This window comes from Pomacea canaliculata, linkage group LG12 (genome assembly GCF_003073045.1).
Source record: "Pomacea canaliculata isolate SZHN2017 linkage group LG12, ASM307304v1, whole genome shotgun sequence".
NCBI classification, from domain to species: domain Eukaryota; kingdom Metazoa; phylum Mollusca; class Gastropoda; order Architaenioglossa; family Ampullariidae; genus Pomacea; species Pomacea canaliculata.
Window position 1 is genome coordinate 16,161,429 of NC_037601.1, and position 71,887 is coordinate 16,233,315.

The window sequence follows — 71,887 nt, forward strand, 5'->3', positions numbered from 1 at the left end:
GACACCTTCAGACGATGGCTCGCCTTACCACCGGCTTCTACCCGTAACACACCCACTGTTGTTGCTTCGCACACCCGCGAGCTCTCAAATATTTGCTTCCGATCGCGTGCACAAACCAAGTGACAACACAGTTACATAGAGAAAATGTAAATTATTATTTCTGCAAGAGGAATCAGACTGAACAGAATATAATACAGAAATAATTCGGTTATATATATATCTCTTCAAGTTTACGAAGAACGGTCTTAAACAAACAGGATGAGTCAGCAATGAAAGTCTCATATATACACACACGTTCGCGCTTGAATTGAGTTTACTCTGCCAGTCCTGGTGAAAACAATCTGTCAATTTTAATTTCAAAACTTTCAAAAACATCTTGATATTTTCAATCCCATTACCATCCTATAATAAACCAAAACCGTACTTGTAAAGAAAAATCATCCCATGTCATATTTTCATAGTGTAAATTAAGTAAAATTTCATAATATTTGGGGGGCAAGCGTTCCTGTGGCAGCTGCAATACTTTAAGCCAATGTACAATGTATCGTACATTTGCACTGATAACTCCCACGTTCACCATAAGCCACAGCAAAGGGAGTTCTACTTGAAACATTGAGGAATTTCTCACTGCGAACAAATATATATTTTCAATTATGCTATTGTGTGCATTCAGATCCCAGATCTCTAAGCCATATACTAGTATAGGCTGGATCTGAGCATCTTTGAGAGAGAGAGGGGGGTGGGAGAGAGAGAGAGACCAAGATCAAATAGAAACAAAGCACAGAAGACAGATGAGTAGCAACTCACAGGTTGTAGGTGTAGGTCTTAGCCAAGAGAACTGAACAATTTAATAATTTTCAAACTTCACGAGTTTCGTTACCTATTTCCTGTTTACCTTCTTAGCCAAAGTTCTTTGTGAAAACAGATCGTAATAAAGACAGATATTGTGACCCCGTCACTTCCTCAATTAAAGTGATGAAAATTCTGTTGCTCCAGGGACAGATGTGGTAGAGGACGTGGCATATGCTTCAGCCCTCACCTATTGCTGTCAGCCCTGTTGATCATTTCAATTAGGTACCGATCGCCGCTTGATAAGCGAACCCTTCACCGCCTGCACGATGACATCGACGAGAAGTAAACCTCCACCACCTGCACTGACACACGCGGCAGACTTGGCCATCGTCAACGAATTACCAAATTCCAGATCAGTCGAGACCGCCACCCAGTTGGGCATCTCTTCCTTGTAGATGGACACCGCTAGTAAGTAGCAGCCTGCTGAAGAATGAAAAAAGGACAATGTAGAAGTATTTCTAAAAAAAAAAATCATTGACTCCTCTGTACGGTGAGGGCCGACAAGATAGTCAAGAAATCGTTTTCTAATTAGAAAAAAAGTATGGATGTAACAAAACAACACATTTATTAATATCCCTATATGCAACCTATTACTATCCATAGTTATAGTTAAAATTGTTTGTAATGACTGGGTTCGTAGACGTGTATAAAAACGACGGAAGGGTAAGTCACACAGATTTTAAGAAATAGAATACTGGTGGGATCTATATCAAGTCATTCGCAATATAACAACCTCTTTCCCTCTCTCTTTCACACACGCACAGAGAAGACAAGAGAAAGAAAATGAGACATAGGACATTAACTTAAACGTATACCCGAGCGTGCGTGCGTGCGTTCGTGTGTGTGTGTGTGTTTGGGGATAGGGGAGCGGGTGTCAAGGAGATCAGGATAGTGAGGATAGTAGAGGTGGGGGAGTAAAAAAGGAGCCCGTCACTAACCTCCTACGAAGCTGCACAGAATGGCCGCCACTTCTAGCTCTATGTCCTTCTCCCACCATTCCACAAACAGGTAAAAAATCACCAGTAACAGGGCGATGTTGATCCCCAACATGCCAAAGATGCCACTCGCCTGAACTTTCATATACCATTCTGAAACAAAGCAAGTGTCTTCTGAATAGGCAAATCTGTCGCATTAGAGAAATCACAAAATGACTGAGTAGCGTGTCACAGCCATTTGACAGGAAAGACAATGTTTGTTTCTTCCATGAGTGTGTAAGTAGTAGACAAACAATATTCTTAATGCAAAAAAAAATATAATAAAATAAATAAAAATAAACTAATGACTATTAAACATAAAGAGGTTTATCTGGCACACTTTTTCTGTCTTTTTAATTTTGAGACCAGATAATAGATTTTACCATGCTCCATATTTACTATATTAGGAAACAATTTTCAAGTAAAAACTTGGTCAAACTTGGTCAAGCGTTCGTCCTTTTTTGTGTGATTAAGAAAAGCTTTTCACACACCCACAAAACATATGCATAAGTTATGTCTGTATATGTGTAAACAAATAGTGACAAGAGGAAGAGAAAAAGACTGCATTCGAAGGAAGACCTTGACTTGTGTGTTTGGAAAGTACTTCCACCATGCGATGATTTCTTTCTGTGTATATAATGGAATAACGAAGACAGAGGGAGCTAGAGACCCCGGAGGTATATGTGACCAGGCCTGAACTTACACCTTTTTGATGACAAACGCTTCACCGTTTCCAGTTCTGGAGGAAGCGTGGCTGTTCTTACAAGAAATGGACCAACAACCCTGTCAGGCAGACAAGAAAGAAGGAAATGAAGCTGCCCTGTTCTCACCACTTCGAGTGCCATCGAGAAGCGAACAGGACCCTGTGGTGGCGCAGATCCGCCACAGCCCATAGCCCTGGTAGTTGACGACCTTGTTGTTGATGTAGGCCCACGAGGTGGTGGAGAAGGCGAACATGCTAAGGCCGTTGGCTATTAAAAGGTCGATGAAGGCGATGATCACAACGACTGAGGAATTCTTGAAGCCCTCCCTGATGCTCATGATGAGGATGTGTGCGTTGAGTCAGTTGAGTCAAACGTCAGTCCTGCAATGATATTTTTTACATGTGTTTTCAGACTGACTTTCTGTGATCTTGCTTATATAAATTATAGGTGGGTTGTGGGATCATACATTTAGTGACCGCGTAAATGTCTTGAAGGAATACATACCTAGACAGATTTACGAACACACTGACACGCAAAATTCACAGAGGCAACAACAAAATGTACAACAAGCCCGTCTCATGGATCCTGAAGTTGTCTTCGTAAGACACCATGAATTATTTAAAAGCTCTAACTATGGAACACGGGGTCAAAGGGGTAAACCTTGGTGTCAGGAGTGACCAATCACACGCTGGTTTATGACCACGTGACGGTGATTGTGAGCATGCGCAGCCTTGTGCTACACTGTGTCGTTATTTTGCTTTTATAAGAGAAGCAGAAAGAATGTACAGCTGAACATTCGAATGAGAGACATTGGTCTGGAACCTTTTGTTTGCCTGGAAAATGTAAGTTGCATGAAAAAAAAAATTGGTTCTATATGTTTACTAAACAACGGCTATGAAATGTTACATAAAAGTTGACAGGAAAATGCTTTGAAAATGTTTTAAAACTTTACCTAATCCTTTTCAGAAGGTTCCTGTGTATGTGTAAGAGGGTGTAGGTTTTGCTTCAGTTTGTATGTTTGCCTGCGCGTTATGTTTGTATATTACAGGGCTTCTGCTTACGCAAAAAATTGCGTACAGTACGCATTAAAAGTTCGGAGGACCCCTTCAATTTTTGTTAAAATATCGGCGAAGAACAGATACAAAATTGGGTAAGTGTAGTGTCTGACATTTCTATTGTTGTCGTCTGCTACAAGGTGAGAGTTACTTCCCTTGCACTGAGTTTTTTTTTTTTCCCCTTACCGGGAAGAGTTCCTCTAACGGTCTAACCTATTTCCAAGATGTCGTTGACAGCGTGGTTAAAATCACCGTATCAGAAACGAAAAGAAAGTGAGCACCCCAAGTACAGTGAGCATAAGCTCATCACAGATGTTTGCACTGACTTCATGGCACATAAATCTCGCCGTTTCTGACTAGACATTACAGTGCTTGTGTGCCTGAATGGCAGTTGAACAAGTAGTTGATTTGCTGGGGTTTTTTTTTCAACTTTGTAAAGGCACCCCTTAGAGTTAGCCTGGGACCCCTTAGAAATCTGAAGAAGGGGTCCCTGGGACCCCAAAGAATTGTAGCCTTAGCAGAAGCCCTGTACATATATATATAGTTATATCATGTTTGTATGTGTGTAGTGATGTGAGCCAAAGAAAATTTTGTCTTGAAATGCCTTGTACATTAATGAAACGTTTCACGTCAACACAAAGATAAGTTTTCTAAAATATTTCCATGTAATTAAGGTACAGAGCATAAGATTTTCTTGTCTTCTTCGTACTTGAAACCTATTTCGTCTTAATGTTCATGATAAAACGATTAAAATTTAAACAAACATCACGACACGTCACGACACTTCACGACACGCCCATAGATCTAGAACCAACGCACGAGATGAGACGAAGCTGATGATCAGCTGCGCATCTTTTCCCGCTCCCCCCCGGTTACTGTCTTCTACATGTATATTCACTACACGTACAAGTATAACCTTCCTCCACATTGAGCTAAATTCCATTTTCGGGTCCAATTTCAGGTCGCCATTTGTTTTAGCGGGAGCTATCTGTCAGCGATCTTCGGTTTTAACAAAACTTTGGAGACTGGGATACATGAGAGTGTTGATAGCGACTTGGTAAATGTCGCGAGTTCCACGATACAGAAATGCTCTGATATTTGACAATAAGCAAATGAGATGTTCTTATAAGCATAATCCATATACATGTGCAGCTATTTCCGCTGAAGACTCGCTATATAATGAAGTTTCCAGCTTACCTATCTCGGTCTGTATTTTGCTGAGGTACGTAAGCCTCCTTGTGAAATGTGTGGTTTTTTCCGATCACGTGATGGTCCTGGGTTCGTTTGTTACCAAAGTGTTTATCCAACCAATCAGAGCGCGTGTATTATTATGTGCGAAGATCATCAAAGACGACTTATTTCATTGGCAATAGACGACTCATTTGTTTTGCTCTTCTTTCTCCTGTCTTCTTTTTCTTCCATCGCCAGACGCAAGTGAAAAGACAGTTAAAGGTGGAAACATTGAAATGACTTTTAATTGTGAGGTGCAACTTTGACAGGGAAAATTCACGAAATCCTTGTGAAAAAATTTATGACACTATCTTGCAATGACCGAAACTTTACAAGGAGATTCACGGTCTATGAAGTACGGTTTCGGAGTAACAGCCTCGCAAGATGGCGAAGTACCATAATTTGTTACAGCGTGACGTCCGCAAAGTTTGCTGAGCGGGAGATAAGGTAGGAATATTTTAATTTAAATGTTAAATACCGGTTTTCTATTTAAAATGGAATACTATAGTGGCGTGGACAGATCTGCCGTTGAAAGCACCACTACTCGGCAAAGTCAGAGGAAAGTCCCCCGCGCGGATGGTCGGCCCCAGGCCCGAGTATTCCTAACGCCGCCTCTGCTTTCAGACGATGGCTCGCCTAACCAGCGGCTTCCACCCGTCACATACCCACTGTTGTTGCTTCGCACACCCCCGAGCTCTCAAATATTTGCTTCCGATCGCGTGCACAAACCAAGAGACAACACAGTTTCATAGAGAAAATGGAAATTAGTTTTCCGCAAGAGGAATCAGACTATACATAACATAATACAGAAATAATTCGGTTTCATATATATATCGTCAAGTTTACGAAGAACCGTCTTAAGCAAACAGGATGAGTCAAAATGAAAGACTCATACAATGAACTATATAGGTTATGTGTGTAAGAAAGCTAGACTGGAATAAGAGATATTTAAAGGATCTGTACGTTTCATAACTGGCGCTTGAATTGAGTTTGGTCTGCCAGTACTGGTGAAAACAATCTGTCAATCTTGTGACCCCGTCAGTTCCTCAATTACAGTGATGAAATTCTGCTGCTCCAGGGACAGATGTGGTAGAGGACGTGGCATATGCTTCAGCCCTCACCAATCATACTGTTCGCTGTTGTCACCTATTGATGTCAGCCCTCTTCATCATTTCAAACAGTTAATGAATCCCGCTTCTTGATGACATCGTAGAGAAGTAAACCTCCACCTACTGCACTGACAACCGCGGCAGACTTGGCCATCGTCATCGAATTACCAAATTCCAGATCAGTCCTGAACCCCACCCAGTTGGGCATCTCTTCCTTGTAGATGGACACCGCGAGTCCGTAGAAGACTGCTGAAGAATGAAAAAGGACAATGTTATAGTATTTCTAAAAAAAAGTAATAATCATTGACTCCTCTGTACGGTGAGGGCGGACAAGATAGTCAAGAAATCGTTTTCTAATTAGAAAAAATATGGATGTAAGAAAACACCACATTTAATAATATTCCTATATGCAACCTATTACTATCCATAATTATAGTTAAAATTGTTTTTAATTATTGGATTCGAAGACGTGTATAAAAACGACGGAAGGGTAAGTCACACAGATTTTCTGAAATAGAATACTGGCGGGATCTATACTAAGTCATTCGCAATATAACAACCTCTTTCCCTCTCTCTTTCACACACGCACACAGAAGACAGAGAAAGAAAATGAGACATTGGACATTAACATAAACGTATACCCGAGTGTGCCTGCGTGCGTTCGTGTGTGTGTGTGTTTGGAGATAGGGGAGCGGGTGTCAAGGAGATCAGGATAGTGAGGATAGTAGAGGTGGGGAGTAAAAAAGGAGCCTCGTCACTAACCTCCTGCGAAGCTGCACAGAATGGCCGCCACTTCTAGCTCTATGTCCTTCTGCCACCATTCCACAAACAGGTAAGAAATCACCAGTAACAGGGCGATGTTGATCCCCAACATGCCAAAGATGCCACACGCCTGAACTTTCATATACCATTCTGAAACAAAGCAAGTGTCTTCTGAATAGGCAAATCTGTCGCATTAGAGAAATCACAAAATGACTGAGTAGCGTGTCACAGCCATTTGACAGGAAAGACAATGTTTGTTTCTTCCATGAGTTTGTAAGTAGTAGACAAACAATATTCTCAATGCAAAAAAATAAAAAAATAAAATAAATAAAAATAAAATAATGATTATTAACATAAAGAGATTTATCAGGCACACTTTTTTTGTCTTTTTAATTTTGAGACCAGATAATAGATTTTACCATGCTCCATATTTACTATATTAGGAAACAATTTTCAAGTAAAAACTTTGTCAAACTTGGTCAAGCGTTCGTCCTTTTTTGTGTGATTAAGAAAAGCTTTTCACACACACATACAAAACATTTGCATAAGTTATGTCTGTATATGTGTAAACAAATGGTGACAAGAGGAAGAGAAAAAGACTGCATTCGAAGGAAGACCTTGACTTGTGTGTTTGGAAAGTACTTCCACCACGCGATGATTTCTTTCTGTGTATGTAATGGAATAACGAAGACAGAGGGAGCTAGAGACCCCGGAGGTATATGTGACTAGGCCTGAACTCATACCCTTTTGATGACAAACGCTTCACCGTTTCCAGTTCTGGAGGAAGCGTGGCTGTTCTTACAAGAAATGGACCAACAACCCTGTCAGGCAGACAAGAAAGAAGGAAATGAAGCTGCCCTGTTCTCACCACTTCGAGTGCCATCGAGAAGCGAACAGGACCCTGTGGTGGCGCAGATCCGCCACAGCCCGTAGCCCTGGTAGTTGAAGACCTTGTTGTCGATGTAGGCCCACGAGGTGGTGGAGAAGGCGAACATGCTAAGGCCGTTGGCTATTAAAAGGACGAAGAAGGCGATGATCTCAACGACTGAGGAATTCTTGAAGCCCCTCCTGATGCTCATGATGAGGATGTGTGCGTTGAGTCAGTTGAGTCAAACGTCAGTCCTGCAATGATATTTTTTACAGAGCCTTATCACAAGCCTTGAGTAACCCTTTAATGTTCATGATAAAACGATTAAAATTTAAACAAACATCACGACACTTCACGACACGCCCATAGATCTAGAACCAACGCACGAGATGAGACGAAGCTGATGATTGGCTGCGCATCTTGTCCCCCGTTTACTGTCTTCTACATGTATATTCACTACACGTACAGCTACAAGTATAACATTCCTCCACATTGAGCTAAATTCCATTTTCGGGTCCGATTTCAGGTCAACATTTGTTTTAGCGGAAGCTATCTGTCAGCGACCTACGGTTTGAATAAAACTTTGGAGACTGGGATACATGAGAGTGTTGATAGCGACTTGGTAAATGTCGCGAGTTCCACGATACAGAAATGCGCTATTTGACAATAAGCAAATGAGATGTTCTTATAAGCATAATCCATATACATGTGCAGCTATTTCCGTTGAAGACTCGCTATATAATGAAGTCCAGCTTACCTATCTCGGTCTGCATTTTGCTGAGGTACGTAAGCCTCCTTGAGAAATGTGTGGTTTTTCCGATCACGTGATGGTCCTGGGTTCGTTTGTTACCAAAGTGTTTATCCAACCAATCAGAGCGCGTGTATTATTATGTGCGAAGATCATCAAAGACGACTTATTTCATTGGCAATAGACGACTCATTTGTTTTGCTCTTCTTTCTCCTGTCTTCTTTTTTTTCCATCGCCAGACGCCAGTGAAAAGACAGTTAAAGGTGGAAACATTGAAATGACTTTTAATTGTGAGGTGCAACTTTGACAGGGAAAATTCACGAAATCCTTGTGAAAAAAATTATGACACTATCTTGCAATGACCGAAACTTTACAAGGAGATTCACGGTCTATGAAGTACGGTTTCGGAGTAACAGCCTCGCAAGATGGCGAAGTACCATAATTTGTTACAGCGTGACGTCCGCAAAGTTGGCTGAGCGGGAGATAAGGTAGGAATATTTTAATTTAAATGTTAAATACCGGTTTTCTATTTAAAATGGAATACTATAGTGGCGTGGACAGATCTGCCGTTGAAAGCATCACTACTCGGCAAAGTCAGAGGAAAGTTCCCCCCCCCCCCACTTTTTTTTCCCGGCGTTCTTTGTCGGTGACGACACCATCATCGACACGCGTCCTGTTTTCGCCCCCGAAACGTCTGGTCACCTTAGCCGAGGTCATCTTTATGACTTATTACTAGCTGTGGTAAACAAGTTGTGACAAAAAATGACGTTCAGAAAACACTACTAAGTTCTAATTAAGCAAATCATTAGTCCCATGTCTTCATGTTAAACCCGACAATAACAACAAGCAGTTTATTAACTTATCGTCACCATATTATTTCGCTTTAAGAAAAAGCCGCTACTGTCACAAACGGTTACGAACAATTAAAACAGTAAATTCGTGCGTTATTTCGCGAAATACATCCAGCCTATCTAACTGTATATAATCAGTGCATCCGGCATCATATCAATTAATAGGGATATTGATACACCTACTCCATGTACCCGGCCCGCGCGGATGGTTGGCCCCAGGCCCCGCGTGGTCCTAACGCCGCCTCTGCTTTCAGACGATGGCTCGCCTAACCAGCGGCTTCTACCCGTAACATACCCACTGTTGTTGCTTCGCACACCCGCGAGCTCTCAAATATTTGCTTCCGATCGCGTGCACAAACCAAGAGACAACACAGTTTCATAGAGAAAATGGAAATTAGTATTTCCGCAAGAGGAATCAGACTATACATAACATAATACAGAAATAATTCGGTTTCATATATATATCGTCAAGTTTACGAAGAACCGTCTTAAGCAAACAGGATGAGTCAACAATGAAAGACTCATACATAAACACATGTTGGATCCCCGTCTTTCATGGTCATCAGTTCACTAGATTTTTTAGTTTTTCTTTCATAAAAAAAATTCACACGTCCCTCGGATGTAAGTTTTTGTTGAGCTCCGCACACGGCTGAGGAAAATAGCAGTCACTCGGGACTAACAGCCTCTGTGAACGGTAGTGAACAGTGAGTCCATCATGGCGTACTACTATCACCAATGAGTTTAACTACTCTTGACATCAGTTCTCGCCTTCTGCTGCCCCTCATCAGTTGCTCCAAACAATGAACTATATAGGTTATGTGTGTAAGAAAGCTAGACTGGAATAAGAGAGATTTAACGGATCTGTACGTTTCATAACTGGCGCTTGAATTGAGTTTGGTCTGCCAGTACTGGTGAAAACAATCTGTCAATCTCTAACCCTAACCCCGTCACTTCCTCAATTACAGTGATGAAAATTCTGCTGCTCCAGGGACAGATATGGTAGAGGACGTGGCATATGCTTCAGCCCTCACCAATCATACTGTTTGCTGTTCATCACCTACTATCACCTGTTCATCACCTATTGTCACCTGTTCATCATTTCCATCAGTTACCGATCCCCGCTTCATGATGACATCGACGAGAAGTAAACCTCCACCTACTGCACTGACACCCGCGGCAGACTTGGCCATCGTCAACGAATTACCAAATTCCAGATCAGTCGAGATCGCCACCCAGTTGGGCATCTCTTTCTTGTAGATGGACACCGCGAGTCCGTAGAAAATTGCTGAAGAATGAAAAAGGACAATGTTATAGTATTTCTAAAAAAAAGTAATAATCATTGACTCTGTACGGTGAGGGCCGACAAGATAGTCAAGAAATCGTTTTCTAATTAGAAAAAAATATGGATGTAACAAAACACCACATTTATTAATATCCCTATATGCAACCTATTACTATCCATAGTTATAGTTAAAATTGTTTTTAATTATTGGATTCGAAGACGTGTATAAAAACGACGGAAGGAGTAAGTCACACAGATTTTAAGAAATAGAATACTGGCGGGATCTATAGCATGTCATTCGCAATATAACAACCTCTTCCCCTCTCTCTTTCACACACGCACACAGAAGACACAGAAAGAAAATGAGACATAGGACATTAACATAAAGGTATACCCGAGTGTGCGTGCGTTCGTGTGTGTGTGTGTTTGGGGATAGGGGAGCGGGTGTCAAGGAGATCAGGATAGTGAGGATAGTAGAGGTGGGGGGTAAAAAAGGAGCCCGTCACTAACCTCCTGCGAAGCTGCACAGAATGGCCGCCACTTCTAGTTCTATGTCCTTCTCCCACCATTCCACAAACAGGTAAGAAATCACCAGTAACAGGGCGATGTTGATCCCCAACATGCCAAAGATGCCAAAGGCCTGAACTTTCATATACCATTCTGAAACAAAGTGTCTTCTGAACAGGCAAATCTGTCGCATTAGAGAAATCACAAAATGACTGAGTAGCGTGTCACAGCCATTTGACAGGAAAGACAATGTTTGTTTCTTCCATGAGTGTGTAAGTAGTAGACAAACAATATTCTTAATGCAAAAAAATAAATAAATAAAGCAATAAAATAAAATAAACTAATGACTATTAAACATAAAGAGGTTTATCTTGCACACTTTTTTTGTCTTTTTAATTTTGAGACCAGATAATAGATTTTACCATGCTCCATATTTACTATATTAGGAAACAATTTTCAAGTAAAAACTTTGTCAGACTTGGTCAAGCGTTCGTCCTTTTTTGTGTGATTAAGAAAAGCTTTTCACACACCCACACATACAAAACATTTGCATAAGTTATGTCTGTATATGTGTAAACAAATAGTGACAAGAGGAAGAGAAAAAGACTGCATTCGAAGGAAGACCTTGACTTGTGTGTTTCGAAAGTACTTCCACCACGCGATGATTTCTTTCTGTGTATGTAATGGAATAACGAAGACAGAGGGAGCTAGAGACCCCGGAGATATGTGATTAGGCCTGAACTTACACCTTTTTGATGACAAACGCTTCACCGTTTCCAGTTCTGGAGGAAGCGTGGCTGTTCTTACAAGAAATGGACCAACAACCCTGTCAGGCAGACAAGAAAGAAGGAAATGAAGCTGCCCTGTTCTCACCACTTCGAGTGCCATCGAGAAGCGAACAGGACCCTGTGGTGGCGCAGATCCGCCACAGCCCGTAGCCCTGGTAGTTGATGAACTTGTGGTTGATGTAGGCCCACGAGGTGGTGGAGAAGGCGAACATGCTAAGGCCGTTGGCTATTAAAAGGACGAAGAAGGCGATGATCACAACGACTGAGGAATTCTTGAAGCCCTTCCTGATGCTCATGATGAGGATGTGTGCGTTGAGTCAGTTGAGTCAAACGTCAGTCCTGCAATGAGATTTTTTACAGAGCCTTATCACAAGCCTTGAGAATACCTTTAATGGTCACGATAAAACGATTAAAATTTAAACAAACATCACGACACTACACGACACGCCCATAGATCTAGAACCAACGCACGAGATGAGACGAAGCTGATGATTGGCTGCGCATCGTGTCCCCGTTTACAGTCTTCTACATGTATATTCACTGCACGTACAGCTACAAGTATAACCTTCCTCCACATTGAGCTAAATTCCACTTTTGGGTCCAATTTCAGGTTGCCATTTGTTTTAGCTGGAGCTATCAGTCAGCGACCTACGGTTTGAACAAAACTTTGGAGACTGGGATACATGAGAGTGTTGATAGCGACTTGGTAAATGTCGCGAGTTCCACGATACAGAAATGCGCTAATATTTGACAATAAGCAAATAAGATGTTCTTATAAGCATAATCCATATACATGTGCAACTATTTCCGTTGAAGACTCGCTATATAATGAAGTCCAGCTTACCTATCTCGGTCTGTATTTTGCTGAGGTACGTAAGCCTCCTTGAGAAATTTGTTTTTTCCCATCACGTGATGGTCCTGGGTTCGTTTGTTACCAAAGTGTTTATCCAACCAATCAGAGCGCGTGTATTATTATGTGCGAAGATCATCAAAGACGACTTATTTCATTGGCAATAGACGACTCATTTGTTTTGCTCTAATTTCTCCTGTCTTCTTTTTCTTCCTTCATCTTTGGACATTATCATTCTGTTCTTTCTTCAGTTTATACAAGAACAAAAGAATCAGATGTAGAGAACCATGGCTATATAGATAGACTAGACTTTTTAAACCGATATTTCAGAAGTCAGATCAAGATGACCATGTATTACCGTAACACATACTTCTCTTGTATATTTGTCCTGATTATAGCACTGCTGGAAAAACCCCTTTTTTATTTAACCTGAGAGTAGAAGATTCCATAAAACAACTGAACTTTGCAATCAAAATAGTTCTGCTCGGTTTTCTTGGCTGTTTATTTGTTTCTGTATGAAAAGTAATTTTATCATCGAGTACTTTCTCGAGGAAAAGGGTATAGTCAGAATGAATACATTCGATTTTCTGTAGTTTTTTTTTTTTTTTTTAGATTTCAAAGTATTATGTCGTTTTAGTTGTAAATTTGACGCCTCACCCTCTAACCCCCAAATATATACGCTTTATTGGGAATTCGTACTAGTTTGGCCAGTCATGTAACTTTAACTCATCAGTGGTTTTTGAATTGGGAGGTAACTTAACCACCCGGTTCTCTGTCCAAGACAAGGCGGTTTTACCAGGGATAGAATGACACTCTTCATGGAATATAAGCCCAAAGCACCTGTGCATGTCTACCTATTGGTGTCATCAACATTCTAGTTCACTTACAGACTGGCACACGATGTGTCAAAAACACACAGGGTTCATAAAGTTTGTGTCTCTTGACCAGAGGCATAAACCATGTTTATTCTGGTGTGAGATGATATCTTACCTAAAGAAGGAGGCACAGTTTCAAATGAATTGCAACCATAATTCGACTGAAACAATGTTTGTTTGTGTCCCTGGGCTGGTGTGTTTGTCTTTTTGGTATGGTACTGCCGCCAAACTTGATTGAAAAGCAGAAAAAGTAGTTTTACTGCCCGTACAGATAATCAAAAACACAATGACAGTCTTCTTGTAGTCACAAAAGCTGCTTTTACATGAGATGACCAACACACAATGCCTTACGTATCTGTATGCCTACGTACATCTGCCATGACCTATTGCGATATGAAAGACTAATTGTTACTGTGCTCCACCTACTGATTTATTTGCTTCATCTACAAACATACCAGATTCACTTAATTTGTATGGTTGCGTGTGCTTCTCTCCCTCTGTGTGTGTTTGTGAAGGCAATAGAAGAAAAGCTGCCAGCTAAGTAGCCCCAAAACACGAACAAAGAGAACAAAGCAGACAGCACCCGGTACCCATATAGTGTGTCGTAGGGCACGGCCCTGGCGAGCAGCCAGTGTTCCAAGAAATCAAGAGCTGGAGCTGGGTGGAAGAGCCGGGTGGACGGGTGTCAGGTTTGGTTTCTTTACACAAGGACACGAAGCAGTGCAGCACGCAGGCCTTGCATGTGTCTCTCCAAAAAGGCTTTTCATCCACAGTGAATACAGCTGTGAGTGTTTTGATATGGCAACCAAAGGCAGGCTAGGAATGAAAATAGTAAAAGGTCGACTGCAAGAAAGAATAAGCTAAAATATAACCTGGGCGTCCTGGGTAACGAAATGACATACTTAAAGACCTATATGAGACTGGAAGATATACATAAAGAAGGGAGGGAAGAAAAGCAGGTATAATCATGTCCTTCAAGTGCTTTTAAAACGTCCACGAGTGGCTGTCTGGTTTTGTTCACGTGGTAAATTTAATTTTTACTCATCTGAAACTTTGTCCTTGGCTTTTAAATATGAATCACAGTTGTGCTGTCAAAAGGATCGAGAAATTTGTGATATACACGTATCTGGTTAGGGTTTAAAAATAAAAATGTGCTCAAAAAGAATTTATTTTTTCAGAAACGTTCCTAAATATCACCGCTGAAGGGATACGGAAACTTGTCAACCACAAAATTTGAACTAATAACGATCGAGGCAGAAAGAGTGAAAAACTGTGTAATACTCGTTGTACACAAATCTCTGTGCAAGTCATCTGCATTCCAGATTATCCTCACTCACTCCCAGCCTTGTTCAAGCATACAAAACAAACATCTGTCAGTAGCAACCACAACCGGTGGTCCTCTGCTGAAGTCCTAATATCGTTCTCCTTTCTTCCTGCGCGACGCTATTTTTTTCACGAAGGACATATCAACTATTTATAGCCCCTGGCTGCTCCCCTCTCCCTCCACACAATCACTTCCTCAGCAAAGGATCAAGGCCGCTTGCTTTCAAATGTCTGTGATGTATAAGTAGTTCGTAAACAACTTTAAGTAAAGAAGAGATTAGAGATACAAACTTGAAAATGTGTAAGTTGTATGCACATGAAGTACTGTATTGCGCTGTACATGTTTACGTGGAAGGGAGGTTCGGGGGGAGGAACAACCCAGTAGGAATTAAGGTTTCAGCGTCTCTGAATATGGCTCGTGTTGATCTATTATACATCCTACTACTACTACGTTGCCGTGAAATTCAGACGAAAATTTTATAAGGCGAGATAGAAAGTATCGATATTGTTTACAACAGAGGTATTTTTATTGATATCTCGGGTCGGGGTCGACATGGAATTACCGCGAGGCCAGTAAATGCATGATCGATGATGGAGCTGTCTCCATGCAGATTTTCTACTGGAAGGGTTGATCGAACGGCATCGACCCGTAGTGCTAGTCTCACTTTGAACGTCAGGGACACGTACAGGTAACTCGATTAAATACTGCATGAAGCGTAAGCTCAAGGATCCTCCCATGCAGCTGCAGGCAAACATGCAGGCAGTCAACACACAGGTGTAGGTAGTAACGGATAAATTAAATTATATACCAATCGATGAGCAAAAGAATAATATTACTGATACAACACTTTGGTGTAACGCGCTAAAGCAGAACAAGAAAGAAATATAGTAACACAGTTTGCAAAATGCAAACAGAAATAAGGGGCACGAAGGGATCGAGGAAGGTATTTATGGAACAGGTAAAAATACAACACGCGCCCACAAATATTCTTTGCCTCTAATTTACAAATTTCTGCAAACATCACTATCTTTGTTGAGTATACCACTATATACAACGCGCGCACACACATAGAAACCCGGAGACAACAAAATCTGTTCAATGGTCATTTCGCCTCACAGCAACACTCAGTTCGTCCTAGCTATGTCCATTTTGTCCGCAAACTGAAAAGTCAAATCGTCCCAAGCCCAAAAGAAGAATCGATCACCAATGAAACAATTAAGTAGTTATTAAATTCAAATGTTCAAAAGAACCACACGTTTGAACACGATTACAGATATGCGAGGTCAACTGCCTATTTTAAACAATAAAAATACTTGTCGCTGACAGGCATTAAATTGTATTTTGTGTTATAAACTTGCGAATGTGCATTTCACGGTTGACTTTGCATGCGTGGTTTATATTAACTATGTTAATTGGTAATTAAGTTTGTAAGAATATTGTCAAGTAGTTCATATGCCTTGAACTCTATTCACTCTTGTAATGGCAATATCGAAACATTTTATTTATTGACTATAAGGAGATTTTTAGCCATAACATCATATAATAACAACCACACAAGAACAATTAATATCTCATCATACAATAACAATCACAACGATCGGCTTTGGGTTCGGGGTGGGGCGAGTTTCATATGGTGACGGTGAACGACGACATTCAAAAGCTTGCCTCCTCAGTATACTCATGCACACCGACACGAGCACACGCAAATCCACACACACACAGCCATGATCAGGAACTCACAACACACACAAGGCACTTACAATACACACACACACGTACTTACAAACTTACACACACACGTACTTACAAACTTACACACACACGTACTTGCACAAACTCACACACACACAAAATCCCGGAAGCAACAACCAGCCTGCGGCCATCAGGGAGGCTACTACTAAGTCCTGCAGCTGTTTGCGAGCCAACATCAGGTTTTGTCATTTCTTTCCAGAAACTAAATTTTTTACAGTGGTATTTTTGCACCAGGTTTTGTTGTCATCTGTAAATAATTCCAACAAGTAGCCTGATGAACTCATATCAAGCTTTATTATTATCGTTGCGGCGTTTGACGTGTCTGCCTGTAGTACGGAAGTGATGGATTGATTCCAGACTTGATGCTTGTATGAACAGCGAGATTTAATTGTTAGGCTAGTTTATTGAGATTATTAAAAGCAGAAATACTTGCACTTGTGTAGAGAAATCCAAACTAAGTTTACTAACCAAACTAAGTGGTTGCGCAATGCCAGTTTATATATAGTATTCAAAACTAAAATAGAACTAACCGTCAGAGCCAGTGCTAGTTCGGCAGTTGCAACATGCTGTGCATCACTGCTGTAATCGACTTTTTGCTTCTCGAGGATTTGTTTTTAGTTTGTATATAAATAAGACTGCAATAGCACGACTCGCAAAATCTGCTATCAACAGCATTTTAAGTAATATGCTGCTAGTGTAGTTTCTAAGCATTAGAATGAACCGAACTAAGATAGACGGAGCTAGGAGTTCTAAACTGTTATAACATAACATTACTGGTTGTTCAGGTAATTAGATAGACAGGTAACCACACAACATGTCTTCGTTATTTTTAATGTACTTAAATTGATGGGATGCTTTGGTCCAGATTGTGGTATTGTGCAACGTATTAATTTCAGTCTCTATCTTATTTTCCAGTTTATATTTTCTTCTGTGATTGGTAATTCTTCATAATGACCTCATCCTATCATGGACCGACTGTGCAGCACAGCCAACAGGAGAATGTATCTCAAAAGTAGAGCTGCGACTTGAATGCCGAAATCTTCTCAACAAAGATGTCATGTCAAAATCTGACCCCTGTGCAGTTTTGTACATGGCTCGGCGAAATGGACAGCTTGAGGAAGTATGATTTAAAGATTGTTCACTAGAAATCTTAGTTTTGAGATACAAGGATAAAAGTCTATCATGAGTAAATGAAAATTTAATGTTTTTGCTTAATATGTATTTTATTTTGACTGTCTGTGGTAAAGCGACAATCATATTACAACCTCAAGCAATTATTGTAAAATACCCTTCATTCTGTTTAGATAAACTTTACACTGATGTAATATAATTTTGTTTCACAGTTTGGTCGAACAGAAAATGTGAAGAACTCCCTGGATCCCAAGTTTGCCAAGTTCTTCACAGTGCCTTATTACTTTGAAGAAGTTCAGAAAGTGAAAATAGCTGTGTTGACCTTGATAACACAACTCCATCTCTTTCGGATGATGATTTTCTTGGACAGATCGAATGTACTCTGGGTGAGGTAGGACTGGATTTTGTGGTTTTTTATAAATAGTAATAACTTGATTTTTTTTTAAATAGTGCCATACCCCACCAAAGCAAAGCTCACTGTGTATTACAAAAAAACCTCCCATTAAGCAACCTCAAATGCAGACTGACCACATAAGAGTAACATCAACATACAACAAAACTCAGAAGCATCAACAGATACACACATATACAGATGTTAAACATCTCTCACATATACACTCACATAATTATGCACACATATGTGGTGTCTATTTATTGGCTTTGTCAGTGATAGAAACAGACTTCCCAACTGAAACCATTGATACACATTTATGTAGCTCCACATTTCCTACTTCACAATCATTGAAAACTTCTGCAGAAGATTGATGATAGTGGATAATTCTGTGGAATAGTAACAAAAGCCATGATGGTGCAGTCCATCTGTTCTGACCACACCATCCTGTAAATAAAAGAGTGATCCACCTCTCTCCTTCATATGTGTGTGTGTCTTGAATCCTTGTTTTCTTTGTTACTTCTGTTGAAAAAAGTGGACTATTTCTAGCTGTTCTCAAGCATTAAATCTTTGAGGTATGATGCAATTAATTGTCAAAAATATCCTGAAGTCTGTCCTTAATATTATTACATGAGGGAATTATATTTATATATTTCAAATTTCAGTTGGTGTCCAATAGTCCTTACACAAAACCTCTGGTGCAGAAAAATGGGGCCAAAGCAGGCAATGGCATCATTATTGTAAGTCTTCAGCAGCACTGAATTATTCCTTATTTTTCATATAATTCTTTTATGGTAACGAGGTATGCCACTTAAAAGTAGCCTGAGTCCAATAATAGCAGGCTACTTTTAAGTGATTCAATCTCCAGCTTAAGGATTCCCCCCCCCTTTTTTTTTTAACCATTCTTTTATGACAGCTCTACCTAGCCTTTTGGCTCTCATTTCTTCCAATATATAAATAAATGAAGATTCTGTTTTAGGCATCATTTGTGCTGATCACGTTCTCAGTTACTAAGGGTAAGAACTAAAGTCAGCCTGTGTATCTAGGCTCTACCTGCTATATCAGACCTTACTTGACAATTTGTTATACACATCGCTTGTGTATGTGTTTGTGTTATTCTTATTGGGTATTTTATTTATTCATCTTCCCAGTTTCCTGCTGCAAAGTTTTAAAGAGCTCAACACAATATGCTTGAATGGCTCTCTGTAAGCATTTGATGCTCATCTTATTATGCTTATTATATTTCTGAGCTTTTCATGTTGCTGGTTTGGCATTTGTGTTCACTCTGCAATGAATTCACTGTGTTGCTGTGTCCTGGTTTACCTGATTAAATTTTTAAACTGGCTACAATGTCTCTTTACTCCTCTTATTTTACTTTGTCTCTGCCTAATTCTAGACTTAAGAATTTAGGTGATACTTATTTTTTTTAATTACAAAATCTTTTATAATTCCTCTCTTTTCTTTGTTTTCCATGCATTGTGTCAATGGTTTTTTTGATGTTTTATTTATTTGTTCACATTTGCCTTTCTTTTAACAGTATTTGCTGGTCTTAACTGTTGAAATGCTGCTTGCAGTTTCCATTGGAGAGATAGATGTTTTGTGTGCTTACTCATCTTTTGTTATAATACTAGGTGCGTACAGAAGAAGTAAAAGAAGGTGGTGAGAATGTTAACATTTTTTTCAAAGCCCAGAAACTTGAGAATAAGGTGAGTGCCATTCTATAATATATTGATATTTTAAATTTTTTATTCCTTTTAGTTACTGATGAAAGTAGCTCTAATGTTTCCTGTATGAGCTACACACAAATAAATTAAACTAAAATTCATAATAATCAATCATTCTACTTCGTTTGTGGGGAATAGTGATATGATGGTGAATAGTGATATGGTGGGCTTCCCTTAAACATTTACTTTAGCTTTTTGTCCAAGACAGTCAGTAGTACAAGGCTTTTTCAGGACTTCCTGGGCAAGTCAGATCCATATCTTGAGATTCTCCGACCAGCCAAAGATGGGAGCTGGCAGATTGTATACCGATCAGAGGTTTGTTCTTTGGTATCTGCAGATTACTCGGTTCATCAGTAATGTAATATGCTGCTTATAAAATGTGTATGTCATGGATATATGCCATAATGCATTATGTGTGTATGCACATATACATTATGTATCATTGCTTGCTCCTGCCCTGACTATTTCTCTGAACTTCTCTTTTGTCCTGGCCAGACAACTATGCTCTTATTACAGTTACCAGAACAAAAGGATATGGTCACAGGATTTTTAGCTATTGTGCAGCAAAACAATGGAAGTCTCCCTTTCCATATTCACCACCTACCTGCTATTGAATCCTTTAAATGTGCACTGAAAACGTACCTCTTCCTTAAGCATTACTCCTAACAACAGTCCACACAATTATAGTCCTTTGTCACACCTTTCCCCACTTTTCCACTTGTCGCTGCTTCCCTAGTCATCTTCCTTTGCAAAATCATGATACTCTCAGTCCATGTTATTTGGTTCCTCTTTGTGTTTTCTGTATACGTCTTTTATTTGTTATCACTACTGTTGTTTATCCTTCTGTTGTTCATATGTTATTTGTTTTTCTGTTTTTGTTTTTCCAGGTTGTAAAGAATAATCTGAATCCTAGTTGGCGTCCAGTCAGCCTGTCAGTCAATTCTCTCTGTGGTGGCGACTATAAGCAGACCATCAAGGTAAGTGTATCAGAGTGCTGGTGTCTGTGATGTTCACTGGTAATTATGCCATAGATGACCAACAAAAATCTGGCAGATCATTTCAAATCTTGCATGTGCTTACTCACTTTTCAAAACATTGTATCATTGCTTTTGTTGTTTTGTCTCATCATTTCAGCTGGATATTTATGACTGGGACAACGATGGTTCTCATGACCTTATTGGAGGCTGCACAACTACTCTTGAAGAGTTGACCAAAGCAGCATCAAAAGAGGTAGGAGCAATCAAGTGTGTGAAAAAGTATCAAAAGGTTTCAGGAAATAATGGTATGAGAAATGTTGTGTATACTAATATCTGTGGGTTGCTCACACATATGTTTATTTGTCAAGGCTTATAAATAGAAAACAAGAAAAGAGTATTCAAGTAGTTTTATGTAAAATGTCTACAAATCAGAAGGACAGACTGCATCTGAATCTTTGTTCAGAATTAGTACACATAGTTTATTTGTTTCCTTTGGGAGGTGCTGGAAGATTACAATAAAGATTTTTTTGTGAAAGCCTCCTTACTTCAAACGTGTGGATAGCCAGCTATTGTTTACTGTTGATGCCATTATCGCTGTCTCTGTTCAAGGTGACATGGTCTGTGATCAACCCCACAAAGCAAGCCAAGAAAAAAAGCTACAAAAACTCTGGAATGCTTTCAGTTACTTCTTGCAAGGTTTGTTCTGGAAATTAGTCAAATTATTTTTATGAACATGAGTTCATTGTATTATTGCTGAAAACTTATTCCCTATTTCCAGTGGTTTTTAAGTTTCCTTCTTTTTTTTTTTTGTAGCTGATTTAGACTTAATGTGTCCACATCATCAATATACTGTATATAAAAACTTACGTATAAATTTTGTTGAAAACTAATATTTGTGTACAGATTGTGAAAGAACACACCTTTCTGGAATATATCTTTGGTGGCATGCAGATCAACTTTACAGTAAGTTCTTCAGAAGTTCATAAATCTTTTTGGTAGAAGTTTGTGGTTGTAAACTTTTCCATTTGTAGGTATTTCATAATCAAAATATTATATATATATATTTTTTAAGATATTGCATAAACCAGAAAGAAAAACATTGTACCAATCCCTGTAAATTGTGGGTAAGATCTGTCAGCCGTTTTGCTTGAAGTTACATAATGCAGACAGACTTACAAAGATGAAGACTGTGATTGGTTCATCTAGAAGTTTTATTTATTTTTCATCAGGTAGGAATTGACTTTACTGCTTCTAATGGGAACCCAATGCAGCCAACCTCACTGCACTACATCAACCCATATCAACCCAATGAGTACATGCAAGCAATAAAAGCTGTTGGAGAAGTTTGTCAGGACTATGACACGTGAGTTCGTTTACAGTGGGCCAAAAAAAGTGATCTTTTTATTGAACCTCAAAGTATCCGCATGTTCGGTGTCATGTTCCAAGGGAGATAATCTCCCGGGCATGTGTACAAAGGCTACCTCAGAGCTTGAAATGGCAGTATATGAAGCATATTCATATGTATATCAGTGATTCAGGTACAATTACTAAATGCAAAACAACACTTATGCACAGATGAGACAAAATGTGGTAAGTAAGACTCAGAAACCCTATATTGATAAAGACTTCTTAATCAGTTTTTCATTAACTCCCTGAGGGGAGACTTAATAATTTCAGGTCGCTTCGTGCATGACTATAGAGAAAGAAATGCATTGTGAACAACAGTATTTGATATATTTCTTTTGTTGCTTCAAAAGACAGTTTTGAAATTGTGATTTTTTTACTTTTTTTTTTTTTATTTATGTTCAGTGACAAGATGTTCCCTGCTCTTGGGTTTGGGGCCAGAATTCCACCTTCAGCACAAGTATATCATGAGTTTGCAATTAACTTCAATGCTCAAAACCCATTTTGTGCAGGTATGTAGTATGTCTTATTTTACATAATAAACAAAATTGTTGTTATCAGTCCCCACCAACCATTCCTCATGAGTGTTATCATTTACCTGGTCAAAATTTCAGGTATTGATGGCGTGCTTCAGGCATACACTAATTGCATCCGTCATGTGCAACTGTATGGGCCAACCAATGTTTCACCTATAATCAACCATGTAGCAAGATTTGCTGCAGCTGCCCAGCAGGAAGAGTCAGCAAAAGGAGCTCATGTTAGGGGTTATCATTTTTATTGTTATCAATACATTGTTGTAGTTTTTGTCTCACGTAAATTTTTGTTATTAATTTTAATCTTATCCTTTTAAATACATTGTAGTCTCGATAAGTATGAAGCAATTTTATAGTGATCAAGTTGATAGATCTTTATGTCAGAACAATTTTCTTTAATATGCTAATATTTGTGTCATTAAAGAAAGATGGGCTTTTTAGCAATATCTGAAAAAAATGAGATGGTAAGAGCTTAGTGTATAAATCTATAAATAAATATTTTATAAATCTTCAAGTCTAGCGTATAAATGTATGAATCAGCACTGTATCTACAAAGCAAACTGGAATATTTCATGTATCATGTTTTAGGCCTACTTCATCCTTCTCCTGCTGACAGACGGTGTACTGAGTGATATGGGGGAAACAAAAACGTCTATTGTGAAAGCCTCCCATCTTCCTATGTCTCTCATAATTGTTGGGGTGGGCAATGCAGACTTTGCTGCCATGAATGAGCTTGATGGTGATAATGGTGTGCTCAAGGCTCCATCTGGTGAACCTGTTAAGCGTGATATCGTCCAATTTGTTCCCTTCAGGGAATTCAAGCAGGTAGCGGTACGCATTTTTTCTCCCCATTTAGTGTTTTTAACCTTTGTTCATGCATTTTGTGATTGTGTCTGTATGTGTGTAGGGGCTTATGCCTCTGTGTTGGTGTGTTTGTGAGAATGTTTGTGTCTGCAAGAGTCTGTGGATGTGTATGTGTGGTGGATTTCTGAGTCTTCATATTCTTGTGCCATGGTGTTTGTATATAGTGTGTTGAGGTGTTGGTGTCTGTATCTTTTGCTCTTCAAAACAGCTTGTGTGGTTGCAGTGTTCATCTGTAGAACTGGCTCGACATGTTCTGGCAGAGGTACCCAAGCAAGTTGTAGAATACTACAAGATGCGTGGGATGAAGCCTAATCCCAAGAGAGAAGCTCCTCCCAATCCTAGTGGACAAGGCATACCCGCAGGTGGAGGGGCCCCACCCCAAGCCAGTCCAATGCCACCTCAGGGGGGAGCACCACAGTTTCAGGGTCCTTACCCACATTCTCAGGGTGGAGCAACAGCTAGCCAGCCAGGGGTACCACCACCTCAATGGCAGTCTGCACCATCTGGTCAACCAGGGGCACCACCACCTCAGTGGCAGTCTGCACCATCTGGTCAATCAGGAGCACCACCACCTCAGTGGCAGTCTGCACCATCTGGTCAACCAGGAGCACCACCACCTCAGTGGCAGTCTGCACCATCTGGTCAACCAGGGGCGCCACCACCTCAGTGGCAGTCAGGACCATCTGGTCAACCAGGGGCACCACCACCTCAGTGGCAGTCTGCACCATCTGGTCAACCAGGTGCGCCACCACCTCAGTGGCAGTCAGGACCATCTGGTCAACCAGGGGCACCACCACCTCAGTGGCAGTCTGCACCATCTGGTCAACCAGGAGCACCACCACCTCAGTGGCAGTCTGCACCATCTGGTCAACCAGGGGCACCACCACCTCAGTGGCAGTCAGGACCATCTGGTCAATCAGGAGCACCACCACCTCAGTGGCAGTCTGCACCATCTGGTCAACCAGGGCACCACCACCCCAGTGGCAGCCAGCCCCACCAAAAGCTCCCTAGACATAAGCATCGGGAAACTAAAATCATTAAATTACTCTTATAGGAAATCACCAGACTAGACAATCCTTTTTGCTGATTAAATGAATGCATTGTTCATTTTGCATTATTTAGAAATGAGATTTGCTGCTGGAAGTGGAGTATTCTTTGCCTATACTATTCAGTGGTATACTGTTTCAATATTGGAAAAAATGAACAAGGACTAGAACTTAAGGGTAAAAAAAAAGCAGATCAGAAAGACAAGGAATGTAGATGAAGATTCAAGCAGCCAACATTTTGCTAATAAAAATATCATCTTTTCTGCAGTTCTAGCTGATGTGAAATTGCTTCATTTCAAGGGTAAAAGGTTTGAAAACCGTCCCCTCATTGTCATCGATGCACTTCATTCTAAAGAATTAAGAAGCAGGTCAGCTAGTACAAGGCCTATAGAGTATTTTGACCATATGCATGTAGGTCAGAACCAACATGGCACCTATCCTGCTTTGATCTTCAAAAAGTAGGACTCCCACAAGTTTGTATATGGGTTTAGTATTAAGTTCATGGTCATTGTAATAACCCTAAAGAGATTTTTCTGGGGAGCATGTGTTTCAGTCACTACTTCTCTTAACATCTGTTGGTGTTTATTATCGTTGCTATTGTATTAATAAATATAATTAAATTAATGGTCAGTGTTACATTAATGCTTGAATAAAAGACTGAACTATGACATAGATATTATAGATACTAGCCTTGTGGTGCAAGGTGCAAACGAAACTTACATTAAGGTGCATGCTTACAGTTTAAACATTCAACTCATTCAGAACATCAGGTAGTGTATATTGAATGTTAATGCTTGCCTTTGCATGGGCAACCCATCTTGATTAAATAAAAATCTTGATTGGTTTTGTTAAGATTAAAATATTTTTTATGAAATATTTATTCAATAAGAGAACATACTAAGCGGCTTTCATGTACATTTATCACAATTACCAATTATTGATTCCCAAATGCTTGTTTTTTTCACTTTTAAAGTATTTCTATTTAATTCCTAATAAGTAACTTGTGTACAGTCTATAGTTAAATGAAAGTCATGGGTAATGTAAGTAGGCAGGGGTTTACATATATTTTGCTCGTGAAGGAAAGATTTTATATCTGCAGTTTTCTTTTGTTCTGGAGTCAGAAAATCATGTTTTTAGAAATTATATATATATGTGATGGCTTGATTATAATTAATTTTGACACAAATGGTAGTGTGGGGGAGCTTTTACTCTCTTTCTCCCAACAAAAAAATTTACACTCATTAATGCACATTATATGCTTGTACAATTCTAGCCTTAACAAACTATTTTTTGCTCATGAATACATTCATTACAGTGTGGTAACTTTATAAAATCAATGAACAAATCATATATTTTAAGTTTTTTTTTTATAGTTCTGTGGATTATTTATTAGGGCTCTTTCTTCTGATAATGATGTGAAAGAGTTTTCACAATTTATATTCATAAACATTCAAATGATGACTGATATATTTTATACACTTTTTTCCATTCTGTTTATTAAAAATGTATTTTCTATGGTAAATATCTTTATTGTTTTGTCATATATGTTCAGCAGTAAATATATACACCATCTCTGGCATTTAAAAATTAAAAGCTTTAGATATTTGTTGTGACATTTAGATTCTTTTTCCTGCTTTTATATCTCCACATGTTTCTTCAAAAATCGGCCAATGTGATTTTACTCATAGCTTCATACCAGATGTGATTGCTAGGCCCTATTCATTATTATTTCAGTGACATTACAATATAAAAGATTCAAAGGATACAGTTATAAGAATTACAAGTAACACTCGCTGCTTTGTCAGTTAGCATTATCTGATCACGCCTTTCTGTCAACATTACTTACGTAATTCTGCATGTCCATTTCAAGACCCAAGAACAGTATACATTTTGTTTATTCAAGTGAATGAAGTCTTTAAGCTTTGATGTTAGTATAAAGAGAATTAATTTATTAATTGGCCACTAATATCAGCAAAGCATTTTGATGTGGACAAAAAACAGCCTTGCTAAAGATCAGGTTTGTTTAATTTATACTTTGTTGGATTTTTATATATAAAGGTTAAATAAAAGTAAATGGTATCTTTATGTTTACTTTTATATGCATATTTATGAATGTATGAATATGTGCATTATTAAGATTGTTATGCTGTTGAATTATTTGTTATTAAATGTCATTCTTTGTTACTCACTACTGCCTTAATGTTCTCAGAAGCTGAGAAAACCAAAATTTTTTTTTTATCTAAACATTTGGCCATTTATTTGGCTTTGCTTGATTTTGAAAGTATTAGGAAGCTGAGCTCATAATTTATTGATCTTTTCTTGCTACAGCAAACATCGCTAAATTTTGCTTATAAGAAGAATCAGATTTATGCAAAATACCTCAGGATTCATTTTAACATCTGACCAGTCTTTTTCTTTTAACCTACAATTTTCTTCGATCGCTTATATGTAATGATCTTTATTGTATCTTGAGGATAATTTTTAATTTTAATTGTACTGTAGTCTCTCTTGCATTTGTGATTTTATAAACTTGGTAATTTTTTATTCTATGTATTTCCTGTTATGAACTACGTAAGCATAATCATTAATGCATTTTAGGTCAATAGGCGTATTTTTTTTTTAACATCATACCAGTTTTGAGAAATAAACTTTTAATATGTCTCTCTTTAAGTGAGTTATATACGTTATTTTGCACAGTTTGACAGACAACTGAAAGCACATCCCATCAGAACCAGTGAAGCCAGAAGTTGAATTAACAATCATCAATATATAGCCCTTTCCAAGCAACCATAATTATCAGCACTGTACCCTCAAATCATGCATTGAGATATCTAAAATAATGTTTTGAATATCAAACTTTTTTTTTCCGTGCTACTTTTTCTGGTTATCTTTTTTGAAGCTACATTCTTACAATTAAATTCTCTTACAACTGAAAGGCAGAAATAGAAAAAGGAGTAAAAAGTAACAAGTGAAATTATTTTTATAAAACAATCAAGGTTTCTTATTCTTTTACATAATGCGAGCTATATCTAAGCGCAGCAGATCTGTAACATGATGTCCGATACATGCACACTCAGTTCATGCTGAGACGTAGTCATCATAAAGCGGAGTGCGCTAGTTAACTAGCGTTGATTAGTTTATTCCTTGCTGCTCCTTTGAGGAGCATAGGGCCGCAAGCATTTATTAAGATGTTAAAAAGATCATAAAATAATGGAAACTATCATCCGTTTTTAAATTTCAATCCTTTAGGCGATTAACATGTTTTCAATCAAAACGTCTTTGAGTCGGTAATGGCTCGAGATTGCTTCCCTTACATGTCGCTCTCGTGAAGTAAGGCGAGTTAATTCTTCTACGTCCGCCAGGCGTTTATCGTTTTGAAAACGTACCGCCACTGGTATTTAGAATCGGCTTCATCATGAAGCTTGTAAGGTAAGATTTGCAAAGCCCGTGGAGATATGCTCGGTATTATTGCTGTTGAATATATTTTCTGTGAGCTGATGCATGATCTGGTTGGGAATGGGATATTTTCAAAGTGAAACTGGTATGCGCCTTCTGATTTAGATAGAAAAGGATTTGTTTGGGTACGATTTGGTTAGAATAGGTATTCTAATTAGTATTAAAAAACTTGTTCGTATTAGTTCTGCAACACTTTTATGAAAGCAGGTAATGGCTTTTGTATTTGCATAGCCGAGATTTCGTTTGCGCAGTTATTTAACTACCCCTAGCTGTCTAAAAGTGTTACGTTCCTTTCTTAACATTGCTTTGTCTGCAGGTTTCTTATGAAATTGAGTCATGAAACTGTCACAATTGAGTTAAAAAATGGTACACAGGTTCATGGAACTGTAACAGGTGAGATTTCTTTATGCATTCATGAGTAGTTTCAATTTCCTGTTTCGTTGTTATGATAACAAAAAAGGCTAAAATACTGTCAGTAGATTTCATATATATACATATATATTACAAACTCGCTGTTAATTATGATTTATAGGGTAATCATCATGCTATTAATACCAGATCAGATTAAAAGCATACTTGAAAACGTAATGGATTAGTAATTGTGCAAAGATTGTTGATACTTGAATCGGTGTAAGAACGAAGCAAACATTGCATTTCCAATCTTTCTATAAATGTTGGACAAATGGAAAAGCTGTTTGCTCAACTTGAGCTAAAAATGTTATACAGCTTGAAATCTATGTATACATAACTATTTCTTAAAACTTTTAGGTGTTGTTTGCCAGTGTTTTGTAGTAGCTGTGCAGTGTTACTTAAAATTGCTGTGCTTAGGATTAATGACATTGCATTTTTATTTTTAAGGTGTCGACGTTAGCATGAACACACACCTGAAAGCTGTCAAAATGACAGTAAAGAATCGAGATCCACAGCAGCTAGACTCGTTAAGTATTCGTGGCAACAACATCCGATATTTTATTCTGCCAGATTCCTTGCCCCTAGATACCTTGCTTATTGATGACACACCGCGTGCAAAGGCACGCAAACGTGAAGGCAAAGGTAAAATATGCTATTTTCTGCATTTTTACTTAAAAGCCAACCTGAACTGTTTGCTCCTATTTTTTTCCAGATATCGTTAGATATAGATGCAAGTTTCAGTCTCCAAAACCCGTCCATTAATCATCCTCTACAATTTGCATCTGTAGTCCAAACTGTTGCTCGTTCTCTCACTGTGTTTGGTGTTGACTGCTGGGAACTTTGTAAATGGGACACTAGTGTGACATATGACACCATTACTGGCATTCATTGATTGCAGGTGCAATTTTTAAGTAAATATGACAATTTCTATGATACAAGTAAGCATGAGACTCCCATCTAAGACTGCAAATTGTATATATGCACAGTATGGAAGTAAATTGTATAGACGCTAATCTCATTCATATGCCTTTGTTTTTCTGAGGTTGTGTCAAAATATTTTTTCTTATTCTTCATTCCAATTGACATGTGAATGTAAATACTGGTTTGTTTTTTAAACTTGTTACAGCTTCTATAGGCCGAGGACGGGGTCGAGGCAGAGGCCGAGGACGGGGTGGCCCCAGAGGTGGACGAGGAGGTCCAAGGGGTCGACGCTGAAAGTGATTTTTGTTTTGCTACACATCATCATCCTACCATTTCAGTACCACTGATGATTGTGCACCGTCAGGGACATCTCTAGTGTGGGTCATGTTCCATGTTTCCTAAGCAACCATCTTGGGTGATTGATATCATCTTGCTAGACTGATCCATCTGTCCATTCTCCACCATGCAGGTTTTGAATTGCAAGTGGATGTGTGTGAAGTATGTTTTCTTTCTGGATGCATTGTCAAGCATTTAGAAATTGACATCTGATGGATGGTAGAATGGATGTGCAGAATTTGCATCTTTAATATGATCAATGAACATGTTTAGATATGTATGGATGGAGATGTTTTTGCAACAATTTTTCATATTAGGACAAAAATAAGAGGGACAGTTATGGGCTTCAGTATTATTTTTTCATAAATGGTTTTTATTAATGGATCTTGTTAACCGCATACGTTAAAAATTAGTAAGATTGGTTAATATTGATGTGATGGTCATTGAAAAATCCTGTTGTAGGTACATAAGTGGGAATTTTGAAACTCAGTCAAGATTTTAAGGGACAAAAAAGATTAAGGAGTTTGAACTTTCAGAATGTTGACATGCATTCCAGAGCAATGTAAATCCAAGCACAAGATAGATATTTTTATGAGATGGGAACTCCAGATCCAGGTCATTTACTTTTATATGCATTTAGATTGGTTGCTACAGTAAGATGGCAAGTTACTTTTTACCTGCAATCTTAGATGCATATAGAATAGGTTTAGAAATTGTTGTTTGGGCAATATACTATTAACCTACAAAGGGAAGTTACAAGATGTACAGGTGCAGAAACTATAAGGCAACGAGTCATTTACATGGTGAACATGTTTGATCTTGACCGATTGGGCAATTTAAAATCTTAGATCACCCAGGTCATTCAGAACTAAAGCAATAAAAGTTGTATATTTGCTTTTGGATGCACAACACTAAGAACTTGAAACATTTAGTGTCACTTAGAATTTCTGCATTCCCACTTGTGTGCCAGAGGTGCATGAGGATAGTTAAAATGTAACAGTTAAAACAATGACAAGTCCATATTAGATCCAGTTCTAATAGAGATTATATAGGCATATAGATCAGCACCTTCTAAGAATGGTGTTTCAGAATGCTGAAAAATGTCCTTGAACTTGCTGGTTCTGACCAATGATTAAGAGAGAGTCAATAGTGGTTACTAAAATGTAGTCATAAATCCCATATTCAGGGTCTGAGATTTTATTCTGTTAATTTATACAGAAGACAAAATAAAGAAGTGACCATGATAGTCTTGAAATTTAAACATTTTTGTGAAATGTTTGTAAAGCACACTTTAGACCCACAGATTAAAACTTGTACCAGCTAAGTCGAATTAAACCTTCATACTATTGGCAGCAATTTTGCAAGTTGGGCTTTGTTGTAAATAATTCGCGTGTCAGTTTTATATGGCTTGTTGTGTTTAGAGTTTACTAAATTTGTCTTTAAATGCTGCATTTAGTAATAAATTGTCTAATAAGCAAATGATTCGTTTCATTCAGAAAAAAATGTAGCTTCGTTTTTGGGGTTTTTTTACTTTCTTTCTCCACCTTGAGCTTGAAGACTTTCACTTTCTGATTACTGTTAAACTTTTACTGTTAGCTGTGTATTGTGAAGAGATGTGCTCTTGATATAAATTGAATGTTTAAGGTGTAAATTGAGTAGGGAACTGATCCTCTGCTCCCGGAAGCATTAGGGACGACCGACGTCAGACCAAAGCGCTCTTTGCTTAGACACTTGAATCCATGAAGTGGGAAGGACAACACTGGTAACTGCTGTATCATTCTTTCGATCTATGAAGGAGAGAAAAGGGATTGAGAGTCGAAAACAGGTTAACTGGAGCACCTCTGGAATTACAGCAAGGCAGTGTTATGTCTTTGATGAGAAGAGGGTTCGCGACAAGAAACGCTACTCGTCGACTCATTTTAGCTAGAGCATGTAGTGGATTGCTTCCCTTTGTACACGTCTGTTCGGTAGGTACGATTTGGTGGTACGTACCTACACTTTTCAGGTCTTAACCTGTGCACCCAGCATTTACAACAGTAAAAAAAAACACTGGCGCGTGTTTCATTATTTTAATTTAAAAACAATTTTGGATATCATAAAATTCTTTGGGGAGCCTCTGCCGTACACAAGCTAGCACACCATAGGCGATATGACAACCGAACCACAACATTAACTGGATCACAGATTGAAGTCACGTGAATGTGCACAGTTTCGAGGGGGCAGTGCAGATACACAGATTTATTAATGGTGGGCGAAGTGATGTACATGGTGGAATGCTTTCAGAAGTCAATATACAAGTAACGACAATTTTTGTTCCAGTGACAAAATATGAGTATGTGTTGTAGATACGTATCTTGTGGAGGCAAATTATTGTTTACGAAGTGTTTGAGACTCGTCTCCTCTCAACCACTCTTTTTTTCCCCAGCCTTCCCCATGTCTATTCTACACTTAATTACCACTCGTGGGATGCAGTGACTGCAAATAAGCTGTCGACACTCAGAGAAGAAAAAAAGTACACGCGATAAACTTCCTAGTGGAGTGAAACGGATGCAGATTCCTTATCGTGGATATAAAAATTAAAATGATCAAGCTGTATAAATTGATATCTCAAGCAGGGAAATCAAGGTCTTTGCATTCTTCAAAACAAAAATTATGCTGGAAAAAGGCGGTCGATAGAGTCGGTGTCAGTTCCATGTGACAGTCGAGATACAGATTAGCGCGTTGCATGCACAGGCAACAGCACTGGCATTATAGCTGCCTCGCAATAATGCTGCTCTACAGTGAAAGAAATATTTCTTCTTTTTTTTTTTTTTTTTTTTGATTTAAAAAAAAAAATTCTGAGGAAGAAAGGCTTAAAGACTAGAGGGGATATTTTCATTGTTTCTTGAGGACATTCTTTAAAACTTATTATTAAAACTTAATCATACTTATCTAGGATTCAGGTCCATACCATGCTGCAGATGCCAGAGAAAAAAAATTTGCTTTAAGCTATATAAACTACTGCGAAATAAAAGATTGCTGCTGATGTTCGAGAAACAGTGAATATGTCATTCAAAAGCCAGAGGTCCTAGAGCTAACAATGATATGTACGAGCAGAGTGAACGATAAGGTGTGTAACGCAGGTTTGTTACTACTTATCACAAGGGACAGGGTTTCATAAGATTGTCGTACAAAAACATTAACGTGGTTTGCATTTTTTAAAAATAAAGTTACAGATTTAGGAACTTGTTTGACAATAGGAGCACATCTGGTGAACTAAGACATGTGTGTGTCGTGGATGGTAATTTCAAATTCGATGACTAGTCTAATTTTGTGGCGTAAATTTAGATAAAGATCGTACCGTCTAAACAGGCACACAAGCGAGCGCGCTTGTGTTCTCGTTAATATTTCTTTTCTTTCTCGATATTATTACACAGTACGGATGTTTGTGCACTTTCTCCCCAAACGTATGTTCTTGTCCCTGGTCTCTATAGCTTGGTAATACGCCCTAGCTGATAACGGATCAAAATAAGTCCCAAAATGTTTTCTAAAAGTTAAAAAATGGCAATAAAAAACAATCTAAAAATTATTTAAAGAAAGAATGTTATTTAGTTACATCCAAGATGTTTAACTACTGTTTTTAAAAAATTATAATTGCTCCATTACCTAAAGGCCGCAGAAATCGTGAAATGTGATTCCCTTTTCTAGGGCACTCATGTGTCAGGCAATTACCTCTTCTTTTTTCACTCTTTCGTCTGCTCTGAATGCTACTAAAATTATAGATGTTTTCTTCCTTAAAGAATTAAAATCTATTGAATATTTTGTTTGTAATTTTGTTTTTTCGTCGCCACGGCATGCACCTTCCTACCATCACCAGCGGCACAAGACAGCGGCTCCAAAAGTCTCAAAGGCCAAACTTATTCACCCTCTTTCAACTTCAAGCCATTCACTCATTTGCGAAGACACACTCAAAAAATGTCTGTTGCGGTCTACGTCATCATCTGTTCCCGAAGTCCGTTCCTGAGAAAGTCTTTGCAAACTTGTTCTGCGTGTTGAGACTTCAAGGCGAGAGCTGTCAGTATGGAGTGTTCGGAGTCCGCCACAGCAGCCATGTCCAGAAACTGCTGCAACGACTGGAGCCCTTGGATGCCAATGTTCACGTCCAAACCTGAACAGACACACACACACCCGCATACGTGAAAATATTAAATCAGTGCAGTAAGTGATAGCGTCTTCTCAATCGTCTACACTCTACAGCTTGTGCCAAGCAATGCTAGGGAAAAACTTCACAGCCAGACTTTGTTTCCAATAAATGTTTTGAATTTGTATAGCTTCAGCAACACAAGCCATGAACGATCAAAACAAATGATTAGCCCATAATTAACAAGTTTCTCAGTTCTAGTAAACACGTTAAAATTAATATGGTTAATCTTGTCAAAGTAGGGGTAAGAAGGGGACTTTTTGTAATTTCTTCTTTTCATTCAGTTTGTTATATTAACACTCATTATAAATCTATAAATGATAAATCTTTTCTGTTTGCGGAATACTTCTTTCATACAAGTTTGATACTTATTGTGCACTATTATTTAGTTGTTTCTGCGCACACAGACATGAAAACAGAAAACAAAAAATCTTTCCTAGTGGCGTTAGCTAATGGAGCTAAACTCGAAGAGCTGTCTGGGCTAGGCAAGCAGCTGCAGTGCTGCCAAGACTCGAAATTCGGTCTGAAATAATCTTTACGTCCTTTATTTTCAGACTGATCTTAATAGAAGGACACAATAACTTTAGCTCCCTCCATAAATTCTAGAATTCTGCGTGCTTATCTCCGCTGGAATGCTTCAGTCGATCTCTAGGCATTTGTCCCGGCAGTTGCGAGTTAAACACAACCTGCCATCTGGCACGTGATCATTGCAACTGAGAAGCTGGTCGGAGAGTCTAGGGAGCTCGTCATGATGACAATAAGACTAACGAGGAGGCTGTAAGGAAGTATCTGACCGAAAAGTGGGCAAAAAAAAACCCCTAGTTCAAATCAAACATCAGAAGGAGAATGCAAGTAATTCTGAAAGGAAGAGGGCTGGATAGCCAACGATGATATCCTTGGAAACCATGAACGACGAAGACAATGTTTGCTATTCGTTAGTGACTCTTCCAAATAACCGATTTGAGGCTCATAAAAGATGTGAGGACTAGTGATGCTGGAAATGATGGTCATTCCAACAGAAAAACCTCGATTACGTGTGCGATGCCTAAAATGAAGCAAGTCAGGTACTACACACTTAGAAACCGCTTTTTTCTTGTTGTTTAGTTTTGACATTGACAAAGTGAAACAGGCATGTTAAAAAAGATCCAAGTGTATGTTTGCTGTGGATCATTTGTGATAGGTGTTCTTCCTTATATTCTGTAGAATGTAAGCAGTTACGACTCACCCGTATTGATGTTATAGCACCGGGCTGCCTCTCCTTCCGCGACGACAAAGATGTCCATGTCTTGAAAGTATGCCGCCGTTTCCAGGCGTTGCGAAAGTTTTATTTCAAACAACCTGGGGCTGAACTTCATGTGCTTCAGGGCATAGGAATCACTCAAGGTCGATTCGCTTTCGCTCTTGTAAGTGTTGAAGCATTTGAGGAAAATGTTGCGCATCATCTGAAAACATCATGCAATCGGTGGTTAAATAAAAATAAAATTAATATTAAACGGGAAGATATTAAAAACGTCTTAAAATATCAATATTGAATAGTTGGATGATCTAGAAGTTCACTTTGAAATACTATTACAGTAATTCTGCAGTGTTACTTTGTTAGAAGCTGATTAAAGTTACATATCTTTGGAGCAAAACACCATTATAAAACAAGTTACTAACAAGACGCGCTGATGGGGACAGAATTTCCTATTGCCTGAGAGAAAAGATTTTTCTTCTTTCCTGCCGTTGCGGCATTTTCGGGAACTCATTAGCTAGCAAACTAAAAAGACAACTAAGTTTGGATCTTTTACTAGCACAGCAGTTTATGTGCATTTGCCAGGCGGTGACAGATGGCTCTGAGCAATCGCTTATCTCTCCGATGAGACATCTCATCCCTTTCGGACGAGACAAACAAATCTGCATGGTAAGCTGTAGCAATCGGTCAGCTATAAGGTCGAGTGAAGCAAATATCCTAAAATAATTTTTAAAACGGGTGTTACAAATTAAATATGGTAATTGTCTGTGCGAGGTGTCTATGAGACTAACGCAGGCCTTGGCACAGTAGATTAAGGACCCGAAACGAGCCATTGACGACGACATAGGCGCATGGGACTTATGCTTCGTCGCTCAATTTAAATACGGGACAACAACCATCTTACTCTTCTGTAACAACGGGTCTGCACATTAACCAGGCTAACAGACACCATTCATCTGGGATGGGATATGATTAAATGCGATATCCATTTGTAGATGACGATATAACACACCGCAACTACAACCACACACAATCACAATTTCCTCTGGTGTCCATGGAAACGGGCAAAATCACCTTCCCCGCCCCTCCCCGCCACCTCGCGCGCGTGCACACACACACTCACCGATCTGTCGAGGACAACGCGGAGGGCTTTGACAAGCGGCGTCTCGCACTTGGGGATGACCAACGTCAGGTACCTATGGCGTGACGTGCCGAAAATTTTGAGGGAGAAGCCCTGATGGCCGTCCACGTCCCCGCTGTCGGCACCGTACGCTGTCAGGTCAAAGTGCAGATTGTGCTGGCGTCGTTCCCGCAGTGGGATCTGACACTCTGCTGTTCTCTCGAACATCGCAACAGCGCCGTAGAACCTGCAGCACGCGAAACAGCATGACACGTACATCAAATGTTCTTCGAAATGAGTTGAAAAATGGAGAGAAATCCAAGTCAGGCTCTCAGGAAATGGTGGTTCTAAAATGGATCGCATTTTAAAGATAATCCTTGTGATAAGAAACACGCGACTACAGACCGACATGATCACGTGTGGCTCTGCGTGAACCAGCGCGGAGTTAGTGACATCAGTTTGAATGTCAAGTTTTCCATCCAAAGTGGCCGTTCAGAAGTTTTATATTTCGGGAAAGGTCAAATTTAATTAAATAGTAAGGAACGTGGAGAGGACGCCTGTCAAATGTGATTAGTAAAAGGTAGAGATGTTATTTGGTTTTATGAAGGGCTTTCTCTCCATTTCCTTTGCCATTTTTACAAATTTTGTCATTTGGGGAAAAAGCTATAGCATACCTTTTACATGCGAGAAGATATTTAGAAGGAAAGAGAGAAGGGGAAAAAGAGATCACAAAGAGAGATTATCTTTCGTTTTTGTCGCCGAGGGATGTTAAGTAAAAATAACAATGACAGTTAATGTTGCGATAAAATGTAACGAAGCTGGGAGAAAGTGTAAAGATAGGAGGAAGGAAAACGGCGATGAAATACCTGCAGGAATGTTGGGTGTACTCGTCGCTGAGTCCTAGGTGGCGCCCCGTTTGTCCGTTAGCCCCATCACAAGCGATAACCATCTTCCTTCCTTCCAAACCTTCAAGCTCGCGTAGACACTCTCGGGTAAACTGTAGAGCAGGAGAAGAAGGAACACAACTGGTTTAGCAGATAAAGATGCATAAACAAACTACATTTCACTCACAAACGGAGGGGCCAGCTTTGGGGGAGGGAGGCTATAGGCGTTTGTTATTATGTGTAAAGTGGTACGAAGAGTTTGGCAGTCCTCTACAACATCATTAAAGATCCAATTATTGCACTTAAAGAAATCAACATAAAGCAGACAAGGAAGGAGTGAGGAAATGAAAATAGATACTAAGAACATATAAATAGATCCGGGCACAGTAAACAGGAGAAACGAATAGGCGCGGGGTTAAAAGTCGAGGAAACCAGATAAATTGAAGAGCGTCAGTAGACAAGAAAATCGATGTTCTCTGGGAACAGTGTGACTACAAAGTGGAAACATGTGCAAAGACAGATCATCGATCGTTAAGGCCTTCTCCGACTGCAATCCGTTTGATAATAAGCTGGTTTAGTTTATCTCATGATTCTAGTACCAAGACTTGGATCTGGAACCCACCTGAAATGAGGTGAAATCGTTCAAACTACGTATTCACTATGTATTAAAATGCATTCACGAACGAATCCATGGTGAAGTTCAGTTTGAGGTTGTGAGACTAAACTTTTCATGAGAGTGAGAACTGCGCAGTTGATGTGTGACATGGTTCTAGTCTCATAACAGCAATGAACAAATTATACACAAAAAGTAGAGCGAACGAGTAATGTGAATGACAGCTAGAGGAAAGAGGGAGCTGTAAAAAGCAGCCCGCACTTCACGTAGAATGAGCGAGGAGTTGCACGAAGACACCGGGGAAAAGGTCCTAGTCCTTTGTCCATGGCGGTTCCGTGGTAAGCCGCGCGACTCAAATTCGCCTCGTTGTCTCCGCGATGTCTAGACGTCTGGCCAATGACAGAAGTCGATGGAACGACGTTCAGAAACGGCCCGAGTGCGACGTCATTTACCCAGAGCGTTAATTTCGAGAAGCGCGCGAGGTGTCGTGGGTGTCATACATGGTGGCCACTTCCAAGAACTCCGCTTCTAATGCGTCCCCCCTTCCTTTCCTCTGCCTATCCGGCACCAATGATGGTGTGGTGTTCTTGGACCTCAGATATAATTCACTTACAGTCTGTAACTCCATTCTTCTTTCTTCTGTTTCCTGGCTTCTGGGTAAAGGACGAGAAGTGGATATGGAGGGAAGTGTGGGATTCGTGATGGGTACGAAGAGGTCATGAAAGTGCTTCATCAGGAGTGACGTTGCGCGAGGCAGTGTTCTGAAGCCAGTAGTAACATTGCACGCAATGGATTGAATCAAGACAACACTTCTTAGCAGATTTGGTATTAAATTATTCTGCCCAATCAAGATACGATTTCCCCAAATCTGAGGTATACGCATACAAGTATCACCATTCACACACAGAAAGAGGTTAAACTAGTGAGGTCACGGTTGCACACAAATAAGCCCAATTAACATAAATTCCCAGATCTTCTGGTTAAAAGCCTTGACAAGTGTCTGCTTTAACCTCTTTCTGTGTTTAGCGATGTGTATATGCATATAACTCAAATCCAAAATGGTGAGAATATTCATCCAGACTATCTTGCACCACGCTTTGACCCTGTCATTAGGAACAAATGCATCATACTAAACTTTACTTTAGAAGTCCTATACAAAATTTCCAACTTCACACCCCTTACAACGGGAGTGGGGGAACATTTTTTCCTCCAAAGGTCATTTTAATCATTTGTAACATTAATATCATTCGTGGGGCATACAGAATTGTCTACCTAAAAATAAGCCTGCTGTACTTGGTCAAGCTGAAGTTTCGCTACAGTATGTTAACACTTTTGCAACGTGTGTAGTCCCAGCCTGCCTTGCACTTCTGTCCTCTGAGTCACCACAATGCGTAGTGTCGTAATTAGAGGCACAAAAATATCTCTGGTCCGGTGAAAAGCATAGCGAAACAACTGCTTGGAGTATGTTTATAATTAGCAAGTTTGTAAGTATACACTAACAAGATCTTCCTTTTCCTAATGCACAGTTTCCTGTTTGTTGCTGTGCAGCAAAAGTACATGAATATAATATTCATTACTATTTAGTAGACACACATAACTCCTTATTGCTGCTAAGAATTTATGGCATTTACAAAGTTTCTATGCACACATGCTACACACCCAGACATGTTTGCACATGCACAAATAAACTCAGAAACCCAACGAATTTTTACCAGCCAAAGCTTTTTCATTAGCTCATCCTTAGAAATCCATGAAAGGATTATGTAGGACACTTGTAGGTCTGGACTGTACACTGAGCTACACGTGAACCAACGCTGCCGAAGAACGCTACACGTATCAACACAATATCATTAAGCCGGAAGTGGTCTACTATCGGCTTGGGGTGAAGGTCACTTTTGCATAATTCTCTGAAATCGTCCACACAGGCCACACACATATGTGTAGAAGCTTATATGTCTGTCTCGTCATGTGCTCGTGTGTGTCCTTGTCTATCCCGTCATGGACGTTTCTCGTCCCTCAAAATTTACGCTATTATTATTCACTCAATATGCATCAATATTGCTATGAGAAAATCTTGAAATCTGCGATTGCCTTGGCGGGCTGGACATTCCCCACCCATGTCTTACAATAGTCATTACGCACTATTTCTATTGTTCTGTCAGCCTGGGTGTCTGCCAGCTGTCAGCACATCGACCTTTTAAAATTCCCTGCAGGCTTTTATTTTCAATTTAAACTCCAGCCACGCCTTACAAGAAAAATGCAGTAACAGATCTATATAACGAAGACGATAAGTTTCAGATTCCTACGAGCAAAAGGCATGCAATCGTGTACTAGAAGAAATAAAACCAAGCCTTCCAGGATGCAGGCGGCAAAATGGAGTGACGCCTAGGAAACTATCTCTTTTCGCCGATTATTGATTATTGATTCTCACTTCACAACTCACTGTTTTAGTTCGCTCATAAAGCTGTTTTGCACAGCAAGCGTGGCCCGCTAAACCCTGACAGAATAATACATCTCTTGAAGTATCATGCCAAACAGACTGCTGTCACTGCTCATGGCGGTAGTCCCTAAGAAAACGAGAAAAGATGACAGCAATATAAGCCATGCTTTTCTAACAACTGGTACACGCAAGAAATGTGTTTAAACAATTAGCACAACTGGCTCTTGGAGAAGCAGATAAAAGCTTTCCACTTAATATTCATAACTAATTTAATAATTATTATCATCACCAGTGTTTAATCTTTACAACTTAAAACAATTTATAAATAACCTTTGCAAATAAAGCTACGTTGATTGTGAATTCTTATGATAGAAGACGTAACCTTTAGTCATTATAAAGAAAGGTGGTGATAGGGTGTGTGTGTGTTCGGCGACAGACTAATTAGGCTTCACTAACAGATTGATCCAATGAAACTGTAACCGCTATAAATAAATAAAAATTAAAAAGTTGGCTTGTATAGACTTATCCTCCCCTGTAGACAAGGTCAAGGCGGGTCACAACTGGCAGATGGTGTGACGTGAACATAATATGACGTCAGAACAAAATGACGGCTCTCCAGGCCAAAAGTCAGCGTCTACACTAGTTGACGTGTAAACATATGACGTCAGAACGAAATGACGGTACTCCAGGCCAAAGGTCAGCGTCTAGACACGACACGAACACAATCCGCAGGCCATACTAAGATTATATGCGCCTCTCTGCTATGACACCCTCTCTCATTACACCCGCAGCCGTCACGCCCTTCACATTAAATACAACCAGAACGAACAACTGACGGTTCCTACAATTCCTGTTTTTCTTCAGAAGCCAGAAAGTATTTAAGTGTCAAAAAGACAAAGAGTTACACGAGATGTTTTCTATACATTTTCGTAGACATCTAATAAAAACTTCGAGACGGCTGAGTTCTGAGGGCTTATTTACCCTGCAAAAAGGTTTCCATGCTGACAGGGCATTGGGCGTTGGATCTTTACACTAACAGATGAACGGCTTTTATACTAGATGCTGCTGTTGTCCGGTAGGCCCGAATGGAGGATCTACGAGTCTCCCATCTATACAATCTGGTTCATAGCAGGCAGGTCTTTAGAAAAATAGCCCGCAGAAGTCGTAAGCCTGTCTCTGAACTAATAGGAAGATTGATAAATTATATTTGCATTGTATTGTGAATAATAAGCAATCAGTTGACACTCCTCAGATAATACAATGCAAAATATCTTTATTAAATTTTTTCAGGAAATGTTTTGTCTGCCATATATTTATTATCAAAGATGAAAACGTTCCCGGGGTATATTTAAATATAAAAATAGCAGCCAATAAACAAATAGAGCTGAAAAAGTTAATTTTCTATAAGTCTTTGACAAGATATTTACGTTGTTATCATTATGACCAAGTTATTCACCGTAAGCTGACACAAACAGATATTAAATAATCCATATCAAACTTCTAACCATTACCTCAAACAGGTTTGGCAGGTTTGAAGTCTAGAGACAGCAGCTCAGTCTGGATAAATAACTCGAGATCTCTTGCAAAGCTTCCAAGCAAGATAGTCTTCTCGCCAACCATGCATAGGCATGTTATGATACATCGGATGCCAGTGACTGCTCAACAGCAAAAATGTTGTCCATGCTGTAGCGACATGTCAAAAGGGTTCGTTCAAACGACCTAGGTATCTAAGAAAACTTTATTTTTCTGCTGACGCCGCTTTGCTCGTTTGAACTTGATCGACAACTAATTAAATTTTCAGTGTTTTGTCTAGCATTGTTTGAGGCCTTACAAAAATCTGGTTAATTAGAAAAGAAGAAAACGGAAGTGGAATGTGCAGATTACAAAATCATCTAGATCGCTCAGGCAGACAATGAATAACGAAAAAGAAGAAAACAAAACTAGGCAGACAAAAGAAGGAATAGATTAATCTACTGGGTAGGCCTTTCGCTGTTGATCACAGAGAAAGAAAACCGAGAGAAATGTCATGAACTGATGGTAATATTGAGAAGGTGTCCACATCTTTCCCCGAAGAGCTAGTGCTAAAAGGGTGAAGAAGGAGAAACATTCTAGAAACTTTCAATACACTTAGTACTTCTGGCAGTAGATGGATACTCATCATCTCTCAGGGGAGTCTGTGGTGAGTATTTCTGGAATTTAGAGGGTTTTGAGAACATTCTTTAACGTGTGGTGCACCCTACGTGCCTTGTTTTCGTTTAGAATTGAGCGATCTGGTCCCGGTTGTGCTAGCAGGTCTTTAGTCTTCCGTCTCGATCAGTCTCAAACAAAGCCGACTTTACGAATTATTGTTTTGGTCTGTATCTGAAATAATACGAGCTGCCTTAAATAATTTTGAGACATAATAAAAAAAAATAAAAGAAGTTATGTGAAACGATAAACACACGAGACTTAAGCTTTCAGATGTCGAAAGACGTATTCACATAAGAGCTGTGAAATAATCTTGTGTTGTTCCCTTCTCCATTTGATAGAAGCCTGCACTTGTATTGAACCCGTAGAATAATATTTTGCTGCAGAATAATACATTTGATACTGGAGTGGCAAACTCTTGATTTTTTTGCACCAGTTAAAGAGCAGCATAAACGTTCTCTCGCTCTCCTTGAAAAAAGAAATGCATGCAAACCTTTATTTGAAGGGAAGACGAGACGATGAAAATAATGCTGGCAACCAAAAGAAAATGTTTACAAAGATCATAACTATGGAGGGAAGGAAACAATGAAATATTGTCTTTAATGCAAAACGACAAAAATACTTGCCGTTATCAACCTTTAAACAGCATAAAAAGATCTATGAAATTTATAAAAGGTTTTTATCTGAATATATTTTATTGCCCTTACACTTTTACACCGTCTCCTATGATATTTGATTTTGATGTATTCAAGTTTGTCTTTTTGGTAGCGAAAGCAGCGTGGTGATAGTTAAGGACTCTCCTCGTTTTATTTACGGTTTAAAGGAAAAATATGTTAGACAAGATCCTTAAAAAATACAGGTCTGACATCAGACTGCCTCCCTGCAATCTCGGTTTTAAACAAACTGTGATGCACGCCTTTTTATTTAAGGACATCCTTCCAACAGCAGGGTTACATCGGAATTCACACCAGGTGGCATTCGCACTTCTGCACACTTCCGCCCACAGAAGTGTTTAGTTATAAAATTACTCTAAAATCTGAGGGTAATTATGATAACCATTTCCTTTAGTGCCCACCATTCTGATGAAAAGTTGTGCTCAGAACATGCTCCGTCAGTCGTGCATACGCATAACGCACACGCACATGCATGTGGAGAAACGCACGCACATTCACCCGAACAGAAGTCTGCTTATGTTAGCGTTATCAACGACAATGACCATCTTTATTAATCCCAGTGGACAATTATACTCAGGAAGTGTGCTCAAATAAAAAAAAACAAACAACAAAAAACAAACAAAACAAAACAAAACAAAAGAAGTGCTAGTTACAAGAGAATAAATGATAACAAGATATAAAAGCCGGTTTAACCAGAACGACGTTCTTGGCACAACAATGTTCATCGCATTAATACATAGCAAGTCCTTTTACTGCATTTTGATCCTACATTTACGGGTTGCAAATCCCTGTCAGCTAAATCTGCTTTCTTTTCGAGTATCTGACAACAGCTGCTGATTCAGGTACTGATATTTATGTGCCGTTTCTTAATTCTGTTCTCAATACTATGTGGGTCAAGACGAAGGGAAAGTTATTATTAATTTCGATGCGGAATATCGAAAGAGAACCCCCAGACGTCCCACTGAAGAGCTGTTTCTGCTCTAGACTGCAAACACTTAGCGATGTCGTAGGCCATCTCAAGTGACACGGAAGTGACTGAGTGCTACACGGCAAGGATTGGGGTCGATTGAGGTTGCTCCAAGTGCAGTCTAAACAACAGGCTTCCAAAGATGTATGGTTGTGTTGACAACACGGGTCAGATGACCTCAGACGGCACAGGCCTCTGAAGTGAATTTCTTACTTCGGGCTCTTTCATCTCATAGTCGCTACAAGTCTGACCTGTGGCAAACCTTGTCGACATGTGTCCTTGGCACAGTTCCTTGGTCCCTCGTAGCAGATAATTAACAAAAATCTATTAGAAAGGATTACGCACATCAGTGTTTCACGTATTATAAGTGACTTCATCACCCATTAATTTGAAGCTTTGTATTATGATTGTTTTGTAGATAGGGGTGATGTATGGATATTGCATAAATATAAATTAAGTACATCTCTCTTTCCTAATAGAGATGTGTTGTGGTGTTCTTTCGTTTTACCATTGAATTCAAATGGCGAAAACAGCAACAGCAACAAAAAAAACAAAACAAAAAACAAAAAAAAAACCAACAGGATAACGCCCAGTCTGCATTGACTACAAAGAAAGTAGCTAATGTCCTGTCAGCATTTACCATGCTCCCGTATCCTTGGTGATTAAACATTTAGTAAGGAAACTCCCACCTGGCTGATCAGGCACCTGCACGTCTCTCCCTGGTAACCCCATGATAGATATGTATACAAGTGTGTGTGCATGTGCACAAGTAGAATCTGGTCTGTTACACGAAAGACACCCATGTAGAATAACATTGTATGCAAAACTTGAAACGTTAAGCGGACATTTGTGAGGAAAAGCAAGAATACTTTAACAGTACGGTTGGAAATGCATCAGTAACAGCGCTACGTCTGCTGCTATTGTCGGGTTTGAGATAGAACAAGTTCCATAAGTGTCTCTTTCGTTATCAACTTTTCGCAGGAAATTAGCTTAAGTGGTAAAGTGCACTCTATGCCAAAAGGAAATGCAATTTTATTAAAGATGTTCATTCTCTGAAGTACTAGATACAACATGCAGGTCACCTATCTGAACGCTTTATCACAGCCAGGAAAAAGCCCTGAAACAGGCTAAAACGCAGAAGGTGGTGTAAAGTAAAATGTTCGTAAACGAAATAAATATCCTTTTGGATTGAAATTAGTCAGCAGGTCTGAAAGCAGCTGCATTCTTAATCAATTTCTTCTGATAAATGCAAAGAAACAGGTGTAATTTTAATGATGCGTTTATAGACTTCCGGTGCGCGATGTACAAAACTATCACTTGGTTTGTGTGAGGACTTGCAGACACGAGGATTACCGAGGAACTGATGTATAGCTATCAACGGCTTCTTTGACCTAAAAAAAGAGATAATCGCAGATTTATGGGAAGTGTCTTCCGTGTCATGTTTACTTGCAGTCCAAGTACATCATTAATAGCGAATCCAACGTAAAAGAGGAAGAGGGAGAAGGGGAAGAGCAAAGCAGAGATTTAAAAAACAATTACACCATGGGTTTTGTCTATTTCACTTGTTTATTTTTCTCTACAAAAGGGTACCATCCCAATGTTGAGATAAGCCTGGGTAAAGACTTTGAAATGAATCGCTGGGATTTGTATTTTTTTTATTTTTTTTTTAGGATCAGGTTATTCTGCGGATCGCATTGCTTCCTTTGCATAAAGTTTGCATCTGTGGAGGTGTCGTCCTGCCCAATATGACCTTTCATACATAACTGATTATCGACTCCCTCACGCCAGTTAACTCGATAAAAGCTCAGCAATGCAGCCCAGAATATATGCAGAATATCACGAAAAAAAGTTTAACAACTTTTGTAGTTTCCATATGCGCCACTTTATTTCTTCAAAGAAAGGATGCTACAAAGAAAACCACTGAAAAATAATCAGCTGATGAGTGAGGTTTCCTGGCCAAGAGTCTTTACATTTTCTGGCATCAGGAAACATTTATTCGTGATGCTCAGGAATGCTTCCTACACTCATAACTTGTCTCAAACACGAGAGGATCAACTCGGCGGTTGAGAGCGGGCTGCATGGAAGGTTTTGGTCGAATTTCGATCGAAAGATTTCCACAACGCTTCCTCACCGCGGAAGGAAGAAAGTAGGGGTTGGGGAGAATTGTTGTTTTACGCCGAGCCAGCAACTGCAAGCAGCCAGCCCTTCAAGCAGATGCCAAATGCAGAGAAAGAGGAACGAAGAGAGTAACAAGAAAAAAGTTTTCAGCGAAAGTTTAGCCAAAGGTCAAACTTAAATTCTCGGTGTGATTAACTACAGACCAACCATTTCATTCGAAATTTACCGCAGCGAGCGTAAACAAAGGTTGGCCTCCTGATAAAGATTCTAGAGACCGCGTGGTGGCGTACAGGTTACAGTCTCGCTCAAATACGAACTGTGTTCACAAACGGTGAGCTTTACTCATAACAAAATATAAATTTACTATATTTGAGATAATAAGGATTCCCCCGCCCCCAGTTCTCGAGATACATCGACCGTCATGACCCACATCTTGGGACATTTTGTTCAGAAGCCACAACAGAGGTGGCAGTAAAATGTGCCAAGCGAAATTTTGATTTGATTGATTGATCTTTGTATCCAACCGAATTTTATTGACAATTGAAAGAAATTCTAATTCCAGTTTGAGTCCGTCCGTCCGTCCAGTCAGTAAGTCATATTGATCATCTGATATGATTTGGTCCACTTACCTTAGTACCCAGCCGAACTTCCACTGGCACGGGTAGTCGGTACACAACACTCAGCATATATTCCAAGAACACTCCGAGTCTCGTGAAGAAACACCCGCAGTCCCAGCATCCCTCGATGTTATCGAAGTCTACCCCAAGCTTCCGCAAGAAGCACACGCTCTTGGAATCAAAGGCTATCTGGTGGGGCGTGTTAAACAGCATCTGCTTCCCTTGTTCCTCGTACAGCACTATTTTGGACACTCGACCACTCTTGGCGGCCACCATGAGGGCGGTCAGGCCGACTGGGCCGGCCCCAACGATGACCGTGCACATTCGAGCCTGGCGTTTTCGGTAATTGTCGAGAAGGGTCTTGGTGGCCACAAAGCACGTCACCACGATGGCTGAGATGATCAGCTGCTGGATCGCAAGGACAGACTGTAACATTTTGAATCCGTCTGGATCTTCACAGTTCATTGCAAGCACGAAGGTGGTAAAGCCTGAGCTGCAGAAGGCGGTGTTGCGTGAAATGCACTCACCAGCAATGGATCAGAGGGTTTCTGCAATACCGCTTGACAGACAGGCAGCGTGCAGCCGGCCCAGACACGGCTAAGGTAGAAGAACTGCACTGTTACAGCACAGGAGGTTAGGCATAGTCTTTTTTCTTCTTTTCCTTTCTTCTCCTAACGTAAATAACAAAAGTTTGGCGCTGTCTGCATTTTCCCATGTGACAGCATCCCGCGATAAGGAGAAATTGTGCACGGCGTCCGTTTCTTGAGGAGCTCTGATAATGGCATGGCGCAGCGATATGAGGTCACCGCCAGGAATGAGAGGGCGCCGAAGAAAGAATCTGAAAAGCACGCAGATGAAAGCTTAAGACATGCATCTGTAGAAGCACCTGCACCGTCAAATGTCTTTTTTCTAGCCTCAAACTCAAATTCTTTTATTAAGAATGAAGTAAAAGAGCGACAGTGGGGGAGTGAAGATACCCCCGTGCTGCGCACTGTACTTTTCTAGATGAATTATTTTCACGCCATCTTAGCAGTTATGGGCCGTGAAGGTGCGAAAAATAGAAAAATAAGTCATCTGTTATTTCACTCGCGTTACGGACATGTCTTATGACAACTAGACGGTGTGTTCGCGTACAAAGGGAAGTAAGCAGTGGAGTACGTGACGTGAAGAAGGGGTCGGAAGGGAGGAGAGGGCAGTTTCAAGGGCTGGCGAGAGGACGTGGAAAAGATCCTATTCTCATAATTTTTTTTTTCAAATGGAAATGCTTCTTGAATATGATTTTTAAAATATTTAACAACAAAAAATAACAGAAGAAAACAAAGAAAAAATTTCACTGCTTCCACTGGATGAAAGGAATCTAGACATTTTCTGCTTTCAAATTTAGAATGTACAAACACAAGTTTACAACACACTCGACTGTATAGTAAAGCATAATTATGTTATGATAACTCTAACGGGAGTTATGATAACTCACAAACACAGCAAGTCACCAGAGTATTCCTTTTCACCTGAATTTCTATGTTACACGATGTTTTGGTAAGTAATTTCAATACATTCTACCTTCACACACACACACGTTTCATATATGCTTGCTGAGTTTTGATGTCTTCCAAAACTTCTCGCGTTAAACATACACATTTACAGAGCACGAAACCCCCCTCTTGAGTTCTCAGAGCGCGCGTGCTGAGAACCAGTTACAGTTTGTTTCAGGCCCCGGGCTCTTTCGATTTCTGACAAGTACAAGTCGTTTTCTTTGACATCAGCAGATCTCAGAAAATGACGTTCGCCACCAGGACGCCACGATGGCGTTTGAAACCAATTACTTTTCTAAGAGCGCCAGTTAGACAGACAGCCGGCACCGTCTGACGTAGCTGATGCCGCAGCCGACCAATCTATCTGTCTGATCATTTGTCCTCGCTGAAAGCAAACTAGCTTTCTCGACGACCAGCGGGCTGAAATGATGACCCGAAGGCTTCTAAGGTGACCAGCGATCAGAAGTAGAAGAAATTGGTTAGTCTTCTCTACCCCTTATTTCTTACTTCTGTCCACCCATCCTTCTTTCCTTCTTGTTCGCTCTATGTGTATGTGTGTGGGAGAGTGCGCGCGCTTCTTATTTAAATTATATGAGGGTAAAACTAAACGTTGTGGCCACCATTTACAAGAAACATGTGCCAGCTCAAGAGAAAAAGCACTAGGCTACAGAAGATGAACACGGTGAACAACAAACATTACTCACGAAAAGTGGTGATATACGTCACGCGAAAGACAAGCGAGACGTTGATGTCTAAACAATACCCAGCCATCTGTCTCCTTTTCTGTCCACCCCGCAATAAAATCGTCAAGCTGTTGAGATGAATCCTCGGCTGATTTCCATGTCCCTCACCTCTCCCCTCCCTCGCTTTGAATTCAATATCCGCTTTGCCGAGGAATACGAGCCACTTGTAATTTCCCCCTAGCCCCCCCTGCAATTTATCACTGTACCCAGCATTGCTACTCACGACTGTTGTTTGTTAGCTCGTCGGCGTGCTTCGCATCTATTTGCAGATGGCCATGTCGTGTTCCGGTACCTGCTGACTTGTTTACATTTTTAAAAAGTTCATCTGACACCCATCGTCTCTGGCGCACTTCCTCCAGGCTCTGAACTGGCAAGCAATGTCTTGCTTTATTTACCTACTCGTCGCGTTGTTCTCAGTAAACATTTAGCATCTTTAGTTTACAAGAGAGAAAAAAAAAGTTTTTTTAAGTCTGGTTGATAAACAAGAGGAAACGATCGGTGTGCACCTTGCAACATGCTGATTATTGTCCAAAGAAAAAAAAAGTAGCACAAAAGATTTGAAAATTAACCTTGACGCAAGAAAAACAACTGTTTGTAAGGCAACGCCTGCTCAATTAAAAGATTTCCCAACAGAGAAGGTGTAAACAGAAATCGTGAGGGGAAAAAAATCATCCTTTAAAAAAGATGCACTAAAGACAATAAATCGCAGATAATGAAAGTACACAAAAAAGTATCTAACGAACGAGAAAACACCAGAGTGTTTCAAAAAGTGCTAACTGTAAGGTGTAGATTATGGTGTAGAGCCACATCTTTCAACACAACATGCTAACAGTGACGTCATTGGCAATCTTCGAATAAGCCTTTGCTCCGGGTTGTATACATTCTCCTACACACACAGCCAAGATACTCCACACACACACGCACTTGCGTACACGTGCACTCTAGCCAGGCACTTTTCGTTATTCTCTGGCTACTGCCACGTCTGAGAGAAAAAAGGAGAAAAGATGTCCCATGAACGCTACTGAAAGGAAGAATAATATCGAACAATGTTTACACGAGCAGCAAGAATACTCCTTAGTCTCGACAGACTGTTTAACGCACCAGCCCAAAAAAAAAAAGTATTGAAAAACTCCCAACTTTAATAAGAAAACCGGCAGAGTTTTCCAGGCGCGAAAATAAACAGCTTTACTCACCCTCCCCCACCCCCCTGCCACGACTACCAGAAAAAAAGTTAAGAGGGTGGGGAGATAATACATTTGCTGGCTTTGGGAAAATATGCTCTCAGAATTAAACTCGAGACTGCTCTGGTGCGTCGATTAACACTCCTGCGCATGACTGCTGCTTTTTCGGAGGCTCAAGTGTGGGCATTCATTATCACACATCTGGGGGTGAACTTGGTCTGCACACCACAAACAACTGGCCAAGACACGGACGACATGTTACTTCCCCTTGTATCCCTGAATCAAGCAATACATCACTACTTCTCTCTCTCTTCGTGCGTATAACAACAAAAAAAAAGTTTAAGGTTCGTTTGAAGAGGCGCATATATCTTGTCCCTATTACAATGAATCTGAAGAATTTTTTTCCCAGGTACAATGGGTCTTGTGTTAAAAATGGAGGAACGCCATCGGGCTGACAACTCTGCCGTGAGCTCATTATCATGCTCAAGAATTCCTGTTCTACCACTTTTTTTCTACCTCATTACTTCATCTGAGGTTAGATCGAATTCAAAAAACCAAATCAAAAAGGAAACAAAGGGGGCTGGTGAAAATCAACATTCAGAAAGTGGAAGAATAGTAAAATTAGTCATACTCATCTGCTAGTGAACGGAAATTTACTAAAATCACTGTAAACCACACGACGTGTTTCTAAAGTCTTTAACAAAGAAAGGAAGGTGCTTATATTTAGTTTATTTCTATTAGCACGACACACACACACCCAAGCACAGTCACACACAAACACATGCAAACAAGAAAGCATGCGCACGCTGAAGGAAACTTGATCTAGATAAGCAATGCTAGAGAATGGTTTAGTTTTTGTCGTTAAACAAAATAAAAAGAGTAGCCATAGTCTCCACGCCGCCAAGAAGGAAAAAAAAAGAAAGAAGTATGAGAAAGAAGAGAGCATCTGAGTTTCTGTGAGAGAGAGAAGGGGAGAGAGAAAAAACACTGTAGTTCATCTATGACATTTGCAGTCCTCTTGAGTGCCTGGGACCAGACAGCAGTTTTCACACTAATACTTTGTTATTCCTTCTACTACAATATTCTTGAACTCAATTTCAGAGTAATTCGTTCTGTGTGTCATTCATTGACTGAAATTGGTTCTTTGTCCTAGTGATGTCTCAGTTTCATATGATATTTGTTTTCGATCTTGTCAGGTCAGACAGTATAAATTACGATTGTAGGTTTACGGGTGCATAATGAACACAGAGTAAACTTTCTCATGGCTAACGATCGATTGGAAGAAAAGATGAAAACTGAAGTCTTTTCGCTAATTTCCATTGCCATAGTTGAGATGATTTTTTAGCTGTGACAGGGGCAAGTTTCATAGTAACATAATACAAAACAAATATGCAATCAACATAGATAATGACCCGTGAATAGAACATGCCCAGCGTGTAGTATGGTCAAACCGAGGTAGAACGAAATGAATTCATCTGCAAGCATGTGGCAAGTATACCCGCGGTCCATACGGACCCCACCGGAATTTTAATTTGAGCTACGAGTTTTGCAGATATTTGAAAGTTCATTTAATTGCTTATAGATAATGACTGTTTAAAACTATGCTTACCTTATTTATGAAGGTACTGCTTTTAATGTTTAGTGATTATTTTCTTGATGTCGGACTCAATTTACATCAACTTTTAACGTAAGGAAACAAAATCGTACCAGTTTTAATCCTTAAGACGCATATTCATGTTATGCACTTATGCACTTACATCCAAAGCTATTGCTAAAATAAGACCACTAACACTCGTTCGTCGCTCAGCAACAGAGGTTAGATGACGTGATGATGAACGCTCAACGCAGGAAACTACGTAAACAAGGCTTAAAAGTTGAGAAACATTGTCTCCATCCAAAGAATAGCTGAAAGTCAAACTCAGATTTTGTTTCTGGAGGCTCTTTAAAAATAGCGAAAGAAGATAAGAGGCATTCTGCAAAAAAACAAACAAACCAATAAATAAAAAAATAAATCGTGACATTTCCTTTCCCTCTAAACTATACACTACAGAAAACTGTAAAAAAGCAAACCCAAAACAAACAATACAGCAGCTTAAAGACCCTTTCAGTCGCTGATAAGCACAATAAAATAGATGTTTTTTTCTGGGGGAAGAGCAAAGATTTATTTTAACTGCTTACAGATGAGCATGCTGCACTTAAATCTGTCCAACCATCTACATGGATAAGAGTTGAATAGGCAGGAGTGCACCCATCCGTCTTCCCTTCCATCCTTTCCAAAATATTCACGCAAATACTTTCAAAAAAGATACGATGGGAGAAACACTCGTCCTACATTAAGAATTTTTTAAACCTTTTAATGGGACTGAAGGTTGAAAGTAAAAGGGTTACAAAGCAGAGAGACTATTTCAGGTTAAAAATAAACTCTAAAAACAAGGCTAGTCGTTTCAGACACAAGAGGCCAATTAAAAAGATTTCTATCTGGTTACCACCACCAATTTCCACTTAAGTTTCTAAAGTTCTCATTTTCGCCGCAGGCACTGTGACACAGTCGGCCAACATGGCCTTTGGCGCTTCTCGCACGCTCGACGAACCCTCGTTTAACGAGATTCGTTTGTTCAAAGAATAGCTTCAAGCTGTCAGTTTGACAGCAACCAAGCCAATCCCCAAAGTAATGAGAAGGACGGTGAGATTGGAGTGAGTCAGAGACGATGGTGATGGACTGGTGCTTCCCATGGCCCGCCCCAGGGACACAGCCACTGCTACTGGCTTTGAGCTATAAAGGTTTAGCACCATTTTTCAAATGCATGTTCTCATTCAGTTCAAATGAGTTGCGTTTGATACCTGCAGTGTCGCAGACTTCTTTGACAAAATTGACCCACGTGTATCTGACCCACTTGAGAGCTGGATAAGGAAAGGTAGCGAGGGAGAAGTGATGGACTCCACCCATGGCCCAAAGATAAGTGCTATATTTGATTTAAAGATTAAATACACGTTATGTACACTCGCTTGTCATTACTGCAGTGAAAAGGTTTGAGTTCAGAAACATTTTACGTGAACCTGTTCTGACAGGTGTTTTTTCCGGGTACTTCAGTTTCCTCACCTCCACTCCACTCCCCGCATTTCATCATCCCTCTCTCCATTAGTGTGAAATCGCCTGAAGGTGGAAGCAGTTTCCTACTAAACGAACCAAACAAAAAGGCGTTTTCAAGATTCAAGGTCCCATCCCAAAAGGGCACAAACAAGAACTTCAGAGAAGCTTTTAGTTTTCGAGTCTTTAACGCCTAGAGGTAAATTAGCTTGTATTAATTAATGTCCTACATTGACCTCTACAATACCAGATGGATGTAGCTCTGTGTAACCCGTAAGCTCAACAGCTGCAACCGTATAGATATATATTTATAAACCATGAAACTCTGAGCCAGGGGGTCCGATTCGTTTATTTCGTTCATATGGGAGGGGATCGAATATATTAACATTGATATTAATGTTAATTAAAACTGATAAAAGTGTCATGCCTTTACTTCGATAACCCTGTTTTTATGATCTGCATTGAATCTCAATTAGGCTGTAGTTGATATAATATATTTTATCAGAGAAATGTGTGTTTTAACTTTATTTTTCGCATGGCGCGGGAAAAAAAAACAAACCCACATCGCAGTTTAATGTTAAAGAGGTCCAAGGGTTCTTCCTCCCCCCGCAATCCCGCTATGTCTTTTCCCTTCGCAGTCTCCACTTCCCCGGTCCACCTTTCCTACTTCCTAACAGTTTCATGCTCCCCTTTCTCTCATTAACGTCCAATAGTGTAATTCGCTGCATTAGTATTCTGTTTACACAGAGTGAGTGAGAAAGGACTATTGGCAAATAAAAAAAAACGGAAAAACCCCAATAAAGATCAGTTCTCAGCTGGACTCAGTTACGTGACATAACAGAATGGAAAAATCTGCTGCAATTGTTTGAGAAACAAATGAAAAATAAACATAATTTACTTAAAATGACAACTCTTACAAATCTGATTTCCTGGCGATAATGAAACACAAATAAAAGGAAGGCGAAGTAATCGAACAGTTAGTGCTGAAAACAACAGAACCCTGCCCTTCTCTCTCTCTTCAGCTTCGCTTGGGCAAGCTACCATGCGTACGTGTGCCATTGGGTAGGGTGGGTTAATAACTGTGAAAAACAAACAAAGTGGAATAGTGGGACACACACTAAGAAGGTCGAAACAATCACGCTGTTTGACAGTTCTTTTCGATTTTCTTTTCCTCTCTTTGTGAACGTGCGTTTTTTTGGGAAGGGGATAGCGTGGCAGGCAAGAGAAAGCTAGTGCTGCTTTGACTGGTTTGATTTGCTGGGCAGTGGCCTTAAAGATGTACGAATGGGTGTTAGCTTCTGAGGCAAGCTAAGATTGGTATTAACTGCTTAGTTGTGTTTTGCTAGCCATTGTTCTTAAAGAAGATTTGTTTCCTGAAAATGTAATGTTTCTTTTCATATGTGTGTTTATAATTAGATTATGTTTAAAGCTACATTTTTCTAAGACGTGTAATGGCTTTGACAGATGCTCACACCTTGAAACCAAGATGAATGACCTTCAGGTAGCATCCATACACAGTGTTGTGCAAACGAGACTGGGTTTAGTCTTTATTCTTAAACTCGTTGTTAAACGGTTATCCAGAATAAGGAGGGGTGGGGGGACTATGGCTGCAGCAGGCCTGCTATCATTCAAGCAGAACTGTTTTTGTGTATGGCAGGGTCTAGCAAACGAGCAGATTGTAACAACTGCACAAACACCAAAAGAAAACGCCACAGACAGAGTTTAAAAAAATCTAGGATTCCTTCATAGTCCGTCTCGTACGATTCTTTCAACAGGTGCTGATTTCATACGCTGATGCTCTTACACCGTGCAATACCATCTGGGCCATAACAACCAGCCCATCGAGGTCAGCCTCGTTCTAATGGGATTAGCATCTCAGACTTCACACCTGCGGAAGACCAGTCACATGATGTTGGCTCCTTTTCCACACCTTGAACAACCTTGACTTTGTCTTTTATCTTGGCTGACTTACCTGCTTCATTATTAATGTTAATATTAGCAGGTTCCCAAAATGAAACGCCAATAAAGACTTTAATTTTTACAGTCTCGTTGCTTAAACTTTGCTGCATGTCAATCGCGTTATTTTTAATATCTTATAGTTAGACAAACAATAGCCACAAACAAAGTCAACATCAAAGATAATGTTTTCTTGTTTTGTAGCTCTAAGAGTTTGCTAACAATCATGCAGTTTGTATGACAATAAATCTTTGATGATCCTAAGAAGTGCTTAATTGATTACAGTTTGCACAAACTTTAGAACAAGAAGTAAATGACTACCAATATTTGTTACTTATTTGTTTAGCAGTATAGAGAATCATGTTCACAAAGTCAACCAAGAGCAAAGCTTAAAGAAGTATAAAGGACTACAAATGCACTTTAGGAGTATACATTACTATGAAAATGAAAACTCTGCTGAAGAATTCTTGTACACGTATATAATAAGTGAAATGCAGTACTAAATTCTTTTCTTTTATTAAATTGTTTACGACTATAAAAACGTAAAAGAAACCCTGGTAGTCAGCCTAAACATGCAAGCATGGAAGTATATTCCATTCACCCCATTCATTTCTTTCATATAGAAAGTATTTTGTAGAGGTGACAAGCAACATAATAAATACATTAGAGGGAGAAAGATCTATAAATCCTGACAGCAGACAGAATACGCCTGGCAATATTGATCCTGTGGACTGATCATGGCAGGGCAACTGTCAATTTCGACTGTTCACAGAGAAGCGAGTGCGACAAGTAATGAGATGTCTGACCGACCTAAGGCCTTCTTAGACGGATAAAGAGAATCATACTGGTTTCTGTGCTTTGATGCAGAGCAAAATCGTCTAAAATTCTTGGATAAATGTCAACTCGACAAAACGGCCTTGTTTGCTCTACTGTCTTCGACTAAGACTACCAAAAGGAGCTTTTAACAATGCTTCGCAAGAGGAAACTGTAATGTGAAAAGACAGAAGTCAAAGAAAGGAAATAAAGAGAAAAGGATGATCGATAAATATACAGCTCCTGATTTTCACGGTTCTACATATGTTGTGCGATCGATAATGGAGTAATGTAAGCGAGATATAATAATAATAGGTATTTATAACGAGCAGCACCACGACCAAGACAGATCGTACTCACTGCGCAGACCATCAATGATGCATGAACAGATAGTGGATGGTGAGATACGTATAGGCAGATAGCGAATTTTATTTTGCTTTGCTTTGCTTTATTTTTGGTTTGCAACGTGGCACATGTTTGCGACTTTACTTGTGAGTGAACTTACTGCTATATCACGATGTTTTACGTCGAGCCAGCAGCTAAGGCTATATGATGGCCAGCAGCCAGCCATTAAACAGACACCGCATGCAGAGAAAGAACACCGTGCCGGAGACGAGATCTGAACCTAGGGCAGCCCATCTTCCCTGTATTGGTGATAGGCCCTAACCATTGCGCCACCGAGCTGCCTAACTGCTATATGCCGACTTCCCAGGTTTGCGAATGTACGACCCGGCGTCAATAGACAATCCGGAAAGATTCCTCTGAGATAATACGCCAGAATATTCCACATCAGTTCTGCTCACTGATGGCATGCTGGCAAATAAATAAGTCGGAGAAAGATTTATATGAACGCGCTGTCCCCGTGTACAGGTTCTGGGAAATAAAGAATGCATTGCGCACACGATTCCGCACCGAGGGGAGAAGGGTGATGATCGGGGAGAAAACCAGAATATAGGAGAATATTCCCGACGGTCTCTTACAGAAAGTGAGCCCCGAGGCGAGATTTACACTAGGACATTATTATTCTCACTGCAGTGGTGACGAGTAAGTGTTTAACCCATGCGCTATCGGGGCCCCAGTGGCATGGAAGCGAAGAGCGCGTGAAGTAGGATAGTGACGTCAGAAGTGTAACAGCTTTGACGTCACACTCACTCACGAGCTCTGTGTCTATAAAGAATGCTCTGGGTAGAAAGCAATGCCTCACAAACCTCCCCACATAAGGAAACACTGAAGCAGAAAGCAAGTATGTAAAAACGAAATATCTTCTCTACTTGCTGGCCGGTAAAAGCTTTCAAGCGAAAATTTCATGATGTCATTAGGCAAAGAACATCTTCTTCCGGATTTAATGTTCGGGGCTCACAAGCTCCAACCAAAAGGTGAAAGGAACATGACTGACTCGCATTATAACTGTCAGTACGTGCATGCATCGATGCTCCAAAAAGCAGTTCTCGACTTGTGCTTGAAAACAATTTTCCTTACTTCATAGCGTACAATAAGTTTTACAGAGTAAAACAGCTTATTTGGTTAATTTATAACTTGTGTGTGATTAAGTTAGGGGTGAAACGTTAAAATGTTACAATGAGTTATTATTATACACGAACAGAGAATTACATAGCAGAATAGACCGCTTTATGTATACATATTCAATTACAATTGGAAAAATATACTAATTGACAGGCACCAGTTTAGTGGTACATGTATATAAATTTATAAAATGTACGTACAGTAAATAAAACTCACGCTCGACCGCACATGCAAAAATGTGCATGCATGGATCCATGTACACGTGCACACATAATATAACCATCTTACGCACGTGTAATAGTTCTACAAATGTTTGAGTGCCGTTAGTAGAGGGTTAAAGTACTAATTCAGTTTCTGTGTGTGTGTGTGTGCGCGCATACGTGTATGTATGGATTATTTGTTCCACGCATGATCGTTTGTCGGTAAAACAATTATAATGCTGGTCGTTTTTCACACCCTTCCATTGCAATATCATGTTATTCTCAGCTCTTGTTCTTTTTATTTGGTTCCTCTTCATGTTTTCTGTATCTGATTTTATTCTTCGTTTAGTAAGGTTGTTTATTCTTTTATAGCTCGTATGTTATTTATTTGTTTTCCTGTCCCTCTCATACATATAAACTCATAAATTATTCACACGTGCAGTAGCGCGCAATGACACTTCTAACATTCGGAACTAAAGCATAGCGCAGCAAACAGAACTGGTGGAGGAGTAAAGGAGCAGTGCACCAGTAATTCTTTTATGTTAGTTTGTGTGAACGTGTAAAGGAAGCTAGTTAATGCTCTGGTTCTTTGTGTTGTCTTCAATAGCAGTCTGGCTACTGCTTGCTTTGCAGTGCCAAGATAAACTTATTTGCTCATTACTGAGGATCCTCTTCGTCTGGGTTGAGTATCAACACCACATACATGTGTTGTTGTTTATCGTGTTACATGTCAAGTGCTACCCACAAAACATGGCATTCATGCACTGTCACGTGTATTCATTTAAACCCTGCCCCCACCCCCCAAAAAATGCATTCGTACTGGCCTAATGATACAGAACGCAGACCAACGTGAGACATATTTTTCAGTCATAGAAACGATGCGATAAATGTACAGGAGGAAGTTGGGTGCTATGAGCTTCTTCAGTGGGCCCACCGTAACATCTTAGGTTATAAGGCCAATGACAAAGAGAAACTCGCTGCCTCGGAGGCGGAACATCGTTTCAGCGTGTTGATGCTAATTTTCAAAAAGAGTGCAATGAGTCTGTTTGTGAGTCAAGACCCGCTAGGCCAGGCTGATCCCAGGAAACGCGATGAGGTCAAGTCGACATTTGGTATGAGTTTATCCTGGAAATCCTTATATATAGAGGGATTGGTAAATGTTGCCACCAAGGCATCGGTCTCTTAAAATTAGTCTTTGACTAATAATGCCATCAATCATCATCATCAGAAAAAAAGCAGCGGTTACAAGTTTTATACTGCGCAGGCTGCAAATAGTTCTCAACGAAAGAATTATAACATATAAATGAAAACAAAATCATTATTATCGGCAGGGGGCAGATAGCTGAAGCTGGAATGAGTGAATGGGTGCATGTAATGGTGGTATCGTGTTCTTCACGTTACAGCTATTTATAGGTTTAACATACACAACCCATCGCACGTTGAACCTGTTACCTTTTTTAAAAAATTAAATCATCTTTAAAAGCCGCTAAAGTGCAGCAGAAGACGTTCAACTGAAAGGCCAATACAAGAGGATGGGCCGATTCTGACATGCTTTCTACTGAATGCCCTGCACAGGAAGTGGAGATGTGGGGGCGAGATAAAAGAAGATTTACATGTCTCATTATATTTTAATTTTTATATATGTAAGGTATAGGCCCCTACCCCGCACACACACACACAAAGTATGCACGCACGCACACATGATAACATTTTTTTTTTACGTTGACTGACACATTTTTCCAGCGAAAATAGACATCCGATTAGCCAGAATAACTACAAGTCATGCCAAGGCAAGGAGGGCAAGTTGGTAAATATTATACGTTTAAGATTACCCATGTCATCCTGACATACTTGATGCATCTTGCTTGAAAAACAAAATAATTCATCATGAGATGAAATATGTAGGCCACATCTTGTGACTTGTTCCTCTCGTTTCCCACAAAGACCACTACCCAAGGCCCACCCTCCCTGGCGCTTCTTCTGACCTAGCTTATTTCAAAATGTCACTCGAAGTTCGTAAAGGGGCCTAATTTAACAAAAGATGGCTCTTTATTCTCTCGTATGCTGGTGGTGGTGCCAGCAAAAGCAAACAACACCTGCGGCAGCATGGAGCAGAGACCCTTCCCCCAACACCTCCACATACCACTTCCTTCCTCGCCCCTCCCATCTTCCACTCTCAATCTACCCTTCACATCCTCATTCACCCCCTCCATACACGCCCACACAGTGCGAAATCTCCTTTAGGCGGAAGCATTTTTCCCTTCTAAATTCAACAACAAAAATTTCTCTCGTATGCTGACTCGATTTACATAGTATAAGCTTTTAATCTCCCCTTCTGCTTATAGCATCAGATTGATGTCAGCAAAAGCCTTGTTGAGATATTTTCAGCCAAAAGAAAACAAAACAGATTAGGCAATGATTTAAAAAAAAATTTCTTTTGCCGCTATTAAAAAGCCATGAAATGAGGATCTGACTATCTTTGCCGTCATTCGAGTTGTAAAGAAAACATATTTTTAAGAGACGGTAAAACACACAGAATGCCAAAATGATTTTCCATGCATTTCTAGAAAGGACGTTTCAACTTTGATCATAAACTGTATAGGTTAAAAAAATATATCATACGTTTGCATAATTATAAAGGTACTTTGAGGGATATTGTTCGAAAAGTATCAGTGGCGTTACTCTGTGCGTGTGATCTCGAACGATATTTCAGGGTTCACCGCAGGCCAAGATCATAACAACAGAACTCATCAAGTCCTGACAGCCGTGCAACGAATGTCAGACGCATATAGAACATATAGAAAGAAGAAAGAGAGCGAGGGGTCACGAGAGAAAGAGGGAAATGCAAGCTGAGCAGCGCACTACCTATTCGTTTTATTCAGCTCAGTATCCCAGCATACAGCATGTGAACCAGGACGTCACTAGGTCCTGTGCTTACGTCAGGCGATATTACCTTCCGTGACCGCAGAGTGCATCGCCACATCCGGCGCGTGAAAAGAACTATCAATCACTATGATTTCACAGTATGTGCTATCAACCCAGTGGGAGCCTCACTTTCCCGCGTGACGTCGCCACCCAAGGCCTTCATCCCGCTGTCTGGAAACACCGTATGACCATGAGGAATTCTAGGACAAACGTCTTGTTTCCGAAGTTATAAAGTGGTGTCCAGACCTTACAGATGTTTTATAAATGTGGCAACGGTGTCCTAGGGTAAAGAAACATGAAGTAGTGTCCGCGGGGACTGGACACCGCCTTAAAACATCGGAAACAAGACGTTAGTCCTTGAATTCCTCATGTTGCCCCAGGGCAACGACTTACACTCGCTTCATAACTACACCCCGGGAGGTCACTCGTCAAAGTGGGGCTTATTACAGTGTTTCCCCGACGTCTCGTGACTATAAACTCAACTGACGTCTTCGAAACGGGAAGTTCGAGCCCGCCTCCCGTGTCCTGCTGTTAGTAGAATGAACATTCGCGTAGAATGTGCATGAGACGGACACTCAGGCCGGTCCTGACCTGTAATTCAAATGATTGCATATTAGCTAAAATTATCGGATGAAAAGGACGGTCAGGCCTGTGCATAGTATTGCAGAGATCAAAGTCAAGGTAGTAAAAGAATTCATATAAACGCTATTACGTCTCAAGTCATCTCCCCAACTGTTTTCACCTTTTTGCCTAGAGTTCTCAAAATGTTTTTGAACATATATGAGAGTTCGATATTGTTAAAATGTTTCATGTTGTCCTGTCCTAAGTCCGAAGAATTACGACTTGGACTGCGAAAAGGGGCAGTCGTTTTTGTTGTTGTTGAAAGAATGCGCACATCTGAAGTATCTCCTGTTCCGTGTTATTCCATCCAGTTATTGGTTAATTGCCCTCTTCCACACACACACACAGAAAAAAATACATGTCTTCGAGGAGACTAAAAGACCAACCTGAATGGTTTGTGATTTTTGCAGATATCGGTACGACATAAGTGATATAAACCTAACCTGTAAATTTCAGCTTCCAAAAACCATCCGTTAATTAATTATCCGCCAGCAAAGTACGCTATTCGCACCTGCGATCAACGAGCGCCCCTAACGGTGTACTATATCCACAACATCGCCAGCAGTCAACACCAATCAGAGCGACAGTTCGAGTTATTCGGATGTTGAACTTCTGCATTCCTCGTGTCAAAGTACGTTTTTTTCAGAACCACGAGAAATGCAGACTGTCAGTGTCCGAACAATCTGAACCGTCGCTCATTCTCTCTCTCTCTGGTTGCTGTTGACTGCAGTGTTGTGAATGGTGTACGAACGTGCCATAGTACACTGTTACCAGCGCTCGTTGATCGCAGGTGCGAATCGTAATGGACAATTAGTTTAGTTTTATATCGCCTATATCTATTGATATCTGAATAAAATGCAAACCATTCAGGTTGGTCTTTAACCAAGCACCCTGACACGCATTACACTGCACTACCGGACCGCCCCCTTAATAGTTCATAGCTAGGCGTTGTAGTGGCCATGTCTGTTGTGACCTAGTGGTGCAATAAAAATTTCAAAAAAAAAGTTTTTAAGACGTTGACAATCCTGCCAGCCCAGCTGGATTTTTTATTTAACTTTGCCGCCGGGCATGTTTATCAGTGCAAAAACACAAAGAGCGCAGAGCAAGCTCGACCCAGACTGCCGTTGCTGGGAAAGATTTGAAGCACAATTATTTTACGAGTCAAATATCTGTTATCGTATCGAATAACTTTAGTGAAGAAGTAATCTCATCAATCCTGTATTCCTTAGTGGTTAAGTAACCTCATCGATTCTGTAGAAGCAATCGTCTGTACTCTACTAATAATAAATCTACTCCTCTAATTGTACTTGTACTCTTGCGACTTCAACACTCTGAGCTGCTGCTGATGCTATCGTTTCTTGCATGAAGATGAATGCCGAAAAAAGAACACGTCCGTTAATCGATTACATCCGTCTCTAAGATAGTGATGTTTACTTAAAAAAATTAAAGTACACTTTAAAGTACATGTGCTCATCCGTCTCTTTGATTATAATGACTATGAAAGTGATTCTACTACGATTTTTTCATATCTGTCCAACAATTACATATCCTATATTTTATTTTTTTTGTGTGAATAATTATAATTCTTTGTAGCTTCAGCAAATAAAACAGAATGGTACCAATAAAACCAAAGAGGTAGCCACTCATGGGCAATAAGAGGGATTACGTGATATAAATATTAAAAAATAACCATCAGAGACCTTCCAAAAAATTGCGCTTTCTAGAAATATAAAATGTTTATTGTCAAAATAGATTGTTATCATACACCTTAGAAATCCAAACGACACCTTTTCCGTAGAAACAAAAGGGAGAAAATGAAATGCCGGCCGATCGATTCTGTTCTTCAGTGTTTCTGCTTGCAACGAGTTTGCTTGTAGCTAACAACAGTTCTCCTGCACTTCACTTTTAGTGCGCTTTGCATGGACGCTGTGCTCTGATAACAGTTCATCATCAATCTTTTGTTTGGTCAGATAAGGGATTTCAATCTCAACAATACCTCAGTTTGTGACAAACGGTGTCGCTATATTTTCATTTTTTCCCTTCTTGGCGAAGACAAGTTTGGGGTGCTATTATATACTGAAAATATTTCGCAGCTAGTTATTATCGTGAAAATGTTATGAGATTCTAGTAAAGTAAGACAGCCGCATGCAGCAATGGAAGATAATGGTTATGAATGAGTTACACAAAGCTGCATAAGGTGACCTAGACAAAATACTTGCTAGTTTCATCAAAGAAGAATTACGAATGTGTAATAGCGGATAGTGAATGCCTAATCATTTTCATATAACCTTTCCTCCTAAATACCCATTGGTTGTTAAATCCCGAGCAATTAAAATTAAAGATGATGCAGTTTTTAACGACTTCAGTCGACCGCTTGTTTAAATGCAAAATTGAAAGCATGATGTTACCACACAAAAAAAAAAGAAAAAAAAAGAAAGATTTTGGAAGTTAATAAGGCTGCCATTACAGTTCTTCCTCACCAAGGAGTCATCATCAGCAGCAGCCGCAGCAACATCACGCATCTCATCTGAATAACATATAAACTGTTAAAATATGCTTAAGTAATTTGATATTAATGTTATCGTAGCATACCTTGGTGCACAAAAGAAACTCGCAAATTATTTTAGATCAATAAACTGCGGCATGAATACTGAAGGGAAATGTACTTTGATCAATAATAAGCCGACTGGCTTCTGCTGCTGTGGCTGATAATGATGATGACGACGACGACTACTGTTCAATTATGTTCTGTTTCAAGGCTGAAAATGGCAAGTGAGTCAATCTTTGTCTTTCTAAAACAAGCACGCAAGAGTGCCTCATTTTTTTTTTTTTTTTTAGTAGTGTGGAAATTTACTAACACGTGACTCATCTTGACATTGCGTCTGAACTGTCAAGCGAACGTCGTGTGACATAACCCTAAGTTAATTTCAGTTTGGAATGGCTTTCTACAAAAAAGCACTAGAAACAGCCTAATCACAAGCCACGATACCTCTCCTTTCTTCGATTTGCTTCCTTCCTATACCAACAATCCGGAAGGGAACGAGACAGAGTTTTAGCCCTGCTGTTGTCTTCGTCAAGATGCACAGCTTCATGATCGGGCGGCATTACAAGTCGGTCTCTAGACGTTTGTCGACAATGAAAACAAATGCCTGGGGACGACTGATACAGTCAAGCGGGCGGACATAAAAGCTTCATCGAACTACCCCTCTCTCATTCTCTGTGTGTGCGTGTGCTCGATCGCTCGCGGGTCTTGTGCGTGTGCTCGATCGCTCGCGGGTCTTCAGATACCGAAAAATAACGACAGAATATTATAGTTGTGCCCAAAGAGGGTTTTCCAAAAGATGTCAAGAAGGATTAAAGGGCTTAATAGCGAATAACATCCCCTAGACTAACAACAATAGAAATCATTCAACAGACAGACTATTGTATTCTACCAGCAGATTTATACTATCGAGGTGACTGGTGAAATTCATTCAGAGAAACTTTATTCTATACATTTGTAAAATACCGTACAAGTAATTTATGTCAGTATCTTTGTAACTGATAAAATGAATTCTTTTGCAGTAACTTTTATTTGTGTATCATTTACTTCAGATGAGTTAGTTCTTCTTGATTATGCAGCAGCATCCAAGTATGATGTGAATTTGGTCTTAAATAATATTTCTCCAAAGATTTGTTACAGTGTTATTCCCTCCCTCTCCCCATCTCCTAGACCAACATACACTATAATCTCAGCTAACGTTCAATCGCTGTAAATGATAGGCTTCCATGGCTGTGCAAATGTATTTCTTCAGGGCGTTCGACGCTGTAATGATACCGGAAGCACAGGAGTGGAGTTTAGGAAATTAGGTGCTTGAGCAGAGCCATCGAGTATAGAGTACGATCCCACTGAGTAGAGAAAAATTAAGCTGGAGAGACTAAGCCTAGTGCGGTTGATGAGACGCCTTTGAGAATGAGGTTGATAGGGTTATTTTAATTTGAGAATATTTGGGATATTTTAGTTTTAGAGTTTTTATATAACCGTCACAAAAACTTTGCCAACTTGATCGAACTTTGATTCATATGTCCAGTTAAAAAGGGTCTTTAGCTGTATTTGAAGGAGTCTATCAGTTTGCCCTAATAATAAATACCTTAAATAATTCTATTACAAACCAGAATACACCAGTTTATGGAGAAATGTCAAAATACACTTTGGCGTAATTCTTTTCAAATATTAAGCATTGGCTGCACATTATGTAATGCTTATAAAGCCTACACTATGGTGCTAAACACACATAACCACAATAAGATGATACTTGCTTCTGCATGCTGGCTGTTGTGTAGCTATATTTTTGAATAGGTTCGGCAGAAGGTTTGTTGGGGACAACAAACAGCATGTGCGGAGAGGATAGACGTGTTGTTAGAGCGCTGTATTACAAATATGTAATCATGTTGACTACACGTTCAGGTTATCGATAAGGCGTCTCCCCAATGAAAGTTGAGGGGGCGACCTACTTGGCACACGGAATACATGAAAATCAGATTTCCGCTGTCCATTTTGCACAGGTGTAGATGAATAAAAACTTTATTTTATTTATTTTTTAATTCATTCCTTTTAATTTTTTATTTCTTATTTTATTTTCATATCTCCAAGATATGCTTATCTTCGTGTGAAATATATCCGTACATATTTTCTTATAAGGCCACCATTTTTAAGCTATCGCTGCTACAGCGCTATTGATTTTTAAGGTGTTACAGCTACCTACAGATAGTGCAGTTGTGTAGATCTTTATTACACTGTAATGGGACGAGTAGTTGTATTGCTGTATTTAGGGTAGAGAATTGCGAACTGTCTATAGTGTCAAGAACTGCGCATTGTAGTAAGATCCGATGGTTTCAGTAATGAAATTATTCTGTGCGTCTTTCTTGCTTTTGCAGGCGCTCGTTCCCCTGCACACACACTCACATGCGCAACGGTGGAGGAGCGTTGCAAGACCTGAAAGGAACAGATGTATAGGGAAAATTGAAGGTTGAGTAGGACTGTCTACAACGCCCACTATTACTCAGTTAACTACATACACCACGTGCGCAGAAAGTGCGGCTAACTGCTGCGTTTTATACTTGTGACGTCAATGCAGCAATCGCCCCTCCACGTGACAAGCCCGCGATCGTATCGGGCTTTGACTGGCGACAGAAACAAAAGCATGCGACACAGCGGGATCGCCAGAGAAAGTAGATTAGATGTTAATCACGCAGAACCCTACGTCACTTTCTTTTAAAAAAACCATATCGATTACCATTTTGTTTGTGTGGAATTCGGTGCTTGTCCGTTTCGACTACAAACCGGAAACAGGGACACCAGCTGTCGATACCCCGTGTGCACCAAAACTGACCTGGGCTTTGAATTTAGTCACGCGACTTTACAAAAGCACGTGTCTAATTTTAACAGATGTAAGAAGATAAAATATCTGTATCATCTGGTTCATTAAAGGCAATTCATAAGCGGCACGCTCCACTCTACCCCCTATAACGACGGCATCTGCACAACAGATATCCACATAAGGGTTGCGACAGAAACGGTGGCATCAACTAGGCTGGGCACCCTATGGTGCAGCCATAACATCAGGATTACTACGATCTGGACAAGTTCCTCGCCGTACCAATCTTGCACACGAATGTGAAACGTGAACTTTGCTTGGAGATACGGAGAGGAGAATGCAGGCATTCCAGTGCCTATGAAGGCTGTTCAAGATCTCATCCAGAGAACATAAAACCAATGATCAAGCACGGTTGTCACAGTTCACTCAGGAGCAAAGTCCTTTCTTCTTGTATCTTCTACAACAGTTTCTATTAACTTTCACCTTCGATAAGAGCAGACAACATAACAAAACCACCATTGGACAAGAACGATCATATGACTTGTGAAATTCAAACGTCTTCAAGCTTATTTCCATAGCCTAACCAAGCTCTGCTACTGCAGTGAAGGATGAATGCGCTCCCTGACCCTGCCCCACCTTAACCACACACATGCGAGCGCACAGCTGACGGCGGTGTGACAACTCAACGAAGTTTTTAAAACTGTAGAAATTGATCAGAGAGAGAGAGAGAGAGCTGGTACAGGAAACATTAGCTGACAGAGACAGTACTCGACACATTACAGAGGCATGTTGTGTTGACAGTGGCATTATCCGATGGTACTTCAACATGAATCACTGGGCATTACCAGACATCAAACTTTCCTCAGGCGCCAGGCAGAAACATTACTTAACAATGCGCAGAGACATCACTACACGATGTTATATTCATTACACCAGTAAATCCACAGTGCTAAACATATTTTTTTTCACCAACACTCTGTTAACCGGGATGATGCGGCTGACCCAACATTCCTTTTCTATAAAAAGTTCACGACGACCCTCTTCATCCCACAGTGCATATGTGACAAATTATTATATTTTTACATTAGCCAAAAAAAAAACCCACGACAATGAATTTGTAGTGTCAGAATGAGCGACAGCCTGTGTACAAGACTGGAGCCGTGCAAGTATATGGCCCTTGTGATTAAAACACAAGGTCTCGGTGCACGCCATACCCATAAATCCTGCACTGTGGACAGGCATTTCTCGCCTGCTGCAACGCTGCAGCTGCCGGCTTCTCGCCTCTTACAGCCCCATTAGCTGCACCTTGAAACAGCCATCGCAGCTCGTGTGGTGCATGATCAACTACAGGCTTTAGGTAAATGCCAACGCATCAAATAAGATTCGCCTCATATAGGGTGATAACTGAGGTAGCCAATACAAAGCCAGACGAATGCCACGCGCATATTTCGCGGTAACGATCCTCTAACAGTTTTGTGACAGTCTGTTTGTCTACCTGTGTGCTTACATACTTGTGCATTTGTGGAAGCAACATCTTGTATGGCTGAAATCTGTATTTTTTAATGATGATGATAAGGAATAATCATAATAGTTGTTTTCCTGGTATACTGTTGCATTCGCAAACCCTAATCGAGAGCAGCAACTTGACGAGGGCAGTTATGTACTATAAGATAGACAAGCAAAAGATATATAGTTCCAGAAATAGTTGACAAAATTTCTATCATAAAGACAGTTCTAAGAAAGTCTCATTAGGTCGGAATGAGCTTTCTGTAGTCTGGGTCAATATTAGGAGCTGAGTTTCAGAACACGATAGCCCAGTATAACTCCGCTGAAATGGCAGAAAAAACAAAATAGCAAAATTAAGAAAACTAAAAAAGGGAAAGTTTAATATATAGTGTAGACTGTAGAGTGTTATCCAACAATGTTAGTTAAAAGCAGGCTGCAGAAAGAAATAATTTTTCGACCACATTAGCCCTGACTTAATTAAATATTCTGAAATTTTTAGTCCGCTGAAGCTCTCATCAACTGCCACAAAAAATATTTCATTGCATTCACCGGACAAGCTTTTGTTCTAAAATAGAAGAACAGGTAGAAGGAGGAGATATAGCCATGCTCTGAGCCTACACAGGAAACAATTGATTTTTGCGTAAAGTTTGCGATAATGATTACCTGCTGTGTCAGTCAAAGGTCTAGCTCACAGAAGGCAAGGATATGCACCGGTTAGCTCGATATTCCTTGCAACTTTCAGATAACGTTTGGGTTTATGATACTTTCTCCGGAATTGTTAAAAGTGTAAACTAGCTTGAGCCTTTTAGTACTTCTGGATGCTTCTAAATTAAATGCAACCACAAAATTTTGCTGACTGATGCAATGCAATTACATAAAAATATTTGTTTCCATGTACAATATGTATCATCATATGTATGTTATCATAGAAACTGTAAAGCAAGACTTTTAATCACACGGCTTACTGAAACTGCATGGAACTCGGACTGCAGTGCCTCGTAATTGTATCACGTGGACTCTCACACAAACACACATGCATCGTGGTCTTAACACCAAATTGTTTACCTCCAATGGTCATTAACTGAAATGTCTCTTTTTTTTAAAGTAGATAAAATTAACTGGTTCGAACTTAGTCTCTTGGACAACGTGCCCATTAATAAAACTTTCAGCGTCTTTCTTGGAGGTCAGAGTCAGATTTGAGAAATAACTTATTGCAAAGGTTAGCTCTTGTGAGAGTGATACAGGAACGGAAAACGGCATGAATGTTATGGAAGTGTCTCTAGCTGTCGCAGGAATGAGTTTGTACGGAAGAATAAGAGAAATCGTGCAAAAGAATGAGGTACGTGATAAACTGCTATCAAGCGTCGACCAGGCCAAAGCACTGCAGAACGGCTTATAGGCCAGATACCGCAGGGTCCAGAGAAAAAGCGGTAACGACTAACCATGTTAAACTACCCAGACAGTGTTTGCTCAAGCCGATTATTACTGATTCATTAGTCAGTTTTATCATGGCAGATCACGAAACTGTCGGAAGAAATAATAACTGCAAATATCAGCCGAAAGCATTCGCGCACTGCGGCGTGGCATTGGACTTAGTGCTCCATTCATCCAACATTCAGCATGGCGTGTATAATTTTGTAAAAGTGTCTCATGAGTTGTGCTTCATTTTCATAAACACTTAACCGCAAAGACCAGGATTGCAGGGCAGCTGTCTTTACTTCCGCTTTCGATGTAGAGCGTGTAGCCAAGCGCGGGCGCAGGTGCCATCGAGAAACTGATAAGTGAGAGAGAAAGGAACCCGAACCCCTTTACTGAGTGGACCTGAGTACGGTTCTTCTAACCCCGAATCCATTTTAAGAGGGAGGTAAAAAAATAAAATTACATCGCTAGTACAACTATGTAAGATTTGCAGCTGCAAAACCAATCATCATCATCATCATCATCATCATCATCATCATCATCATCATCATCATCATTACCATTATTATGCTTTTGGTTGTCTACTCTCTGGTATTTCTACAGATCCCGGAGCTCTTTGAGAGCTAAGTGTAGTGAGTTCATGCCGAAAGGCCAGCAGTAAAGAAAGAGTGCTAGCATCACGCTAGTATCACTAGTGGAACGGCTGGGTCTTAATGTATCTGTCTTCAGGCACCATCACCTAGCAAATATCATTTGTGGAAATCATCATCACCATCATCATCGTCGTCGTCGTCGTATTCGTCGTCGTAGCTCAAGGAGCAATGCTTCAGTTCAAAATTCCAAGCGGCTTCTGCTCTCTTTGTCACATGCAGAACCCTCCTGATCGTATTAGCTTGATCGGGGCACGCTCATAGAATTCAGGGAGCGAAGCTATTGATTTTATCCTGATCCTGGAATGGCATCAGGTTTGGCATTCAGAACCTGTGAGATCCCCACAACGAAACCTTTTCCTACAAAAAGCAGCAAGACGTAAGCTTTGCACACAAGCAGCTTTGAAGTGAGGAACACCATTCTCCCCTCAGCTGTGTATTGTCTTTACTCTGGGCTTTTATGACGAAGTCAGGCTTGCTCATTTTCTTGAAATTAGTTTGCTTTATCCGAAATCATTTAAGACCGATAAACTCACTTTGCACACACTTGGAAACAAAGAGACTTCTTTAGTTTGAAGTGACTTTTCCATGGTGTAAAAGTGTAAAGTGCGTGGGTGGAAGCGCTTTCACAGGATCTGCCTTGATGTGATTTTGGAAACACGCCTTGCCCTAACTTCTTGCAGAATCTATGTTGTAACAGGTCTACATTTCGTAGCACCTTTTGTAGGTTAGTTGGCCCCGTTATCTTTCATTTCCGGTGTTGGATGTCAAGGTGGGGCTCACTTGCAGCGGGCGTCCGTTGTTCCTCACGATTCAAATTCTTAGGTCGAACCGACATAACCGGAACCTGTTCCTAGCTGTCTCATACTTGCTGCGCCGGCTAATCGTCAGGGCTGTGCCCTCACCTTTAATCACAAGATATCAGCTTCATTCCCAGTTGTTAAAGAGGACATACTCTTCCAGACGCTCCGAAATATCTTTACACATGTTCTATTCAATGTTTGTTTGTTTTCTTTTTTTACCTGCTTACGTGAAAGGTGGCTTTGAAAATGGTGGAGGAGGTGGGATAAAACTTATATACTCTCGAATATGTACATTGCTAATTTCGAAAGAAGCTGAAACCTGATATTTTGTAATTAAACTTTATTTCTCCAGATCAAAGTCAGATTTAAGCAGCGGTAGGGCTATTACACAGTTCACGAAAAGGCTTTTGTATGCAGAAAAGGCAGTAAAATTTAGAAGAATGTGTGGAGGTGGAGAAGCAGGGGTAAAAAACATTAGCCACTTCAAAATACTGTTTACAAATCAGGCCTCATCAGTCCGAAAATTTGTAGAATTCTAAATATGGGGGTTCCGTCTAAAAACTCGATGGTTTGAATATTAATTTTGTACATTCAGCGATGAAGAATCTTACTCTGTGCAATTTGCTAGGGAGAAAAGCAAGAAGCAAGGCCACTTATCAAGTTCCACGAGTTAGTGGCGGTTCGTTAGGCCGGATAACCACGGTGTAGAAGGCTAGGGCTGGCTAACCAATACAGACAGCTTAGGACAAAAACTAAAGAGGCAGCTGAGCAACAGCTGTTTACGTGTTGCTAAATTTGTTTCCTCGGGCT

The 71,887-nt window shown here is 39.9% G+C and overlaps 5 protein-coding genes across 5 annotated transcripts; 2 read left to right on the forward strand and 3 right to left on the reverse strand.

Moving 5' to 3' along the window:
• Positions 1-5,684: 5,684 nt before the first annotated feature.
• Positions 5,685-8,418, reverse strand: LOC112576433. Its single transcript, XM_025258838.1, has 4 exons — positions 8,312-8,418; positions 7,555-7,808; positions 6,687-6,836; positions 5,685-6,173 (listed from the first exon to the last, which is right to left on the reverse strand). The coding sequence occupies exons 2-4, from the start codon at positions 7,763-7,765 to the stop codon at positions 5,989-5,991; spliced, it is 546 nt and encodes a 181-aa protein (XP_025114623.1). The 5' UTR covers positions 7,766-7,808; positions 8,312-8,418; the 3' UTR covers positions 5,685-5,988.
• A 1,091-nt stretch (positions 8,419-9,509) lies between these two features.
• On the reverse strand, positions 9,510-12,659 carry LOC112576429. Its single transcript, XM_025258825.1, has 4 exons — positions 12,575-12,659; positions 11,816-12,069; positions 10,946-11,095; positions 9,510-10,438 (listed from the first exon to the last, which is right to left on the reverse strand). Exons 2-4 carry the CDS (start codon positions 12,024-12,026, stop codon positions 10,188-10,190), a joined length of 612 nt encoding a protein of 203 aa, XP_025114610.1. The 5' UTR covers positions 12,027-12,069; positions 12,575-12,659; the 3' UTR covers positions 9,510-10,187.
• Positions 12,660-17,465: 4,806 nt separating this feature from the next.
• Positions 17,466-27,266, forward strand: LOC112577418 (copine-3-like; the record flags this gene model as incomplete). The annotated part of the gene is given in 15 exon segments (XM_025260481.1): positions 17,466-17,651; positions 17,875-17,977; positions 17,980-18,053; positions 18,719-18,793; positions 19,685-19,759; positions 20,009-20,092; positions 20,665-20,754; positions 20,912-21,007; positions 21,364-21,450; positions 21,658-21,717; positions 21,984-22,117; positions 22,564-22,670; positions 22,773-22,915; positions 23,280-23,516; positions 23,779-27,266. Coding segments are annotated over 15 exon segments (2,382 nt in total), but the record flags the coding sequence as incomplete, so codon positions are not given.
• Positions 27,267-27,893: 627 nt separating this feature from the next.
• On the forward strand, positions 27,894-31,081 carry LOC112576659 (small nuclear ribonucleoprotein Sm D1-like). The gene is made up of 4 exons (XM_025259280.1): positions 27,894-28,030; positions 28,374-28,450; positions 28,916-29,110; positions 29,595-31,081. Exons 1-4 carry the CDS (start codon positions 28,017-28,019, stop codon positions 29,681-29,683), a joined length of 375 nt encoding a protein of 124 aa, XP_025115065.1. The 5' UTR covers positions 27,894-28,016; the 3' UTR covers positions 29,684-31,081.
• A 698-nt stretch (positions 31,082-31,779) lies between these two features.
• On the reverse strand, positions 31,780-47,597 carry LOC112576657. Its single transcript, XM_025259277.1, has 5 exons — positions 46,772-47,597; positions 37,126-37,256; positions 36,263-36,506; positions 35,131-35,347; positions 31,780-33,872 (listed from the first exon to the last, which is right to left on the reverse strand). The coding sequence occupies exons 1-5, from the start codon at positions 47,222-47,224 to the stop codon at positions 33,694-33,696; spliced, it is 1,224 nt and encodes a 407-aa protein (XP_025115062.1). The 5' UTR covers positions 47,225-47,597; the 3' UTR covers positions 31,780-33,693.
• Positions 47,598-71,887: the final 24,290 nt, after the last annotated feature.

Excerpts from the sequence above, each read along its gene's own strand:
- LOC112576433 (XM_025258838.1), bottom strand. The coding sequence starts at position 7,765 with ATGAGCATCAGGAGGGGCTTCAAGAATTCCTCAGTCGTTGAGATCATC. Across the intron at positions 6,837-7,554 it reads TCTCGATGGCACTCGAAGTG|AATGGTATATGAAAGTTCAG; the intron begins GTGAGAACAGGG and ends GCTTTGTTTCAG. Across the intron at positions 6,174-6,686 it reads TCTGTGCAGCTTCGCAGGAG|CAGTCTTCTACGGACTCGCG; the intron begins GTTAGTGACGAG and ends TTCATTCTTCAG.
- LOC112576429 (XM_025258825.1), bottom strand. The coding sequence starts at position 12,026 with ATGAGCATCAGGAAGGGCTTCAAGAATTCCTCAGTCGTTGTGATCATC. Across the intron at positions 11,096-11,815 it reads TCTCGATGGCACTCGAAGTG|AATGGTATATGAAAGTTCAG; the intron begins GTGAGAACAGGG and ends ACTTTGTTTCAG. Across the intron at positions 10,439-10,945 it reads TCTGTGCAGCTTCGCAGGAG|CAATTTTCTACGGACTCGCG; the intron begins GTTAGTGACGGG and ends TTCATTCTTCAG.
- LOC112576659 (XM_025259280.1), top strand. Across the intron at positions 28,451-28,915 it reads GGTTCATGGAACTGTAACAG|GTGTCGACGTTAGCATGAAC; the intron begins GTGAGATTTCTT and ends TTTATTTTTAAG. Across the intron at positions 29,111-29,594 it reads ACGCAAACGTGAAGGCAAAG|CTTCTATAGGCCGAGGACGG; the intron begins GTAAAATATGCT and ends AACTTGTTACAG.
- LOC112576657 (XM_025259277.1), bottom strand. The coding sequence starts at position 47,224 with ATGAACTGTGAAGATCCAGACGGATTCAAAATGTTACAGTCTGTCCTT. Across the intron at positions 36,507-37,125 it reads TACACCCAACATTCCTGCAG|GTTCTACGGCGCTGTTGCGA; the intron begins GTATTTCATCGC and ends CGCGTGCTGCAG. Across the intron at positions 35,348-36,262 it reads GCGTTGTCCTCGACAGATCG|ATGATGCGCAACATTTTCCT; the intron begins GTGAGTGTGTGT and ends TGATGTTTTCAG.